Source organism: Hemiscyllium ocellatum, chromosome 11 (genome assembly GCF_020745735.1).
Source record: "Hemiscyllium ocellatum isolate sHemOce1 chromosome 11, sHemOce1.pat.X.cur, whole genome shotgun sequence".
Taxonomy (NCBI): Eukaryota; Metazoa; Chordata; class Chondrichthyes; order Orectolobiformes; family Hemiscylliidae; genus Hemiscyllium; species Hemiscyllium ocellatum.
The window spans coordinates 20,318,284-20,390,372 of NC_083411.1; the positions used below are offsets into that span (position 1 = coordinate 20,318,284).

General features: G+C 40.5%; 1 protein-coding gene across 1 annotated transcript; it reads left to right on the top strand.

Moving 5' to 3' along the window:
* The first annotated feature begins 220 nt into the window (after nt 1-220).
* LOC132820297 (beta-arrestin-1-like) lies at nt 221-47,094 on the top strand. Its single transcript, XM_060832320.1, has 15 exons — nt 221-247; nt 1,103-1,207; nt 1,447-1,507; nt 4,683-4,727; nt 8,473-8,669; nt 10,658-10,717; nt 15,009-15,076; nt 17,648-17,783; nt 22,110-22,194; nt 23,468-23,540; nt 28,024-28,161; nt 31,390-31,473; nt 33,883-33,906; nt 34,640-34,692; nt 46,687-47,094. The coding sequence occupies exons 1-15, from the start codon at nt 221-223 to the stop codon at nt 46,701-46,703; spliced, it is 1,173 nt and encodes a 390-aa protein (XP_060688303.1). The 3' UTR covers nt 46,704-47,094.
* The last annotated feature ends 24,995 nt before the right edge of the window (nt 47,095-72,089 follow it).

Here is a 72,089-nt window from a genome sequence, read left to right on the forward strand (position 1 = left end):
TTATTTCATTCTGAAAACTGCCTTCAGCTTTTACCTTTACAAGCTCCAGTGCAGATGCGTTGATATTGGATCAAAATGAATGAACAAAGGTGGAATTGCAACAAGCAACCTTCCCAAACTCCCCATGCCACCCCAATTCCCAAACGCATCATGGCCTCATGCCCCCTGGTTCTGCGAAGGTGTCAGAATTGAACTGTTCAAATGAGGACCTGGATTAAAAATGGCCCGGATTAAAGAGTGTACTGGGGTATCCCTTCCAAGACCCTGTCCACCCTAAAACACACCCCAAATAAAAAATGACACTTACCAACTGAATGACTCAAGATTTGGCCAACTTGTGCAATGTGGTACGTGGTGCCCCCTGGAGGGATGTTCTTCACAGTGGCATAATGTGACACACATTTTTGCTAATTTAACATCAGTTGGAGTTTTCACACATTCCATTTCCATGTTGGTACCCTGTGAGTGTCTGTGCCTTTTTCTGTGAACCAATATTACAGTTCAAGTTCAGGATCCCCAGCATATAAATCAGAGATGAGGAGAAATCCCTTGACTTTGAGGGTGGTCAGTATGTGGAATTCTTTACTGCAGAGCGCTTTGGAAATTCAATCATCTTCAAGATAGAAAACTCAGATTTCTGTATATTGATAGCATCTTGTGAGAGGGGAATAGTGGGGGGAAATAGCGTCAAGGTTGACGATCAGCCATGATCTCACTGAATGGTGAAACAGGCTGAAGAGGTGGAAGAGCATACTCCTGCTCCTATTTCCCATGTTCCTATGAAGCATTGCTATAGTATATGGAACTATCATCAGATCACATCATAATATGGAGGGCTTCATATGATTCTGATCCCCAAATCAGAGAAAAAATACTTTTACTCTTAGGAAGGACCAGAGGAAAACATAATCGTAGCTGCCAAACGTTTAAGTCACATGGAAAGATCAAGTAAACTAGCTGATGTTTTTCTTGGAAAAATATATTTGGGATTGAATTTTTTGGGTGGTTAAAAGACCATTATAATGAAAATTGATAGTCTATTTTCCAATTAAACTCTTCAACTTAAGGAATCTTTAAACAACTCCTCTTTTTATTGCAAGAGGCACACCTGACACATTATTGTACAGTTAGAAAGTATGTACTATATTGGGTAATTCTTTACTTTTCAATTTCCAGAGTTTTCAAAAAGACAAGCCCCAATGCCAAGGTTAGTATCTTCAGGCTCTTGTCTGAGAATCTGATTGACTGTTCATTTAATCTTTTGTCATGATATCACTGTTGGACATTTTTAATTTCACTGTTCCATTTGTAGCTCCTTCCTTTTTGGTTCCCTGTAATTCTATTATTTCTCTCCCAGCAGGAAAGCTTTGAGGTAGTTTTGACATCTGTGATAAGTGTAGTGTTGGAGATTGATTTACAGTCTTGTGTGAAATATTCTATCAACAGCTCTCACTTTATCTGGGAAAGCGAGACTTTGTAGATCATGTCGACACTGTGGACCCAGTTGGTAAGTACCTTGAGGACAACCATCTATGAATCAGAAGTGATGGTGTGCAGTATGACTGTATATGTATTCCTTCTGCCTGTGCAATGCACATAGCAAAGTGTATATGAGTAAGCACTTGTAAAGTTCTAATAGATCGAATATCTTTCCATTCAGTCTTTTTCAATGGAAGTTTCAAGTTTCAAGTTCCCTCTGTAGACTAGTGAATAAACGATAATTGAAAACTAGAAATATTCTAGGTTCAATCTCTGTTCACAGCCACAGTGGTAATAAGACTTCACAAGCGGAATTTATTCCTGCCTGGACAATGAGAGTGAGAGTTGATCAGAATCCAATTATTGTTCTCTTTTGAAGTACAGATAGCAGTAGTCACCACAGTCCCAGAAGACTATAGGGCTACTTCTCCTTTAGAGAGAGATAATTGGAGGGTAACTTTAACCTGACGGTCATCATGTCTCAGGTGAAAATCAAGGTCAAGAGGCATGGTGACCTCAGCTACTGTGATTTGGAGATGCCAGTGTTGGACTGGTGTTGTGTGATTTTTAACTCAGTTACTGTGGGAATTGAACCCACGTGGATGATGTCACTCTCTCTTACAAACTAGCCATCCAGCCAAATGAGCTAACAGACTCCCATCACGTGAATACTGGACGGGTGAAGGACCAAGTTGGCTTTGAAACCATAAGCAGTTGAATTTTCTGCTTGTTATCGTTTCTAAGGTAGTATGAGCAGTGTGCAAAAGGGTTAGTGAAAACCCAGCTTAAGTTCTCATCTTCAAGGTAGGTGGAAGAGAATAAGAAAAGAAGGGAAGATTGCCAGTGGCAAGACAAACGTGTTTCAAGTCTAACTCAGAACCTAGAACGTTGGAACAAAAACCTCCTCTATTAAATGTATGTTAAAAAAACAAAATTACAATGATCTCACTCCTGTTTCTAGTAAATGAATATATATTCTGTAACCTTATTCCCATTAACGTGACCACTGCAGAAATTACCAGAAGTTCCTTCGGTTCTGGGGTGGAGTAGTTTTTTTGGATTATAACTTATGCAGGAGAATTCGATGCTCTCTGAATTGGGGATTAAGAAGGTGTTGTATTCAAAGGTATAATGACTGTCTGGTTAAAGTGCTCCAGCTTTATGCATATGCAATACAAATGCATGAACCTCACCAGTTTGGAAAGGTGTAATTTGGGTGGTGGGCTTTCTTGCGTAGAACTGTGTGTCAGCTACTTTGAAAAGAAAACTTTTGTTTCTAATAAGCTTGTTGCCTCACGCTATTTTAAAATATTGTGATGCTGAGGAAAAAAATGCTTTACTTGTGTCCATGGAAGGTTGATGATTAAGGATAAGGACACAAACATATTCTTCTGACTTCTTCTGTGTCAAATCAAATATATAATCAGCTAACTCACATGTGGAAAATACTATTACTGCATGACTATTTCCAGATAAATTAGTGGGGCACCATCTTATTCTGTAACACCTGAAGTGGATTGAGAAGGTGCTCAACAGAGGTTGTCCAGAGTTAAAGTGAGCATGAGGTAGATATTTGAAAAATCTAAGAATCCTTACAGTGTGGAAGCAGACCATTTAGTTCATTGTGTCCACAATGACTGTCCGAAGAGCATCCAAGCCGGAGCGACCCGCACCTCCCACCTTGCCCTATAACATTGCATTTCACATGACCAAGCCGTTTAACCTGCACACCTTTTGACAGTGGGAGGAAACCGGAGCACCCAGAGGGAGAATGTACAACTTCACACAGTCACCAAAGGGTAGAATTGAACCCAGGTCCTTAGCACTGTGAGGCAGCATTGCTGATCACTGAGCAGTCATGCTGTCCATAGGGGGCTCAGCAGTTGGAGAGGAATCAAAGCCCATGATTTCCTTCCTTGGTCATAATGGTCAGACGTACCAGGTTTGCTGGGATAGCCCTGTGGTTTGCATGGAATGCCCCAGACTCCCAATACTATTCTCAAAAATATCCAAAATGTCATGGATTCCAACTTTTTCCTACTTGGAAAAATTCTTTGAATGAGGTCAATGGGAAAAAGACAGCATTGGATCCTAATGCTTCTTGAATGTAAGTTGAGATAAGATGCAGCCGGGCTTGGGGGAGGCACCATGGGGTGACTGACAGCTGATGCTGGGGAGTCAGCACCAGTGAGCCAAACCCTCCAGGAGCCCCTGTGAGAATGTGTCTGTATCACTGTCCTGGGGTGTGATGTTTACTGAGTCTGCTAACATCCTGGAGCTCAGAGCTGATGGAGACTGTTCAATAGATGGTACAGCTTCAAGAAAAAAATGTTCAATACAGAGCCAGGAATACACCGTTCCATACTACATGGACTAATGATGTACATTTATTGAAATAGGTTCATACAGAAGAGTGTTATAAGCATCAACCATTATAATGATGCCATACGGACTTTTGGGCATGGACTGCATCCATTGCACCCGGTGTGGTCTCCTCGACATCGAGGATACAGGACGCCTTCTTGTGGATTGTTTCAGAGAACGTTTCTGTGACACCCCGCAACACCAACCCTACTGCTCCATGGTGAACAATTCAACTCCTCCTCCCACTTCATCAAGGGCATGCAGTTCCTGGGCCTCCTTCACCGCCAGACCATGACCATCTGATGCCTGGAGGAGGAACACCTCATATTTCACCTTGGGACCCTGCAACCACACAGAATAAATGTGGATTTGAATAGCTTCCTCATTTCCCCTCTCCTCACATTATCCCAGTCCTTACCCTCCAACTCAGCACCACCCTTCGGACCAGTCCATCACTGCCCCCTCTGACCTATCACCTTCATCCAGATAGGCTGTAGTATAATCACACACAGAGGTTGGTTATTTGGACATTGTCCTGAAGATCCTCATTGCTCATAGACCTAATTGGCAGGAGGGAAGCATCTTGAGAAGGTTAGAACAAGGCTAAGTAAACAAAGGATATGTCTTGCAAGTATTTCAGGAAATCAGACTTTTGAATTTCTGTATCTCAGTCAGGGTAATAAATGGGCAGAAATATATGCATCTTAATAATTTTATGTTAAAGTTATACCTAAGGGAGTTCTAATCCTAACTGGTGTTAGAATTCACGAAGCACAATTTTTGTTCAGTAGATTGTATTCATGTTGTTAATTTAATCAGTGTTGATTTATTTCGTACAGATGGCATGTTGCTGCTTGATCCAGATTATTTAAAGGACAGAAGAGGTAAGGAGTTAACAGACTTTCCATTCCATGTTTTGATTACTCAATGGAGACACTAATGTGGGCCCACCACACAACTTTCTCCTCCCATCTCTGGTTTTCTGCTGACTCCAGTGCTCTGTTGCTGAGCTGTAAACCAGCTGTCACCAAATGTTGATGAGAAAGATCTAATGTCCAGTTTGAATTTGGTTGCTTCCCTCTACTGGCACCAAGGTAACTCTGAGAAGTAAGTTATTGATAAATTATTAGGGATTTATCTGGGAACTGAACCCATGCTTAATGAAAGCTTTCTTGCATTCACGATGACTTCTTGTGAAGTATGCAGCCACTGTGTAGAATATTAGGCAGACTCAATAGCCCAACAATATATTTGATACAGTTCAAAAACTGTAGCAGACTTGTGTGCCCATCAGACATCAACTCAGTGAAGATGCTGTGTTCTACAGAGTCAGGAAAACAAAAGTGGCACACTTGGATCCAAATTCAGACCTTCAGGACAAACATTTCAGATTTTTATAGATCACTTTTATAAATAATGTAGTATTATTACTTAGACAAAGGTAAAGTTCAGTCAACAACTGCAATGAAGAAAAGTCATCAATATGCTGATTTGGGTATTCCCATGATCCCTTTGAAGGCTTTTTGCGACTCTTAGACTCTGGTTTGAAAATCTAAATCTGAGCAACTGAGGAAAAGGAGGCCATTCAGCCCTTTGAATTTGTACATGTCTCAATTAGATTAGGACTCCTTCATGTATTAACTTCATGTAGAAACAGAAACACAGAAACCAGGAGCAGAAGTAGCTCTTTGAGCCTGCTCCACTATTCAATGTGATCATGGCTAATTATCCAACTGTTCCAAATTTCTCTCCATAACCTTTGATTCCAATGCCCCAAAAACTAAATCTAACTGCATTTTGAAAACATCCAATGTTTGGCCTTGATTGCTTTCTGTGGCAGAGAATTTGATAAGCTCACTGGTCTCTGGGTGAAATAAAAGTTCTCCTTACCTCAGTCCTAAATGGCCTTCCCCACAACCTTAAACTATGACACTTAGATCTCGCCTCACTGATCATCAGGAACATCCTTCTTACATTTACCCTATCCGGCCCTATTAGAATTTTATAGGTTTCTATGAGATAACCCCTCATTCTTCTGAATTCCAGTGAATATAGTCCTAATAAATCCAGTCTCTCATTGTGTGTCAGTCCTGTCATCCCAGGCACCAGTTTGGTATACCTTCATTGTACTCCGTCCAAAACCAGACCATCCTTCCTCAGATAAGGCGACCAAGACTGCACACAGTCTCAACAAGGCCCTGGATAGGTGCAGCATAGCATCCTGGCTCCTGTACTCAAATCCTTCCACCATAAGGGCCAAAATACCATTTGCCTTTTTCATTGCCTCTTGCACCTGCATGCTTACTTTCAGAGACTGGTATACAAGGACATCTGGTCATGTTGTACCTCCCCTTTTTTTTAGATTAGATTAGATTAGATTCCCTACAGTGTGGAAACAGGCCCTTTGGCCCAACCAGTCCACACCGACACTCCGAAGAATAACCCAGCCAGACCCATTTCCCTCTGACTAATGCACCTAACAGTATGGCAATTTAGCATGGCCAATTCACCTAACCTGCGCATCTTTGGACTATGGGAGGAAACTGGAGCACCCGGAGGAAACCCACGCAGACACGGGGAGAATGTGCAAACTCCACAAAGACAGTCACCCGAGGCTGGAATCAAACCTGGGACCCTGGTGCTGTGAGGCAGCATTGCTAACCATTGAGTCACTTTCTATTCCTAATCAATTACCAGTTATTACATCACCTGACTTCATATCTTTGTTACCAAAGTGGCAACGTTTATCTATATTATATGTCAACTGCCATGCATTTGTCCACGAACTCAACTAATCCAAATCACACTGAAGCTTCTTCATTCACCTCACAGTTCACCCTTCCTTTCAGCATTGTGTAGTCTGCAAACTCAGAGACATTACATTTAGCTCCCTCATTTAACTCATTAATGGGCGGCACGGTGGCACAGTGGTTAGCACTGCTGCCTCACAGCGCCTGTAGACCCGGGTTCAATTCCCGACTCAGGCGACTGACTGTGTGGAGTTTGCACGTTCTCCCCGTGTCTGCGTGGGTTTCCTCCGGGTGCTCCGGTTTCCTCCCACAGTCACAAAGATGTGCGGGTCAGGTGAATTGGCCAAGCTAAATTGCCCGTAGTGTTAGGTAAGGGGTAAATGTAGGGGTATGGGTGGGTTGCGCTTCGGCGGGTCGGTGTGGACTTGTTGGGCCGAAGGGCCTGTTTCCACACTGTAAGTCTAATCTAATCTAATCATTAATATATATCATGAACAAGCTGGGGTCTAAGCACTGATCCCTGTGGTACCCCACTGGTCTCTGCCAACTACATGGAAAAAGATGTGATTCTAACGAGGTCAGTCAGCTGGACCTCACAGAATTTGAGTTCCATGATTGGGGCTGTTAATCTGTCCAATATGGGAGCCCTGGCTGACATGTAAAAACAGGAGTGTCAGACATCCTTTTCGATCTGAGAGCTAGCTCTTAGGGAACTGGACCAGTGTCAAAGACTCTCCACATTTAAATAAAGGATGCCTTGGTAATGGGATACTGGTCTCTGTGGAGCCATGCGTACTTGTAATTGTCTTTAAAGGAAGATTCCCAGAAGTATGCTATAATTAATACCCATAAGGGTTTGTACCACTATACAAGGTTTGCCAGAAAAATTTTCAGTGAATGATGGAGAACATTTTGCAAAGTCTACCCCAGGTCACTACCTGTCCAGATGACATGGTAATAAAAGGGAAGACCAATAAAGAGCACTTCGAGAATTTGGACATAGTCCTTAGATAGCTCTCCCAGATGGTTATATGCCAAAGGGAAAAATGTGTATTTCAGGCACCCCTAGTACCCTAATTGGACTACAGAGTCGACAGGATAAAGGGTGGGTGATCAAAGGTTCCCCAGTTCCCATGTCTGTACCGGAGCTTGGGCCTTTCCTTGGGCTGGTGAATTATTACCGAAAATGTATACTTAACCTGACCTCCTTCCAGCCACTTTTGCATCAGTTCCTGAAAAAAAAGAGTCAGCCTTGGAAATGGTCACGTAGCCAAGCCATAACTTTCAGATTCGTGAAGAAAAAGCTATCACCCTCTCAGGTGCTGGTACTCTATGACCCCTAGCAAGATTGACATGCAATGCCTCTCCATAGAGCATTGCGGTAGAATTAGCTCATAGGTGGCCCAATGGAGAGGAACACCCAATGTGTATGCATCCAGGACGTTAGCTAATACAGAGTGAAAATACTGATAAAGAAGGAAGGTTTGGCAGTCATATTTGGAGTCAGGAAGTTCCATGATGTCACCTTCCCCTAAAAGGCATTCTAAGATAAACAAACTTACAGATGGAGCTTAAAACAATAGCCAGTGTTAATCTGTATGAACCAGCATTGCCCCTGTTCTCTGGTTGATAGAAACTGCTTTAGAAAAACACATCTTAAAACCTACATGTTTGATCAAGCTGTTGATCTCATGTCCAAATACCTGAATATGTGGCTTTGTGTCCCAAATATGCTTCTTTACAGAACCACAAGCCCAATTTTACTTTGCTAATAGTACTATGTACAACCATTAAACCATTACATTTAATTCCCTATAAACATAAAAGTATTAGTAATTCATTTGCTGAAAATGCTTTTCTCATTTCCCTGTTTAAACAGCTTATGTGATGTTGACATGTGCGTTCCGATATGGACGGGAAGATTTGGATGTCATGGGCCTTAGTTTCCGAAAAGATATTTACTGTGAGACAATCCAGGTCTATCCACCAGTTACAGACAACAAAAAGCCACTGACTCCCCTACAGGAGCAGCTGGCTGACAAGCTGAAAGAAAACTGCTATCCTTTCCTCTTTCAGGTATGACTGTAATGCTACCAGATCGCTTTTGTTGTTATCAAAGCCGTCAGTTCTGATAACTAACCCAGAATTATGGATTTCCTGGGCTTCCTGCTAAAATTAACCACAGGATTTTATTTCCAATATTTCCTAAAAGTTATGACCTCTCAGTTCTGGTATGATTTGAATAAATCTTCTTTGCACCTTCTCCAATACTTATTTTCTCAAAATGGAGAGACCAAAATGATGATCTCATCATGCCGTGGCCAAGTTCTGAACAAGTATGGTGGCAGGATCACCCAGGGAGATGAGTTGCTGTGTCAACATGCATTTTTACAGGCATTTTGACATCTGGAATTATGGATTGGAATTGGGAGAGGCTCCAACTCTCATTCCACCACATCAGTGACCAGTAATCTCTCTCACTCATACCACTTGGTGTTGGCAACTGTTGGAAAGAATTATTGGTTGATCCTCCACCTGTTGGACCACACAATGGGCACACGTTCTTTGGATGTTAGACCCTGATTTAGGACTTGAAGCCAGAGCCTCTGGCTCAGGGCAAGGGACATGACCCACTGCTCATGGGAGGTGGGAAGACCCATAGAAGAGGTTTACTCAATATCCCGCAGAATTTCCTGGTGAGGCTGCTTTGAGTGGGATTCCCAATGATAGACGACTAGATTGCCAGGAATAGAAGGTCTGAAAGTGCAGATTCTGGACAGTTTTGGTGGTGGGGTGGTGAACGAGTCATGGTAATTTTTCATCCTGGGACCTAGATTGTGGGGGTTGTGCATACAATGGAAAAATACAAAGAATATTAAAATGAAGCCATGCAACCCCATTGTAATATTGAAATGACCAACACTCACGTGACTGAATGTTCCGTCTGCCTCAGTCAAACCTGCAATTGAGATGACTTCCGTTCAGTGTTTTTTGTATTTACCCTCAGATCTAACTCTAATGCTACCTGCTTCTGGGACTTAAAACACATTCCCCTTATGTTTTGATAAATCTGTAGAATCATGGAACATTTGTAGGATTGGAGACTGTTGCAGCTCATTCTGACCTCCCTATTTTTCTTACCAAAATGTACCAACTGATAATTATCTATACAGAAATGCATTTGCCAATCACAAGGCTAGTTTCCAAATTTACAATACCTTCCTGTGTCTCATCATAGCCGTCATGAACATGAGCCACAAACTGGCTAACACCTCACATAACTAGCTGCTGCTGCTTATAGGTGCTTCTGCCAGAAGGACTACTGCTCACAGTTTGTCTCACTCCTCTAACTTGCAGCATCTTTACACCATTGTTTGTTTGCAGCCATTCTGTCATCCAGCTACACTTTGGTTGACCCCTCATTTTGTTGCACTCCACTTTGCATTAAAACAGAGATCTCTGCAGCTCTTGAGCTCTGATTATTGAAAAGGTCACTTTTAAAAGATTAAAATACCTCAGCTTTCTACATCTGCTCAGGTTTATGTGAACACTGATCCCTTATGATCTTACTTAAGGTCTGTTAATAATCTAAGCGCAATGAACTACTTAGAACCCTTACAGTGTGGAAACAGGCCCTTCGTCCCAGCAAGTCCACATCGACCCTCCAAAAAGTAACCCACCCAGACCCACTCCCTTACTTCTCTACATGTCCCCTGACTAATGCACCTAACACTACAGGCAATTTAGCATGGCCAATCTACAACTTTGGATTGTGGGAGGAAACGGGAGCACCCAGAGGAAAGCCACATAGACATGGGGAGAATGTACAAACTCCACACAGACTGAAGCTGGAATCGCACCCCACTGAGCCACCATGCCTTTAGTATGCATGTCTTGCAGAATTGTATTACTTTCTTTAAGAAAGGCATATTTAACTCAGTAATTCTCGATTTTTAGTGGCTCATAAGAGTTTATTTGTAAAAATAGTATTTGTGACTCAAGGACAATAATTTGAAGGTCATTTTGAAATTTATTTTGCTTTGAAATTATTTAAATCTTTCCAGATCCCTCCAAATCTGCCATGTTCAATCACCCTGCAGCCAGGACCAGAAGATCACGGGAAGGTAAATATAAATTCAGTGAAATACCTCCTGGCTAGATAAGCACTTCCTAATTGAAAATGAAGAAACATGGATTGGGGATGAAGAATGATCTTCAAACTCCACCTGTACTTGGCAGGATGCTGACAAAGTGACTACGTCTCCTCCTCAAAGTCAATGCTCCCTCTACATCCCAACCTTAATAATGTTGCACCTACTTTGACTGCATACTCCAGATGGGGCTTTGCCATAGTTCAAGGCAGCAATGACCAAATGCTTTACTGAGCTGGCTGGCAGGTCAGGTCCTGGCAGATGGATGGAGTGGGTAGGAGAGAAGTGGATGTGGAAGATAATGATAGCCTGCAAAGGTTATTTCTAAGTTCAAAGCTTTTTGAGGCATTCTGAGAGGCATCCCTTTTAGGACCATCAATTAAGATTCATTAATTGTATAAACCATGTGTAACACTCTGAGCATCACTTTGCCCCTGAATATTAACCCTTTATTTGTACAATTTCACTGTCACCTGTTTCTGTTGCTCACTCAGTTTCAGCTCTGTGGGGAAATACCATTTGATAAATATTGTCATCCAACGGAATGGTTAAGATGCAGCAATACCCCATCTCACTTGATACTGAGCTGTTGAACATATGTCTTCCCATATTCTAGGTGATCAACAGCTAAAAGTTGCCCTCAGCATGCCTATAAACCAGCCACAATTAGAAAAGTGCAAATAGAACAAACAGATTTAAAACAGCTTAGCTTCACCAACAGAGAACATGAGTTTATATTCCCAACAGCATCTATACTGGAATCAAGAGCAGATCATTCCAATTGTTACCAAAATCCTCTCTCATACAACTGAGGGAATGTTGGCTGTATGCCTGTGCCTACAGTTATAAGCCAGTGACCCAGAATGTTTTCAGCCAAGTCACATTCTGGGCTGCATTTGAACCATCATTATTTTTTTGCAAGGGCTGTTATAGACATGTAATGTTTTTGATTAGCTTCTGCTAGATTTGGAGTACAGCAAAGTTGTGTCAGAACATTCTCAACACCACTAGAGAACATGAACAGGCAAGGCAGTTGACTCAATCATCTCCCATAGCGTAACAACAGGCAGAGACAATTTTTTTTTTATCCTCTCCCTTTTTGCCAATTTTAATTTGCCCTGATGATGTGTATTCATGCTGGGTTTCAGTTCAAAGAGTATTGATCAATCATCAACAACCTAATCCTGGTCATCGAAGACTCCTGACAACGAGGATAAGGCAGGCCAGCCTGTTCCTACCCAGGCAAAAACAATGAAAGGAGCCCGTTGCCACATCAATGCCCCTACCCACCTCTTCCCACAATCGCCCTCTGCCCCAAATGTAACAGAGCTTACAGTAGCTGCATCGGCCTGTACTTCCAACTACGGACAATGGAAGAGAGTCATCCTTGTCTGTGAAGGACCAACAATGAATGAGTCACTTTCCATTGGCTTTGCAACCAATAAGCCCAGATGCACACATGAGAACGCAGAATTATAGAATGGTTACAGCACAGCAAGATGACACTTTTTCTTTATTCTTTAATGCAATGTGGGCATTGCCAACGGTGCAATATTGTTGCCCATTCCTAAATGACCTTTAACTGAGAGACTTGCTAGGTCGGGGCAGTTAAGTACTGGTTTATAGATCCACTGAAGGCAATTTTCAGCTGGAGTTAAATGTAGACCGAACTGGGTAAGAATGGCATATTTCCTTGCCTGAAGGGCATTTGTGAACCATATGGTTCTAACAATCATCAATAGTTTCATGCTCACCAGGCTGGAAACAAGTTTCTAATTCCAGAATAATTAATAAAGTGAATTTAAATTCCACCACCTGTCATCGTGGGATTTGAAGCCATGCCTTCAGAAATTAGCCTGGATCTTTCAAGATCACTGCACCACCACACCAGTCACATCCATTGAGGTTAAACCAGCCCACGTCAGGAGCAACTCAACTAGTCCCATTCCCACAAGCTTTCCCAGTAACTTGATTTTTTTAAAAAAATCTCTTCAGCTTCTTAACTAATCTTCTTGGGAAAATTCAGGAATGAATGGGTCTCAGTCTCATACTCAGACAATGTAGACCAGGTTGTAAATCTGTGGTATAAGACATTTTTTTTCACATCTGCATTGCTTCTTATGCCAACCGCCTTAAACCAGTACCCTCTCAAGCTTGAACCTTTCATCACAAAGGATCCATGGGGGAAATGTAACACACACAAAAATAAGGGAGAAATGGAGGGATCTTCCACAGAAGTATAATCCTTTGATGTGAACAGCTGAGCAGTAATTCATAAGAAGCAACAGCACCATCTGCTGATTGGTAAATAAGGCAGCAAATATTTAATCCTTTGCAAGGTTTTTTCTTGCCTGGAGGAAAGCTTTTCTTTCGGTTGAGGTGACAAAATGATAGCAGCATTGAAACATTGTAGCCTTTACTGTTTGATAACATTCACTGATGGATAGTATTGAAAAAAAAGTTGTATTATACTTTTTACCCACCAGGATGTTCTTGCTGTTAAAATTGCATCAGTGAACTTTACAAAGTGTGCCACACTATCGAGGAGGTAGGCACGGACTATATTAGTACCACGTACTGGAGACATTAAAGATTTCTGTCACAAACATGGGATCTGTTGGTGACATATACCTATATCAGCTTGAAAGCAATTGTTTTTAGCTTTTGAAGAAATAGTTATATGTCGTGGGACACATTCCCAAAACTTAGCTGGAAAGCTGGCTTGCACTGCAGAGTGATGCCAACATGGCGGTTCAACTTCTGCACTGGCTGAGGCCACTATGAAAGATTCCCCTTCTCGACCTCTCTTCTCGCCTGAAGCATGGTGACCCTCAGGTTAAACCACAACCAATCATCTCTCTCAAATGAGTGAGCAGCTCTATGGTATGGTAAGACTATGGTGATTTTACTTCCAAAAACATTGCTAAAATTCTGCCAAGTGCAAAAACATTCTAAAGTTATTTTAAATGTGTTTCCCATTATTTGGTAAGCAGTTCAGTGCAGAGTAAACTATACTCCAGTTCGAGAGCTCAGCAAACGTTGCAAGTAGCAACACACTATCTCAAAAATAAACCTCAGTCACATGTTGCCCTATATATAGCTATCTGTCAACCAGAGCAAAGGAGCTTAGGGCTTCAGTGTCACAGAAATCTGAAAAATCTGGTTTTAAACTAAAAACACATTGACCATTCTTGCAGTAAGAACAATCCAGGTTAAAGCAGGGGAGAAGAAGCAATGAAAATTGGAGTAGTTTTTGACTTTGCTAGAACAGTTTGCACCTCTTCTCCTGAATTTCTTTTAACATTTTTGGGGAAATAACAGATAGGGAAAGATGTAGGACAAGCTTCTGACATTCTGTCACTGTTTCACACTGTCACACAAAATGAAGCTCAACACCAAAACCTCTTTGAATGCTGTCCCTTCTCAGAAATTGACCTGTTTCTGTCAATTTCTTACACTCTCTGGGGTTAGGGGCTGCAGTAAACATAATCCAAAAGTGCAGTCAATGTCCATCCTAGGGACAAGGAAAGGCCAATGGAACCTCACATCAAATAATATATTGACATACTTAGTGTTATCATGACAGCCTGCCATTGATTGGTAACTTGCATAGATTATAAACAAATGCAGAAGTTACTGGAAGAGCTCAGCGGGTCTGGCAACATCTGTGCAGGGAAATCAACGTTAATGTTTCAGGTCTGGTGATCTTTCCTCAGAACTGATGGGAGCTAGGAAAATGTTAGTTTATATGCAGAAGATAGGGTGGGAAAGAGTAAACATATAGGTAAGGATAGAGCCCAAAGAGAGAGGAGCACAGCTGGACAGGCACAGGAATGGATAACAATCTGGCTGGGAGGGTGAATAGCTGTTAATGGAGATTGTTAGTGGTTAACAATAGGTGAAATGGCAGGTTTTGTGATAATAGGCCTGGTGTGTGGGGTTGCAGACTGGGACATAAGAGAGTTCAGGCCCTAAAATTATTGAACTCAATATTGAGTTCAGAGGCTGCAGGGACCCCAAGTGGAAAACGAGATGCTGTTCTTCCAGCTTGCACTGAGCTTAGCTGGAACACTGCAGCAAACTTGAGACAGAGATGTTCTCCAGGGAACAGGGTGGTGTATAGTTTACAGTTTGATTAACAGTGTTTGCTTAAAAGCTTAATAATTAAGGAAGGACAATGACTTTGTTAAAATTAGAAATTTAGTTTTAGTGACGTCTTTATCCCAGTGAGCTTAAACTAAAATGTATTTTACTTCTTTTACAGGCCTGTGGTGTGGACTTTGAGGTGAAAGGATTCTGCGCAGATAATCTGGAGGAAAAGATTCATAAAAGGTACAGCTACATTCCTAATTGCTAACGTGGCAAAAACAGGCGATCATCTTTCCACAGTGATGGTGAAAACTGAAGGGAAACAAACCTGCAAATTAGAATGTATCTTTAAAACATCTCACAAAGTTTAAGTTAAGTGTATATGAAACCTTCAAATGACCCACTGTATATTTTTGCTTGTCCTTCCTTTTCCTCATTGCCACTTAGATTTTATTCAGTTTGCTGACCAGTTGCTTCTGATTTTTATGATGTCTTCAATTCTCTGAATCAGTGGGCCCACCTACCTACACCAAAGCAGTTAAAAACAATGACTGCAGATGCTTGGAAACCAGATCTGGATTAGCGTGGTGCTGGAAAAGCACGGCAGTTCAGGCAGCATCTGAGGAGCAAGAAAATCAACATTTTGGGCAAAAGCCCTTCATCAGGAATATCTTTTGGGCAAAAGCCCTTCATCAGGTATTCCTGATGAAGGGCTTTTGTCCGAAACGTCAATTTTCCTGCTCCTCGGATGCTGCCTGAACTGCTGTGCTTTTCCAGCACCACTCTAATCCCAACCTACACCAAAGGATACTTCAATGGTGAGTGAGTGCAGCTCCAACAACACTCAAGAAGCTTGAAACCATTCAGGATAAAGCAGCCCATTCAATTGAGACCATATCCACAAACATTCACTCCCTCCACCACCAACACTCAGATACACCTCAGAAATTCACCAAGGCCCCTTGGGCAGCATCTTCAAAACCCATGACCTCTACCTTCTAAAAAGACAAGGGCAGTGCATATCATTACCACTTGCAAGCTTCTCCTCCAAGTCATTCACTGTCCTGATTTAGATATATATTGCCATTTTTACATTGTCGCTAGGGTAAATCCTGGAACTCTTTCTGTAATGGTACTGTGTGTATATCTCCAGCATGTCCATGAGGACTCTCACCATTTTTTATTGATGCACCATAGAAAATATTTTATCTGGATGCATCAGGGCTTGGTATGGAAATTGCTCTGCCCAGGACAGTAAGAAACTACAGAGTTGAGAACACAGCCCAGTCCATCATGCAAGCCAACCTTCCATCCATTGACTCCATCTACCCTTCTCGCTGCCTCAGAAAGGCAGCCAACATCATCGAAGACCCTTCCTATCCTGGTTATAATCCCTTCCATCAGACAGGAGATACAAAAACCTAAGCACACCATATACGAACAGCTTCCCCACTGTTATTAGACTTCTAAATGGACCTCTTCTTTGCAGGTATAATTTTACACTCCTCACTCCGTTTTATCACCCTATTATCTTTGTTCTGCAGGCAAAACAAAACTTTTCACTGTACCTTAGTGAATGTGACAATAATAAATCAAATCAAAATCAGCATTGGTTTAAGAAACAGGCCACCATCACATTCTCAAACTCATCTAGGGATGAGCAATTAATGCTGGCCCAATCAGTGTTGGCCACATCCCACGAATGAATAAAAATGTACACCCAAGGTTCCTTTCGGAAGAGAGCTCCAGGACTTTGACCCAGTGATAATGAAAGGTGATTGATTTGGTCAGAATGGTGTCAACAGCCAATGAGTTTGATCCTGAATCCAGCTGGGGTTACTTTAAGACCTGCCTCCTTGCCATCTCCAACATGGTGTTCATAGCATTGTGGTTCATAACTACCTTTAGGAAGAAGAATATATGTTAAACGAGCAGTTGTCTGAATATGGTCATTTGTCATCTACAATAGTATACATTCACCTGGCCAGTAATTGTTCACCACAATTACCTGCTTTCAGTTTCTTAAATACATTTATTTCATATTTCCATTGTCTGTTTAATCCATGGACTTTTAGATGGGGTGTTTATAAATAAAAGTAAATAAATAGCAGATTTAAAGTTGACCCTCCTTCATACTGGGAAGATGGTGTTATTTATTCTCAGTTCCAATTGTGTTTGCATCATTTAACTGAAAATCAAGCATTAATGACATGAATGTTTCAAGCCTAACCTGAATTTTGTAATAATTTGCAAGCCCCGGTGACACCTCGGGAGAGGTAATCAGATATAAAGGGATGGGAACTGTTAAAGGGAAGTGGTGGAAATCAGGACAAAGCACTTCAACTCCCTACCAATGGGCTCACAATCTTGAAGGCTGTCATGTGAACAAAACTGACTGTGTGGAGTTTGCACGTTCTCCCCGTGTCTGCATGAGTTTCCTTCGGGTGCTCCGGTTTCCTCCCACAGTCCAAAGATGTGCGGCTCAGGTGAATTGGCCATGCTAAATTGCTCATAGTGTTAGGTAAGAGGTAAATGTAGGGGTATGGGTGGGTTGCGCTTCGGCGGGTCGGTGTGGACTTGTTTGGCCGAAGGGCCTGTTTCCACACTGTAAGTAATCTAAAAAAAACATGCTCCTGGTGTTTTTGAAAAGGAGCTGAGATAATTAGAGCATGGGAGCAACTTTGAAAACCAAGCATCAATGATCAACGCACAGTTTTCAGCGTTTTATATTTTATTCACCTCAGTTGGGTGTGAATCAAGCTTAATTTTCTGTGGCATGGTGACATTAATGTGTCGTTTTGTTTCACATGACAGGAATTCAGTGAAGCTGATCATCCGCAAGATCCAGTACGCCCCAGAGAAAAGCACAGTGCAGCCCAAAGCAGAAATAACTCGGCAATTCCTCATGTCAGACAAGCCGTTACAACTGGAGGCCTCGCTTGGCAAAGAGGTCAGTTCAATTATCAGGTCAGACAATGCCAACAAACTGGACAGTCACCAAAATCATCTTGATTAAAGTTCAGGGTGACTGCCTTAGTGTGACTGTTCAGTTTGTAGCAGCAGAACTTATGAGTCAGATGACTGACACTTCAAGCCCTACTTGAGTACAAAATCTTGATCAAAAATAATGCTGACGCTTTTGCAGCAATGTTCAGTCAGAAATGCCAAGTGAATAATCCATCTCAGTGAACCCAGTTGCCAGTCTACGCCATTTCAATTCACACCATGTGAAATGTTTGGATGCACCGGATATTGCGAAAGCTTTGGCCCTGACAACATTCCAGCAGTAGTACTGAAGACTTGAGCACCCGAACTTGCCACTCCCCCAGCCAAGCTTTTCCTACAAAGTAGGACAATCCAACCCAACCAATTACCAATCAGGCTACTCTTGATTATCATTAAAGTGATGGAAGGTGTCATCTATTGTGCTATCAAGCAGCACCAACTCAGCAATAACTTGCTCAGTGACGCCTAGTTTGGTACTGGCATGAGTCAGCTCCTGATCTTATTACACCCTTGGTCCTAATATGGAGAAAAGAACTGAATTTCAGAGGTGAGGTGAGACTGACAGCCCTTGACATCAAGGCCACCTTTGACTAAGCGTGGCATCAAGAAGCCCCAGCAAAACTAGAATCAATGGGAATCATGAGACAAAGTGTCTGCTGGTTGGAGTCATACCTGGTACAAAGGAAGATGGTTGTGGAAGGTCAGTCAGCTCAGCTCTGGGACGTCTCTGCAAAAGATCCTCAGGGTAGTATCTTAGGCCCAACTATCTTCAGTTGCTTCACCAATGTCCTTCCTTCCATCAAAAGTTCAGAAATGGGAATGTTCATCGATGATTGTGCAATGTTCAGCACCATTCCCGACCTCTCAATCACAGACAAGGCACAAGCTGGAGTGTGATGAAATACTCCCTGTTTGCCTGGATAGGTACAGTCCAGGACATCCATCCTTGAGGTGATTCCACAGCAGTCACCTGGCCTCAAGATCCTTGAAGTGAAGCCAGGTGTGGCCTGGAGTCAAGGCCCAATGCAGACTAGCGTCTAGGTACTGGAGTGAACTGGATTGAAAGGATTGTTATTCTGCACTTTTTATTTCTCTATTTTCTAATTTGCTTTTCCCCTAAGAGTTTGTACTTAAGAATCTATACAGAAGTACCTTTGTACCTAAGATAGCGCTGTCAGTGACGACTTGTAGATTTTTCACTGTACTCATTTACATACATGTGACAATAAAGCTGATTGTAATTCTAAGTTTCAACATCATCCAAAACGCTTGACACCATCCAAGATAAATCAGCCCCCTTGACTGACACCAAACAGTCCCTCCACCACCAATGCTCAGTAGCAGCAGTGTGCACTTTCTACAAGATTGATAGTAGAAATTCACCAAAGATCCTTTGACAGAACCTTCCAAACACACAACCATTTCCATCTAGAAGGTCCATAGCAGCAGATATATTGGAAAACCATGACCTGCAATTTCCCCTCCAAGCCACTCACTATCCAAAGGGAGAAATATATTGCTGTCCCTTCACAGATGCTGAATCAAAAGTCTGGAATTCCCTCTCCAATGGCATTGTGGATCTACCTACAGTATATGGACTGTAGCAGTTCAAGATGGCAGCTCACCACAACCTTCTGAAGGGCAACTGAGGAAGTGCAATAAATGCTGGCCCAGCCAGTGACACCTGCATCCTATGAAAGAATTAAAAAGAACATCTTAATGGAGTGTTACAGAATTGGAGTTATTTTCCAAGTGAGATATTATACCAAGGCCTTATCTTTCCAAGTATGTTAAATATTTCAAAGTATATCAAACAATTGTTTTTTCTAGTGAGCTGGCCAATTCTTGACCCTCAACAAATCACTAAAAATGATTATTGAGTTACTATTTTGTTCTGGACCCTTGCTCTGTACATTTTTCCCACTTTACAACAGTGACTACACTTAAAAGGTAATTAATTGGCTGGAAAGCACTTCTTGACTACCTAAAATCAGGAAAGGACAGATATGAATAGGAGCTGTTCTTTTTTTTAGGCCTGGGCTGAAATTGTCAGCCTTGTAATTGTTGCTCCCAAAGGAACAATTTTGACACAAATGTGGAGAATATTAAACAATAGGTTGCTTTCGACAAATCTGGTATGACTCTTCGTTGTAGGTTGCATGTCACACACTGGTCCTTTGAGCCAGTGAATAGTCTACATCAGAATTGGAGGGCAGTCACAGCTGTCGATGATATAATTGCTGCAAACTTTTGCCTATCATTAGCTGTGTATGACATTAAGAAGGGGGTGTAAGGGTATGGCTGGACAGAGGTAGAGCCAGTACAGGGCTCCATCTAATATTCAAGGGCTTTCTGTCTTTGTCCTGCCAATTACCTTAGCCCCAGACATTATTTAACTGGTATATTAATCCAAGTAAGTGCAATTTCCAGTATTTCACATTATCACGTTCAAGAATGCTGCAAACATACACAAAAACAATAAAGAACTTTCTTTCAATCTATTTTTTTTCTGAGAAATGTATTCACATTTTTAAAAAGCAGGAAGCAAAGCATTAAATAATCCCTTTTTAATCTAATTAGAGGATGGAGGGCAGTGTTGGATGATGCTTTGCTAAGTAATAATCCTTCTGTAATCTGCAGATTTTCTGAGTCCTGTACATAGTCAATCCAAACCACATGGAATAGCTTTGAAACTTATATATATATATATATATATATATTCAAGCCCTGATTAAATCCTGAAGTAAAACTGTTTGTACTAATATTCACATTTTATGCAACTATTGCATTGTTGTGACTTTGCTGTTGTTCATTACATAAATCCTGTCCAGGTCGAACAAAAAGCTAGACAATTAGTGGAGGATGTGTTATGACATTAAACCTGGTCTGTAAAAGACAGTTAGCATGCATGGGGCACCTAAACTGAAAGAAAATTATCTGGAGGTCATAATGAGTTACATGTTTAAAGAGAAGAAGGTTGAGAGATGACTTAATTGAGACATATAAGATAATCAGAGGGTTAGATAGGGTGGGTAGTGAGAGCCTTTTTCCTTGGATGGCAATGGCTAGCTTAAGGGGACATAGCTTTAAATGGAGGGCTAATAGATATCAGACAGGTGTCAGAGGCACTCAGAGAGTATTAGGGGCGTGGAATGCACTGCCTGCAACAGTAGAAACTTGCCAACTTTAAGAGCATTTAAATGGTCATTGGATAGGCATATGGATGGTGTGTAGGTTAGATAGGTTCGGATGGGTTTCACAGTTTGGCGCAACATTGAGGGACGAAGGACCTATACTGCGCTATAATGCTCTATATTCTATTTTTAAGGATTCAATGGTCAAATTAATAACAGCAGCCTTGCTGTCAATTCATTTCTTTTGGTCTCTAAAAGGTGCTACAATATTTAAGAAATAACATAAGCTTTTTCACAAAGTAGTATACTTAATTACTTGGGGGGGGGGGGGTCATCAAACCACAGTTCATGCTGTAGTTTTGCTGCAAGGCAGGCCTCAAGTCTATGTCAGCTCCAATGGGTAGTGGGGATTGAGCTCCAAGCTGTTGACATTCTGAACCACGTGTTAGTCACTGTCCACATTAACAATAACACAAGTAAGGTGGTGAAGAAGATTAAGTTGTCTGGTTGGTACAACTCCCCATTTACACAATTGTATTGTTTTTCCATGATATATGCATGTCTAATCAAAGGGGGAAAATTTAAAGGAGCTGAGAGTGGCAAATTCTTGTTTTAACTTAGAAGGTGGTAAGGTGGCTGAAGTGTGCTGCTAGAGGAGAAACAATAGTAACATTTCAGAGGAACCTTCACAGAGATATGAATTCGCAGAAAATAGAGGGATATGGAACTCCTACAGGCAAAGGATCTTAGTTTATAACAGCATCCTGTGTCAGCATAGTCTTGGTGGCAAAAGAACTTGTTCCTGTCTGTATTGTTCTTTCTTCTTTAAATATGATGAGGATCCTATTAACCATAGAATTCCTATTTTCTTATCTTCACGAGTCAAGGGAATTCCTCAGCCACCTAAAAAAAATTTGAATTCAAGAGGTGACAGTTAGGCCTGAGGTTTTTATGGGGTGGGGCGCATGGGTGTGAAATTTTCAGAGACAACTTCTTCTGAACAAGAGAATTTAGTTCCTTAATCTCACTATAATTTAATTGGCATGTTTCTAAGGACCAAACAGCGCTGCATGCAAAATAAAATGCTTTGCAAAAAATCAACAGCATGATATAAACTGAATATGATTTCTTTACAGATGTATTATCATGGTGAACCTATCCAAGTCACTGTCCACATTAACAATAACACAAGTAAGGTGGTTAAGAAGATTAAGTTGTCTGGTAAGTACAACTTCCCATTTACACAATTGTATTAGGGCGGCACGGTGGCACAGTGGTTAGCACTGCTGCCTCACAGCGCCAGAGACCCGGGTTCAATTCCCGACTCAGGGGACTGACTGTGTGGAGTTTGCACATTCTCCTCGTGTCTGCGTGGGTTTCCTCCGGGTGCTCCGGTTTCCTCCCACAGTCCAAAGATGTGCGGGTCAGGTGAATTGGCCATGCTAAATTGCCCCTAGTGTTAGGTGAAGGGGTAAATGTAGGGGTATGGATGGGTTGCGCTTCGGCGGGTCGGTGTGGACTTGTTGGGCCGAAGGGCCTGTTTCTACACTGTAAGTAATCTAATTAGTTTTCCATGACATGAAAATGCTTCTGTACAAAGCATGACACAATGGCTGCAAATTTAACACACAGCAACTGATGCAATCTGCGAGTCTGGTTAAATTAAAGGTAACGACCCACATGGGGATTGTGTTCCCACTGTGAACTGATGTTAATTTGAATAGACAAAAAGAGTCCCCTTCTTGGGTCGAGTCAAGCTCCAACTTTAAATGTACAGATAGATTCCTGACATCATGCTCAGAACACTTTCTGCTATAATAGAGGGCGGGAGCTACAGCTTTAGATCAGACCTGCTAGAGGGAAAGAGGAGGCACAGCTAGATAGCTAATTTAAATTTGATTTTAGCTGTTCACGTGGGTCAGGAAGGGCAGGAGTTCTCCCCAACTTTCACTGAACCTCAGTTATTTTCCCCCACCCCAAACATGGCAGACCTAATCATGTTAAGCAGTTAATTGTATTGTAATGAGAACTATCCAGTGAGCAGCTAATGTATTATGTAGCCCGGATAAGCTTGTATTCACTATCCTGACTATATATATCCATGTACTTGCAAGCGTTATTAATTGCTTCGCCACATTGCCAACACATTGGCTGTGTTAAGTTCCTTCAGTCATCTTGTGAAAATTCCATTCATTTTGCAATAGCGTTAAGCAGTATTTTGTTCCACTAACCCACAACCTTTTATTTGCACTTGTCAGTAAATTACATTGCATGCTCAAAAACATTCTCCCAGATAGTTTGAAGAGGTAGAACATTATCAGACGCCAAAGTGTGAAAAACCAAGACAGGAAAATGATACAGAGAGTGTCAGCAGCAAAACCTACAGAGGAAACGTGGTTTTCAACATTTGCTTAGCTGTGGGACTTTACTGGTATTGTGCTATGAGTGCTTTCTGTTAGCAACTGCAAGTTACATTGTCCTCTTGTCTAATCAGTTGATCAGATCACAGATGTAGTCCTCTATCAACTTGACAAATATGCGAAGATGGTATGTTCAGAAGAACCAAAGTAAGTTACAACTATATTGTGAAATTATTCACTTCATTGCTCTGCCACTGTTTTGTTTGCAATTGCATACATGCATACATCTATACATATGTGTGTGCCTTTGCACTTTGTGGTATGTTAGACATTGTCGTGCAATTAGATGCATTTTAGTTGTGAAAGTAAAATGCAATTTGGCACAAAACTCATTTCACCACAATGCACTCAGTTTTACCCAAACCTTTCACAGGGCAGTGCTCCCTCAGTAATGTAGCAGAGTGTCACTCTGCATTTTAGTACTCAGACCTTTGGGTGGGACATGAACTCACAACTTGCTACATGTAGGCTAGTCTGGACAACAGATTGTTATCCTTAATGCTAGAATACCAGATGGATTTTTAGAAGAACAATTAATGGTAGTCTAATGGCCACTATTATTTATTTCTTTTAACACAGAATTAAAATCAACAAGCTATTATGGACCATGAGCCTGTGCCTCTGCATTACTAGTCTGGGTGTGATAGTGCCCTCCCACACATGTCTTCATATTGTTGTATGGGGATAGAACCACATTGGCGGGGCACTGGGGAACATAAGGGTTTAGATTAATTATACCTTTGCAGACAGAAAAGAAGAAAGAGAAAGAGAATTATATTCATTTAAATGTAAACACCATTTCATGAATGGGGTTTTCATTTGGTTTTACAAATCAGAGCAAGTTGTGGTAAAATATGGGGAAAAACCATCCAGAAATCTCTAGAATTCCTTTGTGGGAGGACCGAGATTAAAAATTCCCTTTGTTGTTATGCAAAATAGGTGCCCCCAAGATGTCTACTACAAAACTATTAATTCATTATTATGGTAATTGTACCAAAACAATTATCAGCATTCTGTCTCTAATTTTTTTAAAGCCTATTATTTGAAATCAGCATTTTAATTGATTTGATTGTCTGAGTTTGTTTCTCTGAATGACTTTTGAGAGAAGGTCAAAACTCAATGTTTCCTGCTGGCTGGATGCTTCCAATGTGATAGAGAAAGATTGAAAAGGAGTATGGGAATTGCCTTCCTGACTAAAGGAAATGTCACAGCTGCACTAAGTAAGGACATCTTGGACAGCACATCCAACAAGACAATATGGGTACTACTCAGGAATAAGAAAAATGCTGTCACCATGGTGGGGTTATATTGTAGGCTCTCAGTAGCCAGTAGGAGATAGTGGAGCAACATGCAAGCAGATCTTTGGAAGGTGTAAGAATGGCAGGGTGATGGGTGATTTTAACTTCCCTAATATTGTCTGGAACTTCCTTGGTGCCAGGGGCTTTGATGGGGTAGAATTTGTTAGATGCATACAGCAGGGTTTCCTGAAACTATATGTGGATTGTCCAATTAGGGAAGGTACTGTACTAAACCTTGCATTGAGGAATGAACTCAGCCAGTTGGTTGAAGTTTAATTGGGATTGCCTTTTGGGAGCAGTGATCATAATTCTGTAAGTTTTATGACAGTCATGGACAAGGATATGTCTGGTCTTCAGGTGAAAGTGCTAAACTGGAGTAAGGCTAATTACAACAGAATTAGGCAGGAACTAGAGATTTGGGGCAGCTGTTTGACGGTAAATCCACATCTGACATGTGGGCGATTTTGACAGGCCAGTTGACCATCCTCTAAGGAAGAAAAATGAGGATGAGAAGATTCAGAAACCCTGGATGACAAGAGATTTATAAGTTAATTCAAAAAGGAAAAGCAAACATATGGAAGGTTTAGAAAATTAAAATCAAACAAGGCCCTTGAGGAGTAGAAAAGGAGTAGAAAAGAACGTAAACAAGAAATTGAGAAGGTTAGAAGGGGCTATGAAATGTCCTTAGCAAGTGAGATTAAGGAGAATCCAAAATAATTTTCTTCATATATTTGGAGCAAGAAGGTAACCAGAAAAAGGATAGGTCCACTCAAGGACTATGGCAGAAGTTTATGCATGGTGTCAGAGGAAGTAGGTGAGGTCCTTCATGAGTACTTTGTATGGTATTCAGCAACAAAGAAGGACATGGATGATGGTAAGATTAGGATGGGGTTTGTTGATATTCTGGGACATATCAATATTAAAAAGGAGGTGGTGCTGGGTGTCTTAAAAAAACATTAAGTTAGATAAATCCCCTGAACCTGATGGGATCTATCCCAGGGTACTGAAGGAGGCAGGGGAGAAGATTGCTGTGGACTTGACAAAGATTTCTGTATCTTCTTTAGCCACAAGTGATATCCAAATGACTAAAGAATAGCCAATGTTGTTCCATTATCCAGAGCATTATGGGCTGCTGAGCCTTGCATCAATGGTAGGAAAATGATTGGAGAAGATTGTGAGAGACAGATTATGAGTAACAAGAATTTACTTATTAGGGCTAGTCAACATGGCTTTATGCAGGGGAAGTTTTGTCTCACAAATATGATTGAGTTTTCTTTGAGGAAGTGACAAAGGTGGTGGATCAGGGTAGGTAGTGGATGTAGAGCGCATGGACTTCACTAAAGCATTTGACAAGGTCCCTCATTGTAGGCTGGTCCAGGAGATTAAGTCGCATGGAGTCTATCTTTAGTTGGTAAGTTAGATACAAAATTGCCAGAGGTAGTTGCAGGCGGGTGTTTGTCTGACTGGATGCTGTGACCAGTGACGCTCTACAAGGTTCAACACCAGGACATTCTGTTGTTTGTAATTTGTATAAGTGATTTAGATGTAAAGGTAGGTGATCTGATTAGTAGGTTTGCAGACATCAAAGTTGGTGGTGATGTGGATATTGAGGAAGGTCATCAGGGGATACAGCACAATATAGATCTCCTGGAAAACTGGGTGAAGAAATGGCAGATGGAGTTTAATCTGGACAAGTATGAGGTGATGCATTTTGGAAGACCAAATGCAAGAGGAAGGTATACAGTAAAAATCCATTCAGAAAGGGATCTTAGGCTGCAAGTCCATGCTCCCTGAAAGTAGCAACACAAGTGGAAAAGATGTTAAAGAATGCAAACATTTTTCATTGGTTGGGACACTGAGTATAAAAGTTGGAAAGTCATGTTGCAGCTGTACAACACTTTAGTCAGGCCTCATTTGGAGTATTGTGTGCAGTTCTGGTTGCCACACGGTAGGAACAACGTAGAGGCTTTGGAGGGCATTCCAAAGATGTTCACAGGGATGTTGTTGGATTGGAGAGTATTAGTTATAAGGAGAGGTTGGACAAACTTGGATTGTTTTTGCTAAAGCATTGAAACCTGATGGGTGACCTGACGTTGATGTACTCAGCCAGATGTATTTTAAATGTTGTAATTGTACCAGCCTCCATCACATCCTCTGGCATCTTATTCTATACACGCACCACCTTTTGCATGAAAAAGTCACCCCTTAAGTCTCTTTTACATCTTCCCCCTCTCATCCTAAACTTATGCCCTATAGTTCTGAACTTTCCCAACCCAGGGAAAAAAGCTTGATTATATACCCTCTCCGTGCCCCTCGTGATTTTATAAAACTCATTAAGATCCTCCCTCAGCCTCCGACGCTCTAAGGAAAACAGCCCTAGCCTATTCAGCCTCTCGTGATAGACCAACTCCTCAACTCATCCTTGTAAATCTTTTCTGAACCCTTGCAAGTTTCACGACATCCTTCCTACAGCAGGGAAACCAGAATTGCACACAATATTCCAAAAGTAGCCTAACCAATGTCCTGTACAGTGGCAGCATGACCACTTAATTCCTATACTCAATTCAGATTGGGTCAGGAGCCAATTGAGTAGTCAGGAGAGTGGTCAGGAGACTGTGTGGTTGGAAGTTGGTCAGGAAGTCAGGTTGGTAGATGTATCAGGTTGGGGTGGGTGCAGGTGAGTAATTGGGTGATCAGAGAGGCAGCCAGGTGTTTGGGTTTGCAGTCAGACTGGGTCGGGGGATTAGTTGTCTGGCTGAGCTCAGATAGACAATTGGGTTGGGTTCAGGGTGTCGTTGGGTTGGGTTGAAAGTGAGATTGAGGAGGTCGTCAGGGAATCAGAGGATAGGGGTGGGAATAACTGGGGAACTTTGTGTTGTTGTTACCCAGGCCTTGTCTAACATTTCCTGTTTAAGTATGAACCACAAAAAATATCTGAAGTCATTAGTTCGAGTGTCTGTGTCACTTCAGTTCCCTCAACAGTGACTCATGGGTTTCATCCATCCCACTGTGGGAATCCACAAAGAAAATTAAGCACCTCCTTCACAAAGGAAAATGGAGGTGACATTAAGGTAACTTTCAGTTTAGTTGTTAGTTCGTAGAGGGAGCTGGCACTTATCTGTAGTCTAGTTGACCCAAGGAGAAAATAATTAATACCTTGTTAAGATAAAAGAGCTGGATATTATGGTACCAGTGAAATATAAATGTTGTGGCCCTAACTCCATGCCTGCCTAACCCATTTTGGAAATGGTTTGTAACAAGATCTCTTTAACATTATTATTCATATGGTAAAAATATTTTGATTTTATCATGTAAACCATGTGTGATTTCAGCGACACTGTGGCTCCCAATTCTACCTTCACCAAAGTTTACAGCCTGACCCCTACTCTGGCGAATAACCGACAAAAACGTGGCCTGGCCTTGGATGGCAAACTCAAACATCAGGACACCAACCTGGCCTCGAGCACTATGTAAGTTATATCGATGAGAGTCTGCTCCTGGTGTACGCACCATAAAACAAACACAGTAACTTACTCAAGAAACTGATACTCAATATAAATTAAGATTTAGAAGTAATTTGATCTTAATTGAATCAAGTTGGTCAATAGCATTCAGATATATTCCAAACAAAGTTCAGCAATATTGTCATATATCTCTAAAGCAGGTGGGACTTGAATTCACACTTCATGGTTTGGAGGTAGGGACACTAGCGCTGTCCCACAAAATCCATTTGTGTTTTCCTGGATGCTGATAGTTACAATAGAATAGTAAAGTATTGCTGAATGACATTTTCTTTCCATCTTGAATTCATCAGGACAGTTCTTGTAAATTATCCTGCAAACAAAAGCTTTGACAAAATTTTTCTTGTTTTTCTTTCAGAAATATCTAAGTGTCACCAAATGACCATTGAAAAAATAGGATTTTTTTTCACAATATCATATGTAAACTTTTGTTTGCGGTGTAACACCTCTATCGTAATTTTGTCCTGCTATCTCCCATTCTCCTGATTTCACTTTGTATTTTGACCACCAGTTTAACCCTGAACAACTATCATTACCAATTCCCTCTCTCTCAAGCTGGCTGTCTCAGCGTTACTTCAAGTCTGACAGCAACCCTTATCTCAGCCTTACTCGAGATCTCATCCTATTGTAGCCCTGCCTAGCCTCTGATCCATCTCAGTTCTTTCCAGGCTCATCATGAACTCAATCTACTAGTATTTTTCTTGAACCTTCAGCATGCCCTGATATACTTGCCTATGCAAACCCTTGTCCTGGGCCTGTCCAATCTGTCCTCTCCTCCAATCAAACACCCCCTAATCCTTTCCTTCCAGTTCATAATGTGGTGTACTAGGGCCAATGGGATACCATAAAATGTGAAAAGAAATGTAAGAGATAATTTGCAATGTATATGGAAGGTAGTTGGTGATAATAAGTTAGACTGAGTGAAAGTAAACACCCAAACATTCTGTATACTGCCTCACTGAAGAGAATTTTGGAGATTTGGAAAATGTTCGGGTGTCCATATCATTTTTAGTTCCAAACTCATTTGTTCATGTGGTACATTTTTTGGTTCAATTCACACAAAAGCAACCAACTAAAAGCCTGCTTTTGGGCTTAGTATCCAATGAGGAACATCAAGGGGACTGATCAGGCAGGAGACTAATTTAGTACACACCATTTCCAGGGATAGTGAGGCCTTGTAGTACAGTGGGTAGTGTCCCTATCTGTGGACCAGAGGCTCCAGGTTTGAATACCAATTAGGGACTGGTTGGCCATAAAATGAGCTTTCCCAACATGGTTCAATGGATTGATAGTCAGCTTAGAAGATGAAGAACACAAGGGCAGCTTTCACTGGAGTGAGATGAGAATGCTCGTGAAGGAAATGCAGCAGGTAACAGATAGATATTGTGGAGGCATTGTAAGTATTAGAAAATAGTTACCACCGTATTGCCGTCAGTACTACCAATAGAGCTCCTGGAGATTATCATGCAATAACTAGCCCCCACCAGCAGAATGCAGCAGCCTTCCTATTTAAAAATGAAAAGGCCTTGACATATCAGTCTCTTCTGAACTCGCCTGCCTTCTCTAAATTGTGGAGGTGCTGATAGTTTATGAAGCTCATCACTACCCTCTAGTGGCTGGGAGCCCAGTGTTCCTTCAAGAGTGCAACCACTTTTTAAAGATTTGTTCATGAGATGCCATTGGCTGGGACAATATTCAGTATCCATCCCCAGTTACCGTTAAGAAAGTTGTGTTGAGCTACCTTCTTGAACTGTTGCAATCCCCGTACTTGAAGGTAGCCAGATGGTCCTTCAAGTTTTACATTTACATGAGACTTTCGAGCAATCTTTACAACTGAGTGGTTTGCTAGGTCATTTTAGAGAGCAGTGGGTCTGGAGTCATATGTAGGCTAGACCAGATAAGGACTATAGTTTCCTTCCCCAAAGTATGTCAGTGAACCAGATGAATATTTCCAATTGGGGTTTCACAAGTCATCATTTGACTCTTAATTCCAGATTTTTAAAAAAAAGTTGAATTTAAGTTCCACCTTCTGCTGCTGTGGGATTCAAACCCAAGTCCCCAGCTAAATTCCTCAGATTAATAATCCACTAATAATTCCCTTAGGCCATCGTCACCACTTACTGATGACATTTTGATGGCAGTATTAAAGTTCTGCATTTTCACCTCAAAACTGATTGGGTTATGATTGTTCCCGGCTGAAAGTTAACACTGCCATTTTGTGCCTGTGATGCTGGAAAAGTGGTGGTGGGAAGATTATAGTTAATTGATGATTTGTCACTTGAATGAGGCTTCCCGCCACTGTTGGGTGGGTGGGTTGCTGACATTGTACGCTGCCTGTCCTGGGAAAGTGGCTGAAGGTGGAATTACATCAGCAAAACCTGGCCTGACAAATGGTTAGTATCTTCGAGTAAAAAATGAGGTCTGCAGATGCTGGAGATCACAGCTGCAAATGTGTTGCTGGTCAAAGCACAGCAGGTTAGGCAGCATCTCAGGAATAGAGAATTCGACGTTTCGAGCATAAGCCCTTCATCAGGAATAAGAGAGAGAGAGCCAAGCCGGCTGAGATAAAAGGTAGGGAGGAGGGACTAGGGGGAGGGGCGATGGAGGTGGGATAGGTGGAAGGAGGTCAAGGTGAGGGTGATAGGCCGGAGTGGGGTGGGGGCGGAGAGGCCTGGGAACCCTCCAACCACAAGGTATGAATTCAGATTTCTCCAGCTTCCTCATTTCCCCTCCCCCCACCTTGTCTCAGTCGGTTCCCTCAACTCAGCACCGCCCTCCTAACCTGCAATCCTCTTCCTGACCTCTCCGCCCCCACCCCACTCCGGCCTATCACCCTCACCTTGACCTCCTTCCACCTATCCCACCTCCATCGCCCCTCCCCCTAGTCCCTCCTCCCTACCTTTTATCTCAGCCGGCTTGGCTCTCTCTCTCTTATTCCTGATGAAGGGCTTATGCTCGAAACGTCGAATTCTCTATTCCTGAGATGCTGCCTAACCTGCTGTGCTTTGACCAGCAACACATTTGCAGCTGACAAATGGTTATTTAATTCTACTTGCCCCTGAAACTCCAAAGGCATCTCAAGGGGATTGATAAATCTCTCCAGTCTGGGATAACAATCTCCTTTCCTCACCACGACTGCTTTCTCACTTGTGTTTCTGCATCTGAATCTTTTCATAGACTCAGGCCACAACTGGACAAAGAGGTCCTTGGAATTCTTGTGTCTTATCTGCTCAGGGTGAAGGTGATAGTTTCACGGGGAGGGTAAGTCTCCATATTTCAAGCATTATTTTTTGCTGTCTTATGCAAAATGCAAAGCTAGATGAGGTGAAATTCGATATTGATTTTAAAATAAGGCTTTGATATCTGGATTAGATTTTAGACATTTTCGGCACAACTCTGAATACAGATTGCTGTTGAGACTGATTTTAACAATTACAGCTTCCCAAAGCATTGTATAGAATGACTCCACCATGTCCTGTTCTGTATTTGGACATTTTTCCTTTCTACAATTTTTTTCTCCTGGTCTCCTGAACGTATCGACCATTGTTTGGGTATGGATCAGGTTCAAGTAATTATTCCATATGTAAGGCCTCAACAGTGAACTCCCATGATGCATTCAGCCATGGGGTACTATGTCATAGAGTCAGAGAGATGTACAGCATGGAAACAGATCCTTTGTTCCAACTCGTTCATGCCAACCAAATATCTTAAACTAATCTAGTGCCGTTTGCCAGCATTTGGCCCAATATGCCTGTAAATCCTTCCTATTCATTTATCCATCCAGGTGCCTTTTAAATAATGTAATTGTACCAGCGTCCACCACTTCCTCTGGCAGCTCATTCCATACACGCACCACCTTCTGCATACAAAAGTTGCTCCTTAGGTCCCTTTTAAACTTTTCTCTTCTCACCCTAAGGCTATGCCCTCCAGTTCTGGACTCCCCGACCCTGGGGAAAAGATCTTGTCTATTTATCCTATCCATTCCCCTCATGATTTTATAAACCTCTATAAGGTCATGCCTCAGCTTCCGACGCTCCAGGGAAAATAACCCCAGTTTACTCAGCCTCTCCCTATAGCTCAAACCCTCCAATGTTGGCAACATCCTTGTAAATCTTTTGTGAACCCTTGCAAGTTTCACAACATCCTTCCTATCTGTGCCAATACTCATATTATCTTCACCCTGACAACGACTAGTGCATATTTCGATGTTGTGAAGACCAATTAGCTTTTCTCCCTCCTTGGCTCAGTAGTAGAACGCTAATACCATTCCAGCTGAGGTAAGCCTCAGAAACATTTACAGCACTCAATGAGGCCATTCGTCTCTTCATGTCCAGTTGGTCAGCAAAAGTCTGACTGCACTAATCCCATTTTCCAGCTATTGGCTCAAACCTCTCGGGCTATAGCAATGCAAATACTTAAATGTTTTGAGAGTCAACCATCCTTTCATGCAATGACTTTCAGGTTCTCACCACTTTCTGAGTTAAAACATTTCTCCTCATCTCTTCTCCCAGCTTTCTACCTTTTACCATAAATCTCTGCCCCCTGGTAGTGTCCTCTCTGATAATGTAAAAGGTGACATACCATCCACCATCTCATAGTCTTATGCACTTAGTTTATTCATAGAATTCATTCATGGAATCCCTACAGTGTGGTAGCAGGCCATTCAACCCATTGAGTCGAGGCTGTGGTGCTGGGAAAGCACAGGTCAGGCAGAATCCGAGAAGCAAGAGAATTGACATTTCAGGCATAAGCCCTTCATCAGGAATGAGGGGAGAAAAAGTGTTTGTTGAACATGTAAATTCTTCTGAGGATGTAAAACAGCAGAGGTCGTTTGCAAGTCTGGGAGAGTGTGGCCCTGAGCTGAGGCAGGGCTGACTGTAGACAGAGTAGGTGACGGCGCATGGCTGTGAGTGTGGATCAGAGGATTGGAAAAGAGACCCATTTCTGAATGCTACTGAGCCCACATCAACTCTCCAAAGAGCATTCGACCCCGACCCATCCTATACTTCCCATGACTAATCCATCTAGCCTGTATATCCCTGGACACTATGGGCAATTTTAGTGTGGCCAATCCACTTAACTGCACATCTTTGGATTGTGGGAGGAAACTGGAGCAAACCCATGGAGAGAATGTGCAAATTCCACACAGACAGTTACCCGAGGTGGAATTGAACTCAAGTTCCCTGGTGCTGTGAGACTGCAGTGCTCAGGACTGAGACTGCCCCATTATTATGTCCCCTCTCAATCTTCACTGTTCCCAGGCCACCTCAGCATAGAACCTAAAGGCTTCCTTGTTTCATTCGATAAACTCTTCACTTTAAGGTTAGGCAGATAAGGAGGAAGGGATAAAAAGATAAGTTTGATATGGTGAGATAAAGCAAATATAGCTCAGAGAAGCTTTTGTCTGATCTGAACAGTAGCCTCTTATTGAAATGTACAAAATACATGCTTCAGGTCTCTTGTTCATTTTTAATATGGGTGACATATTTCCAGCTGGAAAAGGGCTCACACTCACTGCTCATAGTGGAATAACCAAGTAGTGCCCTTAAAGGGCAGTGTTTGGATCATATTTCAAGGCCAATATCTTTTGAAAATGTTTTTTTAATCAGTCTTGTTGTGCTTGTTTCCTCATTTTTTCCTTTGTTTTTCCTGACTCTCTTTCCTCCTCAGGATCTTGGGAGACCTCACTTCAAGGTAAGTAAGCAAACATCATCGATCAATACTCAACAATCCTGAGCATTGCTTTCATGGGGACAGTGCTGCAGCTGAATATACTGTCAGGTTTTATCTTTGCTTGTTCAATACATGTGAATATCACTGGTTGAGTGAACATGTTGCCCTTGCAGTTGAGGTGGTGAGCTATCTTCTTGAACTGTGGTATACCCACAGCGCTGATGAGAAAGACATTCCAGGATTTTGCACAGTGAAAGAACAGTGATATATTTCCAAGTTAGAATGGGTGTGAGACTTGGAAGGGCACTTGCAATTGTTGGTGTTCCCATGAGTCTGCTGTCCGTGCCCTTCTAGGTGTTAGACATTGTGGGTTTGGCAGCAGATAATACAAACTACTGCCATTCTACAACAGTAAAGGAAGAAGTGAATGTTCAAGGTGATTGGGGTATCAATGAATTATATTGCTTTGTCTTTGACGATATTCAGTTTCTTGAGTGTTGATGTAGCTCTACTCATCCAACCAAGTGGATAGTGTTTCATAACACTCCTGAATTGTGTCCTTGATGGTGGACAAGCATTGCTGAATCAGGAGAACTTTGTCAAATTCCAAGCTTTTGACCTGCTCTTGTAGACACAGTATTTAAATGGCTGATTCAGTGAATTTTGTGGTCAATTGATATTTTTCAGTGGTTTAGTAGTCTGATTATTCCAATATTTTCCTCTTTTATGTGACTCTGTTTCTATTTCATTTTAGTGAGGTGTCTGTCGAAATTCCCTTTTACCTGATGCACCCGAAACCTTCAGAGGGTAAGTAATGTTCAGACACCAGAACCCACTTTTCATTTACACAGAGACTAATTCCAACACCAGGAGATCTTACAATCCCAGCTTTAGAGAATACATTATTGAGATGAGTTGCAATGTTGGGCCTGATTGTAATCTTCTGCTCGGAGGCAGATTTTAACTGGGCTGAAAATGAGCCATACAGTTCAGCAGCCTGTGGGAAAAGCTGGAATGTGTTTCCTGTCAGGCTAATCTATCAGCTTAAAACCACAGAAAGAGGTTTTGTTGTTAAATTCTTTTGTGCAGCCAGAAAATGAACAGAAGAATATTCATTCAGGCTCACAAGGGAAGCTTAGATATTTCCAGTAAGGCATTGCTCCTACCCCTCTGCTTACCATTCAAGCAAACATCCAAAAGACATTGCTGACAGTTTGGTCTTAATGGGTAATCTCCACTGTGTAATTTTTCCATTACCTCCCACTAACATGCCACCCGTTGTCAAACCACCACCCATTGAAAACGGAATTAAACTCAAGCTACTTACCAGTATTGTACTGTTGTCTTTCTGCTCACTACTGTTAGACCTTTGCATGTTCACAGCCTGACACACTTTTCTTCTCTCCTATACCGCACACCATTTCCTGATCATGAAAATAAAATATGGTGGATGCCGGAGATCTGAAATCAAAACTGAAAAGGCCAAAAATACTCAACAGATCTGGCAGCGTCTGTGGACAGAGAAATAGAGTTAATGCTTCAGCTGTCTGGCCTTCCATTTTGATGAAGTCCACAGACCCAAATGTTTCTTTCCTTCCACAGATGCTGCCATTTCCTCAGAAGCTTTTCCAAAACTATATTAGGGACAAAAAATACCTGCAGATACTGGAATCCAAAGTAGACAGGCAGGAGGCTGGAAGAGCCTTGCATGCCAGGCAGCATCAGGTGGTGGAGAAGTGGACTTTTCGGGTCCTAAATAAGGGTTACACCCGGAATGTTGACCTCTCCACCTGCTGATGCTGCCTGGCTTGCTGGGTTCTTCTAGCCTCCTGCCTGTCCACTCTCCAAAATTGCAGACTGCACAATCTGTCACACAGATTGATAGTTTAATTTACTGACTACTCATTTTAAACGCGGTGAGGCCTGGATTATTGTCTTTAATTCTAAGCCTTGTTTTCTAAAATGATGCTTTCACATCCACAAAGAATTCAAATGAAATTTGTAATCTTATACTAACCTTTAGTATTCTGCATTGTATTGTGTTGAGCCTGTCAGAACTGTCCCTTGAAAACTGAAAAATCGGGAATCTCATATCGATGCATACAGGATGAGGAGTTCCATTTAAAATAGACAGAATCGGGAATTGAAACAGAAAATATTGCAGAAAACCAACAGGTCTGGCAGCATGTGTAGAGAGAGAAACAACGTTTACATTTCAAATGCAATACATCTTTTCTTCGGAACCTATATCAACCTCAAAACATTAACTGTTTCTCTTTTTTGGCATGCTCCCTAACCTGTTAAATTTCTCCAGCAATTCTTGCTTTGTTTCTACAAAAGTGGCTGCAAAGCTTTGCTTTTAATTTACGTGAAAAATAGCATTCATTTTTCCCCCACTTTTCAAAGCAGTGGAAGGTGGGTGGTAGAAAGTAACATATTTGAACTTTAATTTTAGCATCTGCAAACATAAATGTTACTATAGGAATTACAGGACTACAATTGCAATCAGAACTACTTCCCCTCCGTGATCATAGCATCCCTACAGTGCGAAAGCAGGACATTCTGCCCATCGAGTCTTCGAAGAGCATCCCATCCAGAACCAACTCCCTACCCTATCCCCATAACCCTGCATTTCGCATGGCATATCCACCTAGCCTACACATCCCTGGACACTATGGGCAACTTAGCATAGCCAATCTACCTAACCTGCACATCTTTGGACTGTGCGAGGAAACTCGAGCACCTGAAGGAAACCCTCGAGACATAGGGAGAATATGCAAAGTCCATACAGAGTTGCCTGAGGCTGAAATCAAATCTAGGTCCCAAGTGCTGTGAGGCAGCAGTGCTAACCACTGACCCACTGTGCTGCCCTTGGAGTCTTGGCAACTAAAGTTAATCGGACTAATCCAGCCTTTTGATATAGTCACACGATTGACCCTTGCAGCAGACTCAGCCTAGAGGATATATATCATATGGCACTCAGTATTGCTATTGTCTGATGGGTCTTCATTAAAAATGATCATGAACAAAGTATTGCAGATTTGACATTTGTGAAGTGCCCACTACCACTTACTAACCTGCTATCTTCTCCCTTTTCATTTCTTTCACCGCTTCAATTAATTTCCAGTCAATGTCTGGTAAGTCTGCAATAAAGAAAGAGAGTTGTTCTTGCATGATATATGAATGGGTTATATACTCATTGAAAAACAGCTATTGATCATATCTTGCCTTCAAAATAATGGCACTCGCTGTTATAAATAAATAAATGTTGAACTTCAGAGATGAAGCAGAGGCAAGATTATATGTGAAAATTCAAAATTTGTTGTCTCAGTCATATCAATCAATCATTAGCTTTGTGAAAACTGATTTGCACTAACTGCCATCTTCTTCCTACCACCTCTCACCATGGAAACCGTGAAGTTGCTATATTCGCACAAGAAATACAAACTAAACCCATTGATGAAAGTTGAATTTTATCTATTTCAGTCAATAGTATATGTGCTTAAATATTATGTTGAACTCTCTATGTTGCCTGATTACTTCAAGTTTTAATTAGTTTGAAGATTTAAAAACTGGAAAACGTAACATAAAATGTCTTTAATTTTCTTTTCTGTTTCTTTTCTATTCTCTTCTTTAATCTAATCATTCTTGCTCTCTTTATTTCCCTCTGTGATTTTACATTGCATTTATCCTTACTAATTTACACTTCCTTTTCAGTCAAGAGTTACAGAGACACACAGCACAGAAGAGGCCCTTTGGTCCATTGAGTCTGATGCTGACCTATTTACACTAGTCCCAGTTTCCAGCACATGGCCCATTGCTGTGAATATTATTATTTCAAATGCTCATTCATGTACTTTTTAAAGGTTGTGAGGTTCCCCACCTCAGTCATGATGCTGTCAATACCACAATCCTTTAATTTTTTTAAAAAGTTTAATCCAGGGGATGTGGTCAACCCTGGCCAGGCCAACATTTATTGCCCATGCCTAATTGGCTAGGGGGAAGTTAAGAGTCAACCACATTGCTGTCCGTCTGGAGTCACATGTAGGCCAGACCAGGTAAAGATGTCAGATTGCTTCCCAAAAGTGATCCATCAGACAATAGATTCAAGGCCACCAGTAGATTCTTAATTTCAGATATTTACTGAATTCAAATTTCACCATCTGCTGTTGCAAGATTGGAACCCAGAAAGTTACCTGGTTACCCGATTAACAGTCTAGCGACAATAGCATTAAGCCTTTGATACAGAAGTAAACAGTTGGTTGCCATGCTCACTCAAATTTTGTCATGTTACCAGTTCATGATTGCAGCAACAATCCACACACAAAAAAAAATCAAAAAGGTACAAGATTGGGTTTGACAAATGATAGATGGTATTGGATGTCCTGCCTATGGCTTGTTATATCATAAATCTGCTCCATCATTGCTGACATTAGTTTAGAGAAGGTATATTTCATAAGAAAAAGAGCATTCAATATTCCATGTAAATACACTGTATATAATTTCAAATATATTTCTGTGCTGTACATCTCTATAGCTCTGTGACTCTGTGACTCTATCATATATACATATAAAAATATATATAACACCTTTCACAAACTAAGGACATTGTTTTTCAACCAATGAATTATTTTGGAAGAATACATTGTGATTGTTTTAAGTTTAGAAATGTGACAGCCAATTTAGAAGCCATAACGTCCCATAAATAGCAATAAGAGAGACTTCTGGTGTTTAAAACTGGGGGATCAGTATTGGTCAAATCCCCAAATAGAATGGTCATGCTCTTTCTTAAATATTGACACATTTCTGTCTACCTAAAAGAAGTGGAGATTTACTGTCTCACCCAAAATACCAACATCACTGACTGTGTTAGAGACAACAAAAACTGCAGATGCTAGAATCCAAGGAAGACAAGCAGGTGACTGGAAGAACACAGCAAGTCAGGCAGCATCAGGGTTCAGGTGTAAAGCTTCTTCAGTATAGCATTCTCACAGTACTAGACTGAAGTGTCAGAGTGGAGTAGATACTCACATTATTATGCTTAAGATTTACTGGTCTTGTGTTCTTGAAATGAATAGTAGGTTCAGCTAAATGTAAACATCTTGGGTTTGCTTGACAAATAGATTCACTCAGAGGTTGGAAACATAGTGGAGCTTGCCTATTATTGGAGAAAGTAAACTGGAACATGTTCCGATTTAAGTATGTTTACAGCTGTAAGAAAGATAGCCAAGTAAAGTACCAGAGGGAAGATGGAGAAACTCTTTTGATTCATCAAATTATTATGATGTGACATGCACTGTCGAAAAAGCTGATGGAAGCAGATTCACTCATAACTTTTGAACAAAATTTGAGTAAGTAATTGATAAGAAAGTGTGAGGTGATAAAGAAAGAACTAGTGAATAGGATTCATGGGAAATTTATTTCCAGATTTCCAATTTTCCAGACTGAGATATATCGGCCTCTCTCTGTCCCTGCAGGTTATACTTCACTCCATACATTGCTGGCCTGATCTGCACCATCATCTTTATCCATTTGTCGGATCCTGTGTAAATACATGGCAATGATTTTTCTCTGTAGTTACTCCATTTGAGTATTATCTGCTGCAGTTTTATCTCAGCGATTTTTATGCTGATCTGGTCTCTAAGTTGTTCCACTACTCCCACTGTTTGCTTAATAGGATAATGAATATGTGTCAAATCCACATTTGTAAAGCACTGAGAGTGATGGCTTTTTATTTAAAATGTAAAGAGAAGAGCACATCCTGTTAACTGAGAGCACAAAATGGAAACATTTTGGTAATTCTGGCTGCATCTCTTCTAAACCTAGGCTTGGACTGATTTAGTGCGATTCCATCATCCCAATTTAAACTAATGCTCATATTTAGCACAAATAACACAGGCCATGTCGAGCTCTGGTCCTGCATTTTTTTTTAATTTCCAACAGAATTCCATTCAATTATTTGAATCAAAAATACCAGGAATAATCAAGTCTGTTCTCCTCCACACTGCTTTCTGCTCTGATCTCATTTTCTCTCAGCTGGTCTTCTATGATTTTCGCAGGCTTGCAGCTCTGCAAAGCCCTGCCCTTACGGCTGTTCCCTTATTAAAGGTGATTAAGTTGGATGTTTAGCCAGTTGAGAGGACACTGCTGAATATTATCCTTTCCAAATCCTAGGGCTCTATAATTGGCATGAGAGAGCCATATAATTACAGATTAAAAATTCTTGCTTCAGCACCAAAGATCTTAGGGTTGAAAATGCTTTATTTTTTCAATGCGGATTTTCATCATAGAACATAGAAAAATAAGGACAGGAGTAGGCCATTCAGCTCATCGAGCCTGTTCTACCACTCAATGAGATCCTGGCTGATCTGTGCCCTAACTCCATATATGTGCCTTTGCTTAACAAAAATTTACCTATGGCTGATTTAAAAATTAACATCTGATTCTGCATCTACTGCTGTTTATGGATATTCCAAACCTCCACCACCCTTCATGTATACAGGTGCTTCCTAATCGCTCCTGAATGGTCTGGCCCTAATTCTCGGACTATATACCCTTGTTATACATTTCCCAAAATTTTTTTTAATATATCCTATTTTATCCTTTTAATATGTCAAAGACTTCGTTCAGATCCACCGTTTAACCTTCTAAATTCTGAAAAAAACAAGCTCATTTGGTCTAATCTCTCCTCATAAGTTAACTCCTGAAGGCCAGCTATCATCGAGCCCACTAATTTTGGTCAGTCAGTTCTGTGGTACCTGTTGGATTGTAAAAATCTTGGGTAAACAATGGCCACTTATTCAAAATTGCTTCTTGTTGCTTCCATGAAAACAGGAAGAGAATCAGCAGGTCTGGCTGGATCTGTGTGATGATAAATAGGGTTAATGACTCTAATCCAAAACCACCCTTCTTCAAGAATTTTGTCCTGATTACAACAAGATAAATACTTTGGCAACACGCTTTATTTTTCTGCAATATCGGCAAGATAGCTGATGGGCAGATCGGTGGTCATTGGTAATTAGTGTCAGGAGATACATTTTTCATGAGACAAACCAAGATTTATGTTTAAGTGCTGGAGGCTTGGGAATGTGGAAGAGCAAAGGATTTCAGACCTGGCTTCATTAGAGCAGTGCTTCCCAAAGTGAGAGTGGTGACCTCAAATGCTGTCATGGATTTAAATTTTTAGGTGCAAGATAGTAACGGCTGCCATGGATCATGGGAATCAGAGCAGGAGTCAGCCATTCAGTCCCTCAAGCCTGTTCCGCCATTCAACAAGATCCCAGCTGATCTGTGGCCTAACTCCATGTGTCTGCCTTGGGCCCATATCCCTTGATACCCTTGCTTATTAAAAATGTGTCTATCTCAGATTTAAATCTAATAATTGAATTAGCATTAACCACTACCTGAGGGAGAGAGTTCCAAATCTTCTCTACTCTTTGCACATAGAAGTGCTTTCTAACATCTCTCCTGAATGACTTTGACCCTAATTATAGACTCATAGTCATAGAGATGTGCAGCATGGAAGAGACCCTTTGGTCCAGCTTGTCCATGCCGACCAGATATCCCAACCCAACCTAGTCCCACCTTTCAGCATCTGGCCCATATCCCTCAAATCCCTTCCTATTCATATACCCATCCAGATTTCTTTTAAGTGCTGCAATTGTACTGGCCTCCACCACTTCCTCTGGCAGCTCATTCCATACATGTACCACCCTCTGCGTGAAAACGTTGCCCCTTAGGTCTCTTTTATATCTTTCCCCTCTCACCCTAAACCTTTGCCTTCCAGTTCTGGACTCCCCCATCTTAGACTATCCCCCCTGGTTATAGAATCTTCATTGAGTGGAAATAGTTTATCTTCATCTCACCCGTCCTTACCTGAAGACCTCAATTATATCACCCACTAACCTTCTAAACTCTCAAGAATAAAGGCCTAATTTGTCTTATCTTTCTTTGTACCTTAACTCCTGAAGTGCAGATATTATTCTTGTAAACCTGTGTTGAACCCCCTCCCGGGACAAAACATCTTTCCTAAGGTGTGGTGTACAGACCTGCTCACTGTATTCTAAGTGGGGTCTAACTGCAGCATATGCCTGTAATGTTGTATTCCAGCCATTTAGATATGAAGGCTATCATTCTATTAATCTTCCTGACTGCTTTCTGCAGCTGTTCATGGTATTTTAAAGAGCTATGCACCTGAACCCCAAAATCCTTGGATATCCACTGTATTTAACTTTGTGCCTCCTGAAAGCAACCCTGATCTAATCTTTTCTCAGTCCAACATGGATAGCCTCGTTCTTGCTAATATTACAATTCACTTGGCTCAGCTTTGCCCATTCATCTAGTCTATCAAAATCTTGTAATCATTTTATGCTGTTGTCAACTCTGTCTACAATGCTCTCTAATTTTGTGTCATCAGAAAATTTGATATTTGATTTTTTTCAGCCATTATCTAATTAATGAATATTGTGAATAATTGAGACACCAACACAGATCCCTACTGGAGCCCACGAGTCACATTGTGCCAATTTGAGTACTACCCTATTATTCCAACTTTGTTTCCTGCCTCTCAAACATTTTCCTAATTCAGTAATTTGCCCTCAGTTCCTTCAGCCTCCCCCTTAACTAATAGTTTCATGTGTTGGACTTTATCAACATTCTTCTGGAAGTCCACATAAACAACATCCATCAATTTACGTCTATCTACCACCTTTGTCACCTCATCAAAAATCTCTGAGGTTTGTCAGGCATGACTACCCTACATAAATGCAAGCTGACTCTCCGTGAAATTTTTTGAAGTGAAGAGTTAGCTTATCCTTGCTTATAGATTGCAGCAATGTCTCCACCAACAGATGTCAGGCTAATTGACCTGAAACTTCCTCATTTCCCTCTGTCATCCTTCTTAAAGAGAAGAATAACATGATTGAATTTCTAAACTAGAGATACAACTCCCAAATCCTGGGAATCTGGAAGATTATGGCTAGGGCATTGGCATTGTGCTCTACTATCTCCTTGAACACCCGTGGATGGAAATCATCAGGTCCTGGATATTTGTCACTCTTCAATTCCATTAATCTCTGTATTATTGATGAACTGAGATAAATAGATGTGAGGCAGCTTTGTGCAATTTTATTTTGCTTTCGAATTGTTGGCATTGCTCCAGTGACCCACATTGAGACTTAGCTCCTGTAATCTCAAAAAGGTACACTTAACATATTTCCACAAAACTATGAAATCTGTTCATAATCCTCTATTTGTTCCATGTCTCTTCCTCTAACAGGTCTCTGACTTTCATAGTTCACCTTTCTACCTCCAGGCACCTTCACCCTTGCCCTGGTCTTGCAGCTCATACCCTGTCCCTCCCCCCCATAGAGTCCCAATTCTCACTGAGAGGTCACAACAATTTTCCAGTCCTGAAATGGGGCTCCAGTGGGAAAAGCATTGGGATATTTTGCAATGTTTTTATTTTCCAATGTCTTAAATGGACAGGACTACTTAAATGATCCAGGTGAATACTAACCTTTAGACCAAGGCATATGGAACACAAAACTTGCCATGTACTAAGAAATCTACGTGAAATCCCCATTGAGTCATTTGAATACTATGTATCATTTTTGCATTCGTGTTTTAGAGTCATGAAGCAATAGGAAGAAGACAGTGCAGATTCATTAGGTTCTGGCTTGAGAAAATACAGATACAAAGACAGACTTAAAAAAATTGGGGCTCCATTTATCAAGCAATAATGCAGGGATTTGAGGCAGGAATTTAGACAGGGTATATGGAAATAGACTGTTTCCAGCATTGGTGATTCTAGAACAACCACACATGGAGAAAAGAACTAAGGAAGAGAAAAAAACCAAATAAGCATTTTGTTTCCTTCCTGATTTCGGGTTAGTTGGGTTTAGAAATGTAGTTGGACGCCAAGGTGTCATTGTACTCTAATTTCCAAATTTAGAAAATGGGCTTACAGAAAGAAAGAATCCTAGAGCTCAGGGAATAGAGAGAGGGCGCTGGGGACACTGTGGGCACTGGGGGCCCAGGTTCTATTGGGCAGACAGCATGGAAGGAATGGTCTGGTGGCATCTTGTGTAAGTGCCCTGGATGCCCTTTCCTTCCCACATTTTCTTCACATACACGTTTAAAAACACACAGTAAGCTCACTCCGGTTTCACTGCCCACATCAGCTAGACTGGCACCGGCAGGAGTTTGTCCAGGATCAATTGAGTTTTCAAAGTCACAACTGAGCCTCAATTGCACATCTGCATCTGGAGACAGGGCTGCTGACCTCTGGCACTTGCCCACATTCCACATTACTGGGATGGGCAAGAAGAATGGCAGGCTGGGCCCCTGACCTATTTTACATGCTCTGCCCGTCCCCCCTAAAAAAAAACAACAATGATGCTGCATGTAATATCCAACCCATATTCCATGCAGTGCTATAATGGCTTTTCAAATGAAAGTGACAGCAACTTTCAGGACAAGTCGTGTGACCATTGTTAACCAGAGCCATGCACTTACATTTCTTCAAATAACCTGACCAGTCAAATTACAGAACCTTCAGGATGGAGTCAAAATTGGGTGCCATAGAGGCGATTGCCATGGGGTGTGGGGAGGAACATTGGAGATCATCTTACAAGGCCAGGCAGGAAGGGAGCACCCAGTGTGAGGAGGGGGCGGGGACAGCACACCCAAGGGCTTTTGCCTGAAACGTCGATTTTCCTGCTCCACGGATGCTGCCTGACCTGCTGTGATCTAGACTCTGATTTCCAGCATCTGCGGTCCTCACTTTTGCCATTAATGGTGGATCCTGGGCTCCAGCTGGAACTGGAGAACCTCTTAGGTTTTTCCCTTGTCCCTTTACCCCAATAAGGGAATGAAGGGTTATTGAGAAGAGGCAGGAATGGGGAGTTGAGATTTATCAAATCAGCCATGATCTCATCGAATAAGAGAGGAGACCTGAATGGGGCTGAATAGTTTATTTCTGCTCCTACATCTGAAGTCTGTCCCTGAAACTCTCCCACTGACCTCAAATTGTGGCCAGGAAGTGACTTTGTGGCTGTTAATTGCCTTTGGAAGGACCTCAAGCGGGACAAAGGCAACTAGGCTGCCCAAAGCCACACCAATCACAAACAAAACTGTCAACTGGTCAGGGGCAGATGCAGCTGAGAATGCAGAAGAATGCGTACCTGAGACATTTTAATCCCTCACCCCATTCTCCAGCCTGCAAGCACACTGGGCTGCAATACTCTGCCCTAAATAGAAACTTAGAAGACAGGAGGAGGCCATTCAGCCCTTCGAGCCTGCTCCACCATTCATCATGATCGTGGCTGATCATCTAATTCAATAGCCTAATCCTGTTTTCTCCCCATAACCTTTGGTCCCATTTATCCTCAGTGCTTTATCAAACCATCCCTTGAATCCATTTAATGTTTCGGCATCAATTGCTTCTTGTGGTAATGAATTCCACAGGCTCACCACTCTTTGGTGAAGAAAAGTCTCATCTCCATCCTAAATGGTCCACTCAGAATCCTCAGACTGTGACCCCTGGTTCTGGATGCACTCACCATCAAGAACATCCTGTCTGCATCTACCCTGTCTAGACCTGTTAGAACTTTATAAGTCTCTATGATATTCCCCCTCACAGATCTGAACTTCAGTGAAAACAATCCTAACCTTGTCAATCTCTTGTCATATGTCAGTCCCGCCATCCCTGCAAACAGCCTGGTAAACCTTGGCTGCACTCCCTCAAGAGGAAGAGCATCCTTCCTCAGAAAAGGAGACCAAAACTGCAGACAATATTCTAGGTGTGGCCTCACCAAGGCTCTGTATAACTGCAAGGAGAAAGTGAGGACTGCAGATGCTGGAGATCAGAGCTGAAAATGTGTTGCTGGAAAAGCGCAGCAGGTCAGGCAGCATCCAAGGAGCAGGAGAATCGACGTTTTGGGCATGAGCCCTTCTTCAGGAATGAGGAAAGTGTGTCCAGCAGGCTAAGATAAAAGGTAGGGAGGAGGGACTTGGGGGAGGAGTGTTGGAAATGCAATAGGTGGAAGGAGGTCAAGGTGAGGGTGATAGGCCGGAGTGGGTGTGGGGGCGGAGAGGTCAGGAAGAAGATTGCAGGTTAGGAAGGTGGTGCTGAGTTCGAGGGATTTGACTGAGACAAGGTGGGGGGAGAGGAAATGAGGAAACTGGAGAAACAGGAGAAACTGGAGAAGGAGGCCATCTGGGTTGTACGGTATTGGAACTGGTCCTCTTGGGAGCAGATGGGGCAGAGACAAAGGAATTGGGAGTATGGGATGGCGTTTTTACAGGGGGCAGGGTGAGAGGAGGTGTAGTCTAAGTAGCTGTGGGAGTCGGTTGGTTTATAGTAAATGTCCGTGTTGATTCGTTCGACCGAGATAGAAATGGAAAGGTCTAGGAAGGGGAGGGAGGAGTCTGAGACGGTCCAGGTAAATTTGAGGTTGTATAACTGCAGCAACACATCCTTGATCCTGTACTCGAAACGTCTCACAATGAAGGCCAACATACCATTTGCCTTCTTTATATTTAGTTGTTTCACAATATCATTGAAGTGTTAAAATGTTGCAAGACTCTTGAGTTCTTTTTACAATATAGTAATTAAAAATGGTTCACAATATTGGCAAGAGAATGTCATTAAAACCTGAACCTCTTCAACTAGAATTAAGCCTCCTTAAGGATTGGCACATTGATTTACATCAAGTTTTTCTAATATGTCAAGAACTATGAAATCACTGGTGAAGCTGCAATTGAAAAAGTTGAAAAAACTTGCATTCCCTTTTCTCCTAGTGCTGAAGACATTGTGATTGAAGAATTCAATCGTCCAAAGCTTGATGAAGAGCAAGATGATGAAGATGAAGAACACGCAGCCATGGAAAGAGAAAATTAAATGCAGGAAATCAGATGGACAGTAGACAGGAGGTCTTAAGTTCATGCATGGTTTTGAGCTGCTCAATCAGATTATCCAAAAATAACCAGAAACTTTCCTTCCTATCCAAGAACTACTCTTTCAGGGTAGTCATCCATCCAGTTTTAAGTTGCACCATCTGGTGTTTGGCAATGCTATTGGAATGCTTCTGAAGGATATGATAGACACCCTTCATCACCAAGAACACAGATTGGAGATTTAAGCCCATTGTCCATATGGTGGCATACTGGTATTGTTATTGAGCTTGGGACCTATCAAGTGGGCTATCAAGGAACAACGGGGCAAGACCTAAATGCTGGTGAAATTTGATTTCAGCCAATATAAAATCTGGAATTTAAAGGTCATCTTAGTAAAGGTGATCATGAACCTACAGTTAGTTGTTTAAAAGACTCACCTGGTTCATTGTTGTTCTTTCCAGCCTGTCAGGAAGGAATTTTGTTGCCGTTACCAGACTGGATTATATGTGTCTCCAGACCCACGGCAATGTGGCTGGCACCCAGCTTCCCTTTGAAATAGCCGATGTAGCTTCCTAATTACAAATGGGCAACAAATAGGGTAGGGGGAATAGGTCTGGGTGGGTTACTCTTTTGAGGATCGGTGTGAACTTGTTGGGCAGAATGGCCTGTTTCCATACTGTATGGATTCTGTGATTCTATGATTCTATGAAATGTTGACCTTGCCAGTGGTACCCACACCCCATCAAGGAATTTTTAAAAATGCAATTTTTCAATCGTTTAATACTTGTAAATAAATTCAACACTCAGCTCTATTTCTAATCTGTGTTGCTGGTTGGACAGGCTGTCTGACACTACACTAGTTGAGACAGATTCTCTTTCAAGTCTTCTACTTCAGTAGGAAGTTGACTTTTCCACTTTCCTCTGCTTCTTAGAGGAAGATCAGAATAGAAGGAGACCATTCAATCTGATTCCACAAAGTAAATTAATGCTAATCTGCATCTTAAACTCCGTTTATCACGCGGTGTCCACCAACACTCTGGAGTTGTTCAGGGAGAGGTGGGCACCACAGGGAGTGGAGTGCATCATTTCCCCCTCCAACTCTATTTTGATTTAGTCCCTGCCCTCCTCTTCACTGTTTGATCACACAGCATTGCCCTTTGATGTGAAGGGCACTGCTTGTCAGTGGCCACCCAGGTGTTTTCCTATCTTCCTGGTAGTGGGAAAAAAATAAACTCCGTTTATCAGCTTTAATTGATATCCCTTAATGCCCTTGCTTAACATAAGTCTATCAATCTTATGTTTGAAATTTTCAATAGATCCAGCATCAATAAATTTTTGGGAGAAATGTCCAGATTTTGCTACTTTTTTATATGAAGTGTGAAATTTAGATCTAGCAGTTAGTCACATTTTCAGTCAATTTTCAACATTGAAAATAATGTTAGAATTCAAGACATGGTTGGTTCACTGTCTAGTCCATTCTATTCCCATTCCACTTTGGATTTGAATAAATGTAATGACTCTGGTACATTTTAGATGACTTGTCATAGCAAACCATTAAAAAAAAGGGTATTTTTTTTTCTGATCAGTAAAATTCAGCTAAAGCATGTTGTTCAGGTTTACAGTTCAATGTTCTGAGTTCATTTTTCAAGTAGCACTAACGCTTTCAAAGTGATGTTCAGAAAAAATATTTAGTATTAAACAAGCTTTTTAAAAATCTTTCTATTCCCATCAGTGATATCAAGATAACCAAAGTGAGTGATGTAAAAATGTCCACTCATTGCCACTCTGGTACCAGTTTTAGCATCCAGTTGACCTTTTTAGTTTTTTGACTCCAAATTATTTGATATGGCTGATATGTCCAAACAGACTGTCTATTTTAAAGTTACACATCACTCAATTTATGATCCTTTGTTTTACTTTTCTAGTTTGTTTTGGTTAATTTGTATATTTGATCATTTATATAAACAAATGAAGTTTTGTACTTTCTTCTGATTTGTAGGTCTTGACTTGCTGTAAAAGCATATTTTAGTTCAATTCCTGAATACCTCAGATCTGTCCTATTGGTCACCTTTGTAAGACACACAAAGCATTTTGTGATTGGTGTGGTATCCAAAATTGAACAGAGTGCATTGTAATGCCTCAGTACAGCTCATGCTGGTTGGCTGTCTATTCCAGAGTGGATCTCAGTTTTCTAATGAGTTTTGTTTAATTGCCACTTTGTATAAATATTGGAAAGTGGCAATTCTCCTTGAATGAGGTCTCTTTCTAAGTTGTGCTGCACTAAGTGAATCCAAATTGTGGTACACTTACCAGACATGTTTTGATCAACGTGTAATGCAATGTTAAATTTAATCGGTAATTTGGAAAAAAAAACATATATACAATATTATCGCAGCTAATTTCTAGTTGACAGCTCAAAATAAGTAAATAAATCTCTAGTTTTGGTACATTTTGTTAGTCTGCTGTGCTGCTCAGCAAGTCTGGTGGGTGGACAATTCGTTGTTTTGTATATCTGGTGCTGTCATGACATGAAATGAATGGATAATAGCTTCATCATGGTAGCAAATGACTGAGCTAAGAAAATTGTTTCTTTTGACAGTATCTAAATGTAATATTAAAGTAAACTGAGACTTTTAAATCAAAATAGAATAAGTTTGACTCCCAAGAAGATGTAGCTATGAGAATGGGTTAGGGATAATACTTTAGACATTAATTTTAGCTTCTGTTAAAATAGCAAAATACTAATCAGTGACGGTTCTTTGAAATGACATGATGTGCTGTCATTGTTCAAGGATAATGTTTATTAGGTAGTGAGATTTGATTGCTTTATCAACTAAACCCATTTAAAGTAATAACAATTCCCAATTAGAAAGAATTCTCACAGCTAATATATTTAAACTGTCAACTAATTTTGTATGTCTTTAAGTAATTTAGTTTGTGATTGCCATTAAATGTTATAATAAAGTAAATACAGTTGCAGAGCCATCTTCGCACCAGTCAATACTTATAAATTATTGAATATAATCTTTTCTGAATGTCATTAAGTGAAAGCAGCAAATTTGTATTCGATTTCTCTGATTTTTTTTTCTCCCTATAATATTTTATCTTTGTCTGTGATTCAGATTTGTTCACACTCGGGGTTTCCATTGATGGTCATGAGATAGTCCTCTGCTACAAGAGTCCTGGTTATCCCTGCTTTCATGCCTACCTCAATGACATCTTCAATGCTACTCTGTTCTATTTTGCTGATGTCCAAGTTAAATTCAGCTACCTCAACACTGATTTGAACCAAACCACGGGGTTTGTTATTCCTCAATATAGAACCCACAGAGTCACTGGAGAGATCAAGTGGTGAAATGTTAAACAGAGATTTCTGGGGTTTGGGGCAAAATGCATCACTTTCAGAAACAAATAAAAATGAAATGAAATCTGCACTTCATACTAATCTCCATGAGGTGGCCACAGATTCTCATATTTGAGCTGTAGAGTTCCACCAGAACACTGCACTGAAAATTAAATACTTTGATAACACGGTAGGATTTTTTAAGAACCAGCTAATAATGTTAACTAAATAGTTGACCATTAAAGAATTTAAGAAATAATGATCAGGATACTGAATCTCAGAATGTGGAATCGTATATGTTAAATGTATAACTAATGACTTTTATTATAAAGAATTTGTTGTTGAGGATTTTGTTTTTCTGGTTGAAGGTGACTAGGTAATTTCTGGATGAAATCTTTTTAATCCTGCAGCAGTCAGTTATCAAAAAAAGAGTTGCGTCAAATGTACAACCCCCAGGTAGTACTTGGCAAAATTATATCAAAATCACTACATTCATTTAACAAATAATTTACATAATTAGAAGCACTGCTGCATAAAATAAGAGTAAAAGGCAGGCGGTCCAATAATTCTTTTCCTCAACCTGATTTACTGTCTTAACATTTTTGTACCCTTCCTTATGTCATTAATATTGTGATGGGCATCATACCTTCAAGCCTGCCTTTATTTGTTCAGTTACACAATCCCACTCAGTTCTGTCACTGTATATATTTAGTTAACGTTGGTCATCACTCTTTCTCAAGAATCCAAACCTATGCAACTCATCATCTCCTTCACCCTTCTCTGTTGCTTTTGGGTTGAGAGCGATGTCATATTTATTGTCCAGTGGTGGACATTCTTCAAAGCAATGAATGTACAACTAAGTGGCTTGATCGATCACTCCAGTAGGCATTAAAACGCAACCATCTGATATTGACTAACATCACATTTGGGTCTGGCAGGTATGACTGGAAGGTCTCAATGGCTATTAATAATCTCCGTTGGGCCTTTACTGGTGAATTTCTTATTGATTTTTTTTCTCACATTAAACCACAATTCAATTGAATTAATAAAATCAATTATATTGCTATGATGCAGAGCGAAATCCTAAACCCTGGGCTTTTCGTCTAGAAACATATTCATTATCCACATTGCCTTTGTAACTTTTAAACCTAATTTTTAAACCCTAAGCTAAGTGCATAACTTACACTCCATGTTTTTATTTATCATCTTCCTTTCTCCTCTTTTTTTTAAATGTGATGGTTGCCTTGAGGGTCTAGCTTTTCCATTCAGTCTTATTTTATCCTGACAGCAACAACTCTATTCAGAATGGATTACCACTACTGTTAAGATGTCATTGATCAGAAGATCAAATTTCATTTGTTTAAGTCCTTCGTGTAGATTTCATCGCAAGGAAATGCATTGAGAAAATCAATCTGCCGAACAATGCCTCTATGTCCATCATCAGAAAAATTAGCACAGCCATTAACAAATATGCTTTTCCTGTTGATGACTTGATTGCAAAAAATGAAAAAAAAACCCGTCATGCAAGAAAGAAGTTTATTTTAAAAAATACACGCCTGTGACTGTGTTGCTCACAAGAATCGTACCTGCATCCTGTCTTAATTCACCCACCTTGAACAACGCTACAACTCCACCCAGCCCTAGGGTCACAACTGGGTCATCCCAGCCCCCAGTTCCTAAACATTCCTTATTCAACTCCACTCAATACAGTTTATAGAATGAAATGAACAAGGCAGACAGATATTTGAGAAGTTGACGAACTCTAAGCTGCCTTCCATGTAACATACCGTTTTGACTTGGAGATATTTTGTGTTCTTTCAGCATCGTTGGATCAAAGTCCTGGAGTCCCATACCTAACAGCACAAATCTAATCTTGACTGCACCACCTAAAGTGGCTTAAGAAATTGACTCACCGCTACATTTTCAAGAGCAACTATGGATAGGCAAATAACAACTGGCTTTAACTTAGAAACACACATCAAAAGACATTGTATGCCTCCCAATACTACTTTCTATTGTTAAGAGTCATGTGAGGAAGTGTGCAGGGTTCATTCCCCTCTAGCCAGAAGAGTGTTTGGATGTAAAAGGGAGATGTTGTTATTGGTTATATATGTTCATAAATATTAGGGGAGGTGATGGCTTGGTGGTATTATCGCTAAACTATAAATTCAACATTCCGGGTAATGTTCTGAGGACCTGGATTTGACTCTTGCCGTGGCAAATGGTGGAATTCAAATTCATTAAATATCTGGAATTAGGCGTCTAGTATTGACTATGCAACCATTGTCAATGAGACAAACTCATCTGGTTCACTAATGTCACTTAGGGAAGAAAACTGCAGTCCCTACCTGGCCTGGCCTAAATGTGATTCCAGACCCACAGTGATGTGGTTAACTCTTGACTGTCCTTTGGGCATTAGGGATGAGAAATAAATGCTATCCAAGCCAGCGATGCTCACATCCCATGAACAAATAAAAGCTCAGTGTTAAAGATAAGCCAGGTAAATTCATTAAATTAACAAGTTAATATTTCATATTACCACACTGAAATAAAACAAAAGTTAATTTAGATGAAGAATCAGCAAAAGATTTAAAATGAGCTAAAATGTCCAAATACCCTTCTGGACAGAAGACACATATCCCTGGAAGCCTGAAAGAATATGCACTTCTGCAGATCATTATCTTAAAAGTTATTTTGGATGATATACAGTTAAAATAAGCAAATAAAACGCTAAAACTAGCCAAATGCTGATTTGTAGTTTCATAGAATCTCGACAGTGCAGAGACAGGTCACGCAGCCCAATAAGTTCATACCAACTCACTGAAGGGCATCCCATCCAGACCCATTTTGTAACCCTGCATTTTCCATGGCTAATGCACCTAACCTATGCGTCTCTGAACATGATGGGTAATTTAGCATGGCCAATCCACCTCACCTGCACACCTTTGAACTGTGGGAGGAAACCAGAGCACCCAGCAGGAATCCACTCAGTTATGGGGACAACATGAAAACTCCACACATTCAGTTGCGTAAGGGTGGAATTGAATGCAGGTCCCTGGCACTGTGAGGCAGCAGTGCTGACCACTGAGAGACCATGCCGTCTGAAGTTGAAATCATTTTCTGCACATTACTTGCTCTGCGATTTCCTCCTCTCTCAGTTATGGCTGGTTTCTGTCTCTTTATCTGGAGACAGTGTAAATTTAGACTCCCCCTTTAAGAAGTCTGAATGGGTATATGAATAGGAAGGATTTGGAGAGATATGGGCCAGGTGCTGGCAGGTGGGACTGGATCGAGTTGGGATATCTGGTCAGCATGGACGAGTTGAACCGAAAGGTTTGTTTTCATGCTGTACATCTCTATAACTCTATAACTCTTGATATGTAGTGGTAAAGTCTTCCAGTAGATTTCCATTTTACACAGAATGGTAGAGGTTTTACAGAAAGCTAGAGAGGACAAAGTTGGTTAATTCTGTGGCCGGTTATCTCTGTTCAAAACCAATATATCTTATTTCCTCAAACTTCATCTTGAGACCTCTCTCTGAAAATGTTGAAGACTTGGCAACTCCATTAAGGCAGTTTATGATCTTTACAAATGTAATGTTGTTCCAATAGCCACTACCGTTTGCCTTAAAGAGTATTCTCTTCAAAAAGCTCAAGACACACACATGTCCAGCCAATGATGTTATAAATTTATAACTCAGATTCAGTCAAACTGGAAACTTTCTTTCAGCCCTTGGTCAGACAAATAAATAAACACTTAAGTTTTGATCAGTTTTGCTCTGGGATTTCCTGGACTGGAACCTCCTGTTATAGAATAGCAAAGACTAATCCACAATACTTGCTGCAGCGGCAGAGTTGATCTGTATGGAAACCAGACCCATTTTGTCGAACAGTAAATATGCTGAATTCTGCAGCCTCTTTGACATCTATTGAGAAAAGGAGCAACAAATCAGGGGTCAGAGAGTTTACGTGGTGAGATTGCTAGGGAGAAGGTATCAGTGGCAAGCTGAGGTTAATAGCTGCCCAGAAGTTTTAATCGGTTTTTAATCCTTGGCCATTTCCTTAGGGTTTCTATTCTGCTTACGCAAGTCAGAACACTCCAAAATCTCTTACTCTAAGGGACTTAACAAAGAGATCCAGATTCCAATGAAATTTCAATTTTCTGGGCAGTTCCTGTGGTTTCAGGTAATAGGGAGGTTTGTACAATCCCAATGTGTAACTCTTGGCAGATGTCGAAATACATACAGCCAATAGCACTATAAATCAATATTTTAAATAGCACATCTTTCTAATATAGTATGCAGAGTTTTATGGTTGTCCGTGTAATTTGTCATCATTCACATTCATACTCATTCTCACACACTTACATTGACACTAAAATGCTTGAGAGATGAATGAAGAGATCTGTGAGGACTTGACAATCAATGAGGTAGTCGAGGTAGTAATTATAGTATATGGGAAGTTTATTGGGATTGTTGTGCTCAAAGGAATGATATGATGTAACCACTGTGATTGTACCTGCCAAGGTTGCCATAAACCTAGGACTCTCCTACCCAACCCCTCCCCTCCCTTGAGGTGTTAAAACCAGCCAGTCATCTCAGTTTTCTAATGAGGCAGCAACCTTAAGGTCTGGTAAGGCTGGGGTGCCTTTACTTTTAACTTAACTACCAAATACATGGATCTATCAGTGACCCTGCTCTGCCCAGTACTTCCCAGCACTGACATGTTTGGAGAGGTTAAGTCATTGAATTTCAATGGAACGAGAAGACCTCTGATCCCGAACAGCTGTGTCTTAAGCTCCCCCTAACCCATGTTTCGTGCATTTCACAACTTCAGGTCAATGGACATCCCAGAGAAAGATGGCTTTCTCAATCTTCAGATGTCAATAACTAAGTAACACTGAACTCTGAATTAACTCCTCTCATGATTTCCCCATTTTGCCACATTATTTTTCTCACTAGTTTCTGTAGCAGGTAGGGGTAGCACAGTGGCTCAGTGCTTAGCACTGCTGCCTCATAGCACCAGGGAGCAGGGTTTTATTCCAGCCTCAGGTGATTGTGTGGGGTTTGCATATTCTTCCCGTGTCTGCGCAGATTTCCTCTGGGTGCCCTGGTTTCCTCCCACAATCCAAACGTGTGCAGGTTAGGTGGATTGGCTATGCTAAATTGCCCCATTGTGTTCAGGGATGTGTGAGTTAGGTGTATTAGTTGTAGTGTAGGGGAATGGATCTGACTGGGTTACTCTTTGAAGAGTCAGTGTGGACCTATTAAGCCAAAGGGCCTGTTTCCACACTGTAGGAATTCTATGTCTATGTCAGTTCCTTTCTCATGCCTTGTGGTGCATGAGGTTGGTATGTGTTTGATTACTGCTGTGGCTAGATTTTTCTTTTGTCTGAAACAGGGTTGTTAAGCTTTCAGCCAAGGCCTTGAGACTTAGGACACTGTTCCAACACCAAGTCTGGCTAACCAGGAGATTCTCCTGCACTTACTACCTTTCATAGGCTTTTTAGAAAGATTTACAAGTTGAGAATTAACATGCTTTGTTTGGTTACCAGTTCCTGGAATGTGACTCCTTCTGGCTTAGAGACAGCGATAAAACCCACTGTGCCATGTGGGTGGCAACTTGTATTATCATCTTCAGTTAATTTCTTATTGAGTGTAGATTTTGCTCTGAATTCACACAGCTTTGAGCTTAACCAATGATCTTATGTATGGACATTTTTCAAGTGGCTTTTGTAAATTCAACTGCACAGTATGCGAGATTTTACTGTGGGTTGCCACTTGCTCAAAGAAATGAAGGAGATGATCAGGCAGGATTGTCACATTCTCAACCCATGCTGGCTGCTGTTTATGAGTTTGTTATTGTACAAATAATCTAAAGGTCACCATCAATAATTGATTCTGTCATTTTACACAATAAGGCATTTGTAGTTGTCTTTGTCTGTTGTATCATTCTTTTTAGCACAAAGATCATAATAAACCTCTCACAAACTATAATTACTTCCCTGGGGTCTATTGACTATCTCATTGATTGTCAAACCCTCACAGGTCTCTTCACTCATTTCTCAAGGCTCTGGATGTGTTACGTTGTTAGAAAGGGTAATCAGATTTGCACAGAATAATACTTTTGAAAGAGCGGACATATAAGGGAATTTAAATATGACTTCTGGAAAAGAAGATTTTTATTTATCAACATCCAAGGTTCAGAAAGCCATCTTTTCTCTGGGGTGTCCATTTACCCAAAGTTATGACATGTATCTGACATGGATTATGGGGAGCTTGAAGCACAGCTGCACTAGATCAGATGTCTTATGGTTCAATGGTAATCAGAGACTTCCTATTTTCTTTTCAAATACTTCAGTGTTGGGGGCAATAAGAAGGCAGATCCCCAGTGACTACAACAGCTTGTGTACTTTTGGCCCACAATTAGTGCAGATAGAACAAATTCAGATGAATTTTAATACAGTCAACTGCATTTACTATGAGAAAGATGTCTTATTCAAAATGATAATTTATAACGTCATTGGCTGGATGAACTGATTCAAAGGGCCAGAAATTTGTCCCTTATCAAGTTAATTGATTTTTTTGTTGGAATGGCTGTGTTAGTCGATAATATTATCCTGGCATATATTCTGCATCTGGACTTTTACAATGCTTTTGATAAAGCAGTGTATACAAGCTAGTAGTTGTAGGGTTGATGAGCAAATTTGGATGACATAAGAAATTAGGTGCACTTGCATACTTGAATATATTTACCAATGATATAAAATCTTTGTAAACTCTGATTACTAGTTGAATCTTGTATGTTCACTATCAATGCTTTTATGGTTCATATTCAATAATCATCTGAATGAAGGTGCAGGGGAAATATTTGTGGTTGTTGCACACCTATGTGTAGGTCTTTCAATGAAAACAATTAGTTTGTATATAGGTCTTACAATGAAAACAATTAGGTCTGTATGAGATAGGGTGAAGCATCATAGCTGACAGATATCTCTTAAATAATATAATAGCACAGTGCACGGAGGATCTGAGTTCTCCAAACTTGCAGAGCTGTGCACAAAAGCTTTCTGAGCTTGAGATGGGCCTGAGTATTATAGGACATGATTCATTGAAGGCCCATCTGGTTCGATTCGACTAGTGCAGCTTGGCATCAATTCACACATATGCAGCACATTTTGGGGAAAGAGGATAACTCATTTAGATTTGATGCTGTGCAACTTGAGAGCGTGTCAGTGTTAGTTCCTGTTGAGTATACAATGTTATCATGCATTTGTAGTGCTCGTTCAGAAGATGACGCTGAAACAAACCCTAGCAACATTAATCACAGGGGCTGAGATTGATCCTGAAATATAGAGATGTGACTCTGACCAACAGCAGTCATTGCACAATAATTAGGATTTGGATCCCTGGCTGATATATCCCCAACCTCAGCACCAATACCCATCCCACCCTATGAAGCCAATTGTAACACACACCAAGTGAGCCCAGCCTCCGCATAACAGATCTGGGACTGTGGAACTTATATTTCAGTTGTCCATTGGTATTCATCAATGAAATCCTGTCAACATTTTATACTGTAATATTTTGTTGATTATCCTTAAAATATCACATTTCAAGGGCTTTGTAGCATTTTAAGCAACTGAACATGTAACTCAACTACAGTTTTGTTTTAGCAATACAATCAATAATTCATTAGACCTCCAGTGAAAGGTTTATATACTATTAACACAAGATTAAAGGGAGAACATCAGGGCCCTCTAACTGAATTTTATTCCTTGTGTAAAACATACTCATAAGACATATTAAGTGTAATCAACTTGTATAATACATTGTTCCAATTTTGAGATTTGGATTAAAATAGAGACAGTTAGTTTGATGATTCTTTTTTTAAGAATGTCAAAATGTCAGCTGGACAAGCCTACAAGGCTGTCTTCTGAGGCAGTGACAGTGCTCCTACTCCTGGACTGTGAGGTCTGGGTTCAACTCCCACCTGCTCCACAGTAGATAATAACATCTCTGAACAGGTTATTTTAAAAAAAATGCAACATTTCTAAAAGGCATATGATTGCAGTCACATGTCCTGAGAGAATTTCTGTAATGTTAATCAATAAACTAACTATACCATTGAGTTCAGAAGAGAACCATTCTTTTGTACTAGCAAGTGAACCAAATTTTGTCAGTTCAGTTCAGGGAATCAAACACTTCAGCAGAAGTAGTTTATAATCTGTGGAGCCACATGGCTGGAAGAATTTAACTACAATTGATACTTTGAGGGCAGTGGAGGCCCAGTCTCTGGATTCATTTAAGAAAGAGTTGGATAGAGCTCTCAAGGAAAGTGGAATCTAGTGTTATGGAGATAAGGCAGGAACAGGATACTGATTAAGGATGATCAGCCATGATCATATTGAATGGTGGTGCAGGCTCGAAGGGCAGAATGGCCTACTCCTGCACCTATTGTCTATTTACAATATCAATACCTTAGCACAACATGAAAGGTTATCAATCTGGACAAAATCTCATCAAGGCATTGGGTGTCTCACTTGTTTGGAAGCCTGCTGAGAGATCCTGATGTATTTTTCCAGGAAGTCTTGTCCAACAATACACAAATCAGGCATTGATGAGGCCACTAATGAGCCTTTAGCTAGAAACAAGGCCCCATCATGCAAAATGATTGCAGGCTGGCAGTTCTTGCACTCAGCATCACTCTGGAGAAGGCCATACTGCTGGTGGAAGAACAGCTCAGATCACAGATAGCTCAGGAGATGGGTGATTGTTTATCAGACTGGTCGCCATGGCCTGGTGGGAACAGGGAATCAAAAGCAGAGACAGAAGAGGATTCGCCCAGCAGGCACCTCCCCTTTTATCAGCTGTCCAATCCCTTGATCAGACAGTTATCACCCCCCCTTCTCCGAACTTCACCAAGGTGACAAGCTGCTTGCAGGGTAGCAGCTGTCTGGAATGCCATGTGGTGCCAGGCCTGCTTTCAGCTGGGTCAATTCTTATGAGGCAGACTGAGGTCTGTAAATGTTCATAAACAGACACTTAAGGACATTACTTGATTATGGGGCTAGAAGTTTAACCAAAGACTTTCCTGCCTGAAACTTAATTCTGATCAAAGGCTGAAAGGAGTGGGTTTTGGGCATGCCACTATGCCCAATTAATTAAGTGCCTGTTCACCTCCAACCTACACCTTCCAGGGTAGCAGAAGGTTCATCAACCCATCAATCCCATTCCTTTCTATACAGATGCTACCAGACGTATTGAGTATTTCAGCATTTTCAATTTTTATTTCTGATGCTCAGCATTCACAGCGTTTAGAATTGGTAAAAATGAAAAATCTCATTCCCAACTGCTACTGTTTAACCTATGTTTGTTTCTGTTCATTGCTATACATAAACATTGCACAACAGGCAAACACTAACACCTTGACTATCTCCGGTATCATAAACCTGATATAAACCTGAGTACCAGCTGGTTCACACATATGTTGTGAAGTCAATACTGAATGCTTGCTCTAATGAAGATGTTGGCATGGTGATTGTGCCATGAATAGAACGGGTGCTTGATCTCCGTTGACTATAGATGGTTGGCTGTATTCATGGCATTCTTGTTCAAAAAAACAATGAACGTGCCTAACATACCTGACAATTGTAGATTCTTCAATGGATACAAACCATACGCACAATGATATCATGCCAGATAGTATTTATACCATGACAAACATGCTAACAATAATAAACTAAGACCCACTGAGGAACACATTACTCAGCATTAAATGGAATATTGTGTTCACTTCTGGCATTCACACTTCCACTAGAACTTGGAGGACACCAGAAAAGATTTATCAGGATGGTGCCTGGTTGGGAGGGTCTCAGCAATGAGGAAAGATTGGACAAACTTCGTCTGCTTTCGCTTGAATGTTGACAGACAAGGGGTGACCTGATAGATGTTTACAAAACTATGAAAGGCATGGAGAGGATGGACATTCGGAGTCTTTTTCCCAGGGTAGAAACATCAATTATAGGGGGACACAAGTTCATATTCAAAAGGGGAAAGTGTAAAAGAGACCTGAGAGTAAAGTGTTTTTCACCCAAAGGTGGTAACTGGCTGGAATGCCCTGCCAGAAAGATGGTAGAAGCAGATACAAGAGCAATTTCTGCAACAACTGTCCCCAGTACCCCTGGATTATGGAAGGGAGAGAGCCAAATACATTTTCTGATGTCCTTGCTGGAAAATAATTAACATGTGAATGTTACTTTAAGTATATTACCATGTATGGCTGTGCCATCCACCAGCATTTTTATTTGCTTCCTGACATGGGTAGCCTGTGTTCAGATATGAAGAAAGGCTATGTAGGAATGAAGCTAAAGATGGGCCACCCTTATCTTTGAAGAAATACTCAAATTAATGAGGTAATCTCCAGTTGTTTTTATTTCCAGATTCTCTAAAACATTCCAGTCAAAGAATAATCGAAACATTACAAGAGAGATTTGGAGTACAGTTATGATAATTTTGCTTACTCCTGTCAGAGGACCATGTAGTGTTTTATAAACAATGCTTAAGTACCAGCACCCAGGAGGCTTTACCCCAGTAAATAATTGCTTGCGGGTGGAGGGACAGAAATGGAACAGTAAAGCAGCTTATGGATCTTAGTAATTAATGAAAGGAGCAATCTTTGTTCTGCACAGAATTTTGGCAGAAGGAATGGGTACACTTCTCACGGCAGTGTCTCTCATCAGAAGGCAATGACAAGTTGCTAAAAACATTACTGAGCACAAAAATATTTGAAATATCTGACTGTCGTGGGAGATTGGTTGCAAAATTGAGACTCCCATCAAAGATGAAAGACAACAAGAAAACACCAGGGAAACCCAAACACTTCGGCAACATATTATTTGATCCTCAACACAAGTTGCCTGCCAGATGATGTGTCATGTTTTCTTCTGAATCTGGAAGTAGTCGCAGATGCTGCAAAGTCTCTGCCAGCAGATTTCCTCGAGGTGTTTAGAGAGGGTTTTGAGCTTTCCTTTAGTATTATTTTATTCGGTGATATTTTGTGGAGGGCCTCAGTTATGACTAATCCCTTGCTTCAGGGTCTTTCTCATGAAATCAGCTAAAACAGAATGATGCGATGTGAGTCTGCCCCTTCAATTTTCCATGGAGAGAGAGCACTAAATTTCAATGGTGCTTTTGTGAGCAATTGCTAAGTGCAGGTTTCAACAATAAAAGAATTAAACTAATAAAATTGTTAAATTAGAACCGGGACATTATTCTGCTTGCTCCTACAAGGAAGAACTTATCCCCCCGTTCAATTTTTGTGCAATTATTTAAGGAGACAGTGCTAATGTCACTGAATTAGTAGATGCACTTTCTGATCTTTCTATATTAGTCTGTAATCATATACCATTGAGTGGGGTTCTTGTTGATGCAGATGTCTTGAAGTTTATTAATAATACTAACTACTTACACTACTACAACATTATGACCTTACAAACATAAGTCTGCGCTTTGTGCTTAGTGATGTTATATCACATGTACATAAACTGAATGACTGGAGATGCTACATAGACCCTTGACACAAGTTGGTGACTGAAGGTGAGACAGATACCTCACAGAACATCACATGATTATTAAAGATACAGACCTATCTGGTCTGGAATTTGTGCTGTAAAACAACATGAGTGATCCAGAGGCCCATGCTGATGCTCTGAGTATGGGGTTCAAATATACAAAGGCAGCTGATGGAAATTAAATAAAATTGTTAATCGAATTGAAACTGTTCTTTGTAATAATGATCATTAAGCTATCACTGATTGTTTTTAAAAGTCACCTGGTTCACTTTTGTCCTTTAGGGAAAGAAAATCATCCCTCCTTACCAGGCCTCACCTAAGTGTGACACCGGATCCTCAATAATGGGGTTGACAATCAGTTGGCCTGGTGAGCCTGCAGTTAAAGTGGTATTAAGGATAAAAATACATGCTGGTCTTGCCAATGATGCTCACATTTGATTAAAGAATAAATAGGAAAAGGAACTCTGATAAAATGGTGAATGGTAATATTGAATTTGAAGTTTCAAATGTAAGTGAAAACTGGGCAAGTTTGAGACTTAAATCTCCTCTAAGGACATCCAGCTTGACTCCCATAACCTGGTATCAAAGACAGGGATCCAACCAGGAAGTTATAGCCAGGAAGCTATAGCCAGAGGCCCAGAGCATTTTATTTGGTTTTGGTCTGCAGATTACAAAATTAAATAAAGCACACATTTCTCTAAGAATTCGAGGACTATGTAGAATTATAACTATTCATTAGCTGTAACCTCAACATGAGGGTTGTAGAAATTCTAAAGAATTCATAAGTACCTTTATGTCAATTCCCTTGTGTTTCTACAGAGGTTATAGAGGTCGAGTTCTCTATTCACCTTCTCCGTGGAAAAAATATTTCACCATTGTATGAATAATATAAAGGGAAACCAAGAGAACTGTCTCCAAATTAAAAGTTTGAGAAACAGTATGGAGGATAAAAGGGACAAATGTTGTCAGATATATTTTATAATCTGTAGATGAAGTGACCCCAGAAAAGTGTTGAAAGTAATTCATAATTACTAAGGATCTTCACAATATCCAAATGATGAATTATTTGTGGTTTATATGCCTCTGTCTTGTCATTAATTCCTGGGATGTGAGTTTTGCTCACTTGGCCTGTGTTTAGCAAGTTGCCTTTGAGACGGTGGCAGTGAGCTGCTGCCTTAAATCGCTGCAGTCAGTTTAGTGTAAGTACGGCCATACTGCTGCTGAGGAGGAAATTCTTAGGTTTTGACAATGAAGACACAATGATATACTTTCAGGTGGTTTGGAGGGAGACTTGCAGATGGTGATTTTACCATGTATTTGCTTTCCCTGTCCTTTTAGATGGAAGTGATTGTATATTTCGAAGGTATTGTCTATAGATCCTTGGTGAGTTTTTGTCATTTTGAAGATGGTACACATTGCTGCAACTGAGTGTCGTTGGTGAAGGGAGTGGATATTTGTGGAAGTGATGCCTAAGTGGTAATTACTTTGTCCTGGATTGTGTCAAGCTTCTCAAGTGTTGTTGGAGTTATACCCATCAAGGCAAGTGGACAGTATTGCATCACACTTCTGTCTTGCACCTCTAGATGGTGGAAAGGCTTTGGGGAATTGGGAGGCAGTTACTCGCCACAGCATTCCTAACCTCTGACTTGCTGTTGTATCCACCGTGTTTATGTGGAGAGTCCAGTTGAGTTTTTGGTCAGTAGTATCCTCAAGGATGTTGAAAGTGAGGGATTCAGTGATGGTGATACCACTGAATGTCAAGGGGTTGTCTCTTACTGGAGATAGGCACTGACTGACATTTGTATGGTATGATGCTTACTTGCCACATGTCAGACTAAGTCTGGATATTAGCAAGGTTTTGCTGCATTTGGTCACAGACTGCTGCAGTATATGAGGAGTTGCAAATGATGCTAAGCATTGTGCAATCATCATCAAGTTCCCTGCTTCTAACCTTATGATGGAGGGCAGGTCATTGATGACACAGCTAAAGATTGTTTAGTCCAGTACACTACCCTGAGGAACTCCTGCAGAAAGGTCCATGCAGTTGAGATGACTGACCTCCAACAATCACAATAATCTTCTTTTGTGCCAAGAATGAATCTGACCAGATATAATTTTGAACTTTTAAAAAATTTGGATTTCAAACTGGTGGCATATGAATGTTATGTTTATTTTTGTGAAGGGTTTTAAAAAAAAATTTGATCAGTCTGTCCAGAACCATGATTTTAAATCAATCTGTCTGTCTGGCCTGAAGTATTTAAAGAACTTTATATGATGGTGTCTTATGACCAGATACAGAAAATGTTAACCATTAACTTAATGGAAGATAGGATGAGCAAGGTCATAGTTAAAAATTTAGTTTAAAAGTTTTTGAGCATTTCGAAGGCATGGGGCCTGATGCAAGTATAATGCCTCCCAAAAAAATGTTCAGAATACTTAAGGAAATAAGTTACTTCTGTGAAATGGTGTAGTTTGTTAAACTTCCAGGCTTAAAGTGATTCAATAGAAATCTGCATTGGTTATTCAAAACTGAGAAAGGCTAAGATTTCAGGTCTGTGGATAGTCAAGGGAACAGGCCTCACAGCACATTGGTTTGGAACTGAGAATAAGCAGTTAAGCCAAACCTACAGATTTGATAGGGAAGGAATATCTCTGGATTTTTAAGTAACCTTGAAGTGATGGTGTAGAAAGTAGATAGGATTTTGTTTTGACATGTGTTATTTTTGGTTGATTTGATTGTTTATTTTATTTGTTTTGCTTTGTGAAATAAACTTCTGGTTTATTGTTAAAACCAAACCTGCAGCCTAATGTATTAATGTTTCAGTGAAAGACCATTACTTTAAAAAGATATCTTTTAAGCCAGATTTCATTTTGGAATCTGACTTGTTGGGTAGTAATATCTGTGGAATCATATCATCTATTAAGTATCTTAATGAGTGTGATAACACATATTGTGGAGAGTAAGTCTTTTACTTCATTATGATCACTTATTTCAAGTATTAGAAAAGGGTAACCTGAATAATGCTTGCTCCCCACTTATGCAATGAAACAAGGCTGGTTTAGTGGGATTGGAAGGATTCAGCATTCATCATGAGGTGCAGGATAGATTGGAACTTAATGGAAGAGAATCAATCAAGTCTTAGAAGGAACTTGTTTACTCCAACACTGACAAATATTTACAATCATTTTTTAGGCAAGGGAATATTGATTCAAAATATCAGGACATTCTAAATGTAGCCAAGCATTACACTCAGAGAAATCGGTAATAGAATATTGAATCAAGAATCCCTACAGTGCGGAAATAGGTGCTTCAGCCCAACAAGTCCATACAACCCACCCAGACCCATTCCCCTATTACTCTACATTTACCCCTTACTAATGTACTTAACTTCCAGGTCCCTGAACACTAGGGGCAATTTAGCATGGCCAATTCACCTAACCTGCACATCTTTGGATTGTAGGAGGAAAACAGAGCACCTGGAGGAAACCCACACAGACTCAGGGAGAATGTGCAAACTCTACACAGAGAGCCACCAAAGGCTAGGATCAAACCTGGGTTTGTGGTGTTGTGAAGCGACAGGGCTAACTACTGAGCCACCGTGCCACCCAGTTTAGTGTGGTTTGTCTTTGACCTTTGTGGGAGAAATATTGATTTAAAGAAGTCTTCAAAGTAGAAATTGTAGCCAAAATGAATGGTAGTGGAAATGACTAATGCCAATGGAACAATTAAAGTTTGATATGGGTTAGAATGCAGACAGCTCAAATGTGTGGAGAGTGGAAATTGTGTGGCTGGTTATCAGATCATTAGAATAGTCCAGTCAGGAGACAGTAAAACATTGAGGAGAGTTCCAGGAAATGGGCCAAAGCAGTGCAGGGAAGGGTGTAGTCACCAATTGCAATCAGATGCTCTTGGTGCTGAAAAGAAAAAGGAATTGAAAGCTTAGCTCAAATAAAATGCCAATTTACAAAGATTTTGATTTGGCCTCAAAAAGGGAGAGAAGTCGATCAATGACAAGGAAGCAGATTTTGTCACCACTGTGAAGACAATCTGTCCAATCTGTAATTGGAGAGCATTCTGATCCATCAGAATGAACACAGGTCAAGCAGTCCAATTATGCAGAGATTGTTTACAAGCAAAGAGACTTTAATCTATTCAATGGTTTGGACATCTGATGTTGTTAACTTGCCAACTATCTAAATTGGTTAATCCTAAATTAATCTCATCAATTCATGTCAATATTCAAAAACTGATCTCAACTCTCAATTCATAATCCCCTCACAGTCCATGTAAATGCCTGTAGACATAGCTGAACTTGCTTCATCACCTATCTTATTCATTTTGTCAATTAATTTTTTCTACTAATTAGAAATGTACTCAATGTTTGATTTAAGCGCTGTGAACAAGAAAAATAACGTCAAGAAACAATTGTGGATGAGACCTCATGAGGCTGCTTCACTTGATAATTACGAAGGATAAATGCCTTCACAGAATAGGTGTGCTAGACTTGGGGAAAGGTTAGACCTGTAAGTGTTAATATAATTTGGATTGGTCAATGCAACCAATTTAGTGAGTAAAATGTCATTGACGTTCCTAAGTAGAAACAAGCAAATCCCTTGATAAGAAGTTAAGATCAAGGGGTTAATGATTCATCCGGTTACTTTGATGAATATTTTCATTGTGTTCTTTTATCTTCTTATTTAATTATGCATACAATGTGGGACAGAGAGACTGAAGAGTGGTACTTCATAAAAAATCTGCAAGTTGATAATCAATAAATCTGAACAACATCCTGTTGTATTTATATTTTACATTGTTACAGGGTAAGAGGGTGATTGTTTAGTACTGATATGAGGAAAAGTTTCTTCACTTAAATTCCTTTGGAACTCTCTATCCTAAAGTGTTAATATGCCCCATTCTTGAACATATTTAAGGTGAAGAGGGAATGTCTCAGGGAAATCTTCCAGGGAATCAAGGGATAAAGGAAATGGGTAGGAAGGTGAACTTGAATCCACAAATTAGACATTGAATGGCAGAACAAACTTGACAGGTATGATGAGTTTTTCCTGTTCCCATTTCCTGTGTTCTTACCGACCTATCTTCCAGACGTTCTTGCTGTAATATGCTTCTGCAGAAACTGGTTGTATTGATTTGTCTAAAATGACTAACCTTTAAGTCTCAGCTTCAAGAAAGAGGAGATGGCTGAGATTCATTCTACCATTAGAAATATCCAAGCTGGGTGAGAGCACAGAAACCAGGATCAGGGACTCTGATTAATTTTCCACATCTAAGCTTAGGGAACATTAATACCAGCTGCATGATCCTTCCACTACCCTGACTCATTTTAGCTAACTCAGCCCAATCCAGGATTTAAATCTGGGATCTCTTTTATCATGTGATTTGATGCCACATTATGAGTCTCATTTTGAATGAGACTGGTTGAGGAAATGTTGAAGTCAAGAACTATCTTTAGACTTAGATTTCAAAGTAACATTATTTATTATATATGAATACTAAATACTGCTATACATGGTCATCATACATATGCCAATCTCTGGTATTATAGTTATATTAGGTAAGGACTGGACTATTTTTTGCATATGTTTATGTCATGCATTCTGAATACTCATTCTAGAGTGCAGAATTGTGTGTTAAAATTCTGCCTACACCATGCTATTTATACTCAGTGATGTGAAACTCCGCGACAGTATTGCAGAGACGCTCCAGGGTCCTGAAGCCCTAATGCAATAGGGGCTTTTTGATTTGCATCAGTCCTGATGCCCATTTACCCAAATTGAAATGATAAATATAAAATAGTGCTTTTCTATATTTCTAGTAAACATAACCAAGCCCCTTCTTAATATTACCTTACTAATAAATTGCTGCAAAATGTCCTTTAGTTTCTGAATTAGATCCATATATTCTTTGAACTGATGAAATAAACCATTAAAATGATTCCAGGTCTATTTTTGTGATATCAAGGGAGGGTTAAATATTGGCCTGATCACTGCAACTAACTCTTCTTATTTTTTGAAATAGGATCCTTCAACTGAAAGGGTCAATTGGCTTGTTTATACCATCTCATCCAAAAGGTAACAGTTGGTTGAATCTTGAAACTCTAAAGGGAAAGAATAGTGGAGTTGGTGACAAGGAAGGGCTCTGAAGTGCTCGTAAAGAATGAATATGAGCTGGTGAACGGTTTCAAGAGCCATGATTTTCAGGCTGTATCAATAAAGAACACATAGTAACTGAAAGATGATGACCACAATGCTCAGAGCAGCAGTGAAATTCAAATATTGACAAAATAGCAGGAAAGCAGAAAGGGTCCACCAGGGATCTCCCATTTGAGGCAGGAAACATTACCAAAGGGATAACCTAAACCTGCCTGTAACTATAAATGTAGCTCCTCAAGAGCTTTGCATTAATGTTCATTCTGAACTCACTCAGATCTTGCAGTTGTAGCTTGGCGCACAGATCAAAGGCTGGCTTTGTATTGAAGCCTACTTTGACAAAACAGCCTGTTGCTCACTCTCAGATATAAGCAATAGGTTACAGCTGTTGGCAGACATGACATTTTATTGAATATGGTTTAAGATTAGCTTGGGTTCTATTTTACAGGAAATATCAAGCTTGTTGAAAGCAGAGATATGCTAGTATTTTAGGCAGGATTTTAATGAAGTTGTTTATTGTGCATTGGTTGTACAGGCTGATTATATTAGAAATAAACCTGTAGAATATTTTTCTAGTTTTGCTCTCACAAAACTTAAGAAATTTTCTAAAACACATTTTGATGGTGATAAATGCCCATTAATTATTATTGTATGTTACACTTGAACATGCTCGATGCAAAGCATGGATCTTCCTCTTTCTCTGTACTCTCTATCATCTGATACTCAAAGCACACCAAGTACTTGCGCCTTCTTGATATTCACCTTTTTTTTTTCCCTACCTTTGCAATTTGCTCACTTCTGACTCGACTATAGGAACTGGAACAGGCCATGGAATCCCTGGAGTCTGTTCCGATAATCAACATGACTGCTTTTATCATCAAAGCCTGAAGTTACCATCAACAATCACAATGAATTACCCACCACAAACTGAGCAAAGAGACACCTATATGTCAATTATGAACAAATTCAGATCATTAGCCAGCTGCAGCTCTCTTGGCTGTCTGTCTCCCACCGACCATCTCCTGCACCTGCCAGATCTCTCCTGGAGCAATGCCCCTACTCATTCATTTAATCTCTTAAAGTAATTTTCAATCAATTTTGGATGTGATGCTGTAATGCAAGAAATACCTACACCAACAAATTCTTTACCACAGCAATCAAGTTTTCTATTTTTATGAGGTTGATTGTGGTATAAGCTGGTCGAGTGAAAATAGTTCCATATTCTTCAGTGCTGGTGGGATCATTTGCATGCAAGAGGTGGGCAGGTCCTGGGTTTCACATCTTTCCACAAACAAACATTTCCTACAATATAGCAATCCATGAGTACAGCACTGTACTGAAGGCCCAGCCTGGACTTTGTGATCCAGTGCCTGGAAAGAAACTTAAATCCATGACCTTCATTAAAGAGGCAAGAGGTGCAAGCACTGAGCTAATAGTGGCATTTAAAGCAACATGAAAATGAAAGAGCTCAAAGAGTCGAGAGAGATAAGAGAGAATATGCTCCCTGGTGTATTGCAAGCAACTCATTGAAAGCTCTACTATTACTGGAAAAAGTTATTTCACACAAGTTGGAATGCAGAAATGTTGGTGTAGAAAAGTTTTTTAAAAATCTATCCATTTCAGGTATTAGTTTGGCTAGAACACAGCACAAGCTTTTTAATTAAAGTACTTAGTCTAAATTTCCATTGCCAAACAACACAAATCCATTGAGGTTTTTACATTAAACTTACAATAAAGTGCAGAATCAGCTAATTTAAATAAATGCAGATGATTTGACCTGGGTGTCATGCAGAAGAAAATTCTGCTCCAAGGGCAAAAGAGAGCACAAATACTTTTTTTGCTCTCCTTCTACTCCTCCTGGATCAAGTAGACATCAAATCAAAGGCAATCAGACATCTCTGGGTATAATTGCTTCCTTTGAAGTTGTAGTGATTTGGATCAGAATTAGGACTCATTTTTTTCTCAGCTACCAAAGGATTCTTTGAAAAGGATTATTAACCATACTTCTAGGCTAGCCCAGTCATAGATTGAGGTGATGAACAGACCACTTGTTGTTTTAGGCAGCAAAAGACTCAAATATTAGCATGGCACAAACACCATACAGTCATAAAGCACAGGAACAGACCCTTTGGTCCAACCAATCACACCACGTTGGTCAAGAGTGTGGTGCTGGAAAAGCACAGCAAGTCAGGCAGCATCTGAGAAGCAGAAGAATCAATGTTTCAGGCATCAGCCCTTCATCAGGAGGTCCACACCATGTTCCCAAACTTAAAGTAGTCCCATTGGCCCACACTTGACGCTTATCCCTCCAAACCTTTCCTATTCATGTCCTTATCCAAATATCTTTTAAACATTGCAACTGTACCCACATCCACCATTCACTCTAGTAGTTAATTCTAGACACAGATCACTAAACAAGTTGCACCTTATGTCCTTCTTAAATCTTTTCCTCACCTTAAAAAAATATACCTTAGTTACAAACTCCCCCACCTTAGGGAAAAGACCCTTATAATTTACCTTATCTATCACCCCCCTGCCCTCCCCAATCTTCTCCATTCCAATGAAAAATCCCAGCCTATCCAACCTCTCCTTATCTCAAACACTCCACTGCCAGCACCATCCTGGTAAGTCTTTTCTGAACCCTCTCCAGTTTAATAATATCCTTTCGATAACAGGGTGATCAGAACTGGACACAGTATTCCAGAAGAGGCCTCACCAATGTCCTGTACAACCTCAACATGACTTCCCAACTCTGATACTCAAAAGAATAAGCAATGAAGGAAAGCATCAAAACACCTTAACCACCTTACCTGGAACAAGTTTCATATAAATATGTACCTGAAACCTTAGGTTTCTGTTCAATAATACTACCCAGGCCTCTACCATTAATTGTATAAATCCTGATAATGTTGTCTAACCAATGCAACATCTCACTTTTATCCAAATTAAAGTTCATCTGTCACTCCTTGGAGAATTCAACCAATTGATTGCAAACGTTTATAATCTTAGATAACCTTCTTCACTATCCACTATCCCACCAATTCTGGTGTCATCTGCAAACTTACTAACCATGCCTCACTTATTTTCATCTAAATAATTTCTGTAAACAAACATAAATGGACCAAATACCAATATTTGTGAAACACCACTAGTCACAAGTATCCAGTCCAAAAAGAATTACCTACCACCACCTTCTATCACCTATCATAAAGCCAATTTTGTATCCAATTTACAATCATATCCTAAATCCCACATGATCTAACTTTACAAATTAGTCTACCATGCGAAAAAATTTTACTGAAGTCCAAGTAAAAATCCATTTTTAACCAGTTTCTGTTTTTGAGTCTTAACCCTTTATCTACCCAGAAGCCAACTGCTCACAGACCAAAAATCCTGCTCTTAAATACAAAGTCCTATAAAGTCAAAGTCACCTGATCTCAACTCAACTCTGCTCTGAACTGGTTGACCCTTTAAGGGATCTGCATTTTAAACACTGACCCTGGTGGGAGGAGCTTGCAGTCAGGGGAAGGAAAAGGGTTTCACCTCTTGCCAACTCCCACCAAAGTTTCACTTGTCTCTGTCAGAGAACAACAGCCTCAATAACTCTTTTGAGCTTCACTATCAGTATTGTTGCATAAGCAGAGATGGGCAGAAGTAGGCCTTTATACAGTTTTACAGACACCTTAAACCTGCCATTTGCTGGAGAACCACTTTTAGGTTTAGTATGATGTCATGTATTTCAATGGCAACACATTGAGGATGTCAAGACAGTGTGCTTTATACTAGACTCACAAAATTATAGACTTGGCAGCAGAAGGGTACAATTTATATCTGTTCCAAAGGTTATGCTTAAGGAGTTACTTTAATGCTGAAAATTGAATGTTATTCTTATCATATTAAGTTAAAGCAGCTAAAGCTGCACTTCTAGATCTTGAAATTCGAACTATTTTGCTTTAAAGTGAACCCAGTTATTGTGGTTCCATTATAATTCCGGAAATCAAGAAATGGCATTGATGACATTGGACCGCCATTTGTAATTGTATAATGCCTTAATGCAACAAAACTTCATTGTTTGATGCCCTAACCAAGTTAGTAAAACAGGGAAGTGGTCAGTATTACCAATGAAGACAAAAATAAAACACTGCAGATTCTGGGAATTTGTAATTAAAACAGGAAACACTGGAAATACTCAGCAGACCTGGGAGCAGTTATAAACAGAAAGAGA

Excerpts from the sequence above, each read along its gene's own strand:
- LOC132820297 (XM_060832320.1), top strand. The coding sequence starts at position 221 with ATGGCCCGGATTAAAGAGTGTACTGGG. Across the intron at positions 4,728-8,472 it reads TTATTTAAAGGACAGAAGAG|CTTATGTGATGTTGACATGT; the intron begins GTAAGGAGTTAA and ends CTGTTTAAACAG. Across the intron at positions 31,474-33,882 it reads GTGATAGTTTCACGGGGAGG|GATCTTGGGAGACCTCACTT; the intron begins GTAAGTCTCCAT and ends TTTCCTCCTCAG.